At 42.0% G+C, this 72,089-nt stretch overlaps 1 protein-coding gene across 1 annotated transcript; it reads left to right on the top strand.

Moving 5' to 3' along the window:
* Positions 1-10,663: 10,663 nt before the first annotated feature.
* Positions 10,664-43,072, top strand: PNP (purine nucleoside phosphorylase). Its single transcript, XM_081933638.1, has 7 exons — positions 10,664-10,729; positions 11,018-11,141; positions 32,273-32,442; positions 32,598-32,701; positions 34,585-34,760; positions 36,521-36,711; positions 40,172-43,072. The coding sequence occupies exons 2-7, from the start codon at positions 11,119-11,121 to the stop codon at positions 40,387-40,389; spliced, it is 882 nt and encodes a 293-aa protein (XP_081789764.1). The 5' UTR covers positions 10,664-10,729; positions 11,018-11,118; the 3' UTR covers positions 40,390-43,072.
* Positions 43,073-72,089: the final 29,017 nt, after the last annotated feature.

Here is a 72,089-nt window from a genome sequence, read left to right on the forward strand (position 1 = left end):
TCATTACTGACCAAAGCTTATGCCTTTTAAGAAGATTTGGAGAAAATGATGTCAGACTCCTGATTTGGGATCCCTTCCTAGTTTTGTTAAAAAGAAGGAGGATGAACTCCATCACTCCTCTTACAGAGTAACAGAGTTGGAAGGGATCTTGTAGATCATCTAGTCCAACCCCTTGCCCAAGCAGGAGATCCTACACCATTTCTGTCAGATGGTAGTCCAATCTCTTCTTGAAAGCTTCCAGGGATGAAGCTCCCACAACTTTTGAAGATAAACTGTTCCATTGGTTTATTGTTCTCACTGCCAGAAAATGTCTCATTATTATTCATTATTATTTTCCTTATTTCGAGGTTGAATCTCTCCTGGGTCAATTTCATCCATTATTCCCTGTCTGGACTTCAGGTGCCTTGGAAAATAGCTTGACTCTCTCCTCTCTGGGGCAGCCCCTCAAATATTGGAAGACTGCTGTCATGTCTCCCCTGGTCCTTCTCTTCACTAGATTAGCCATGCCCAGTTCCTGTAACCATTGCCTATATGTTTTAGTCTCCAGTCCCCTAATCATCCTGGTTGCTCTCCTCTCCACTCTTAACATCTTTTTTAATAGTATGGTGACCAAAATTGGATGCAGTACTCTAGGTGTGGTCTTACTAAAGCTTTATGGAGTAGTATTAGTACCTCACTTGATCCCTGCGGAGTTGCATGATTAGAAATGTCAAGTCTTTTGCAAATGTACAAACGGAGTAAGATAAGAGGCTCAACCGGGCCGGTTCGTTGTAACATGTGTCTGCAACAACGCTTGTGTAAGCAGCCCAGAGTCAATTCAGGGAGTGATATTCCCTTTGACCCCAAAATGTCAGAGAGCTCTTGCTACCATGGCACATGGTTATTGGCTTGGCAGCCCAGTTAGCCCGAAACGCCCTCCGATTGCCTTTCCAGGGACACGTTGGACGTAATCAAGCAACGTGAGATTGTTTGCTCTTTGGAAAGGCAGATGTGCACGTGGGCCTCTTGTGTACAACCCAAACCGTTCTTTTCCTTCCCCGCCTCCAATCCCTGATCCCCTGTCTTTTATTGACTTAGGTTTCCTCATTGTAATAAAATAAATAAGATATCAAACTGAATAAAGCAGCCGAGGGTGCAATCTTGCTGACTGTGATCCGGCTGATAAGGGAGAGTCATGAAAATGTGATTGAACTGCAAACTTGTGGTCATTTTTTTCCTGCCCTGCCCCATCTTCTGACTAGCTCCATCCTTCCAGTCCTTGACTTAGGACAGTGTGTTTAGTGACCAATGTTACAAGAGGTCAGTGATGATGGCTAACCTTTTTGTTGTTGTGTGCTGAAAGCGCATGTGCGCATATGCCCATAGCAATAATGCAATGGACATGCAACAACCTCCCCCGTGCGCCCCAACCCCTCTGGATGCTCATGCGACACCCCCCACATGCGCACCCCCCCACGCATGTGTACACGACTGCCCGTGCCCCGTTTTGGATCTAGCAGTCCTTCCTGAAGCTGCCTGGGACCTGCACTGCACATCCCCACGCATGCATGTGTGACCCTCCCCCCTCGATTCCCCCGACCCCTCGTGCATGTGTGGTAGAGACCCGAAAATCAGTTGGCCAGCGGGAGGCACAGGCGCATGAGCGGTGCTGCTGGGCTGAGCAATGGCTTCATAGGTTCCATCATCACGGGACTACATTAAGAGGAAGTTTTTTAAAAAGATATATTAGAATGTTGTGATTTTAGAAATGTTTTTAAAGAAAAGATTGGTTTTTTAAAATGGATGTGGAAAAATAGTATTTTTCCCTTTAAAGAATCCAGTGGATTTTCTTAATACAAATGGCGAGTTTATAAATATTATTAATTGTGCATAGAAAAATTATTTCAACAGCAACGAAGGTGAAGCAGAAATTTTTAAATGGATTGTTCTACTCAAAGAATATATTTATGTTTTTTTTATTTGGATATCACTTCTATACCACTTCGTTGGTATAGAAATGGCTAGTTATTTACTAATGTGTAAAAGTAAAAAGTTGAGGTTGTAATGTTATAATATGCTAAAAAGAGTAGAAATCAACAAAAAAATTTCTTCCCTTATACCCCATATTTTCTTCTCCCCCCCTTTTTTTTTGCTTCCCTTAATTTTCTATCTTTCTTTTTCTTTGTATTTCATACGTTGATAAAACAATGAAAGTCATATTAGAAATAAGTGACTAATTACCATATTTGCCCAAGATGTGGGCATCAATGACATCCCAAGCCAAGCCCATTGAAAATTCAACGATAAAATTGCAAGTTGCAATCACATAATGTCTCACTTATTGACTGATTCACATAACAACCACAGTGAGAGTGAAGTTGTAAGTCCATTGTGGTCTTGCTTAACAACCACATCACTTAGTGCTGGCCCATGTCTCAAATAACTTGCAAGTCACCTTTGTTCCATTGTACATTCTTTTAATAACAATAATAATAAGGTAAAGGTTCCCCTTGCACATATGTGCTAGTTGTTCCTGACTCTAGGGGGCGCTGCTCTTCTCCATTTCTAAGCCAAAGAGCCAGTGCTGTCCAAAGACATGTGGCCGGCATGACTAAACGCCGAAGGCGCATAGATTACTGTTACCTTCCCACCAAAGATGGTTCCTATTCGTCTACTTGCATTTTTACATACTTTCGAACTGCTAAGTTGGCAGAAGCTGGGACAAGTAATGGGAGCTCACTCCGGTATGCGGCGCGCGGGATTCGAACCACAGAACCGCCAACCTTCTGATCGACAAGCTCAGCGTCTTAGCCATTGAGCCACCGCATTCCACTTGATGATAATAGCAACAAAAATGCCAAATCCAGTCTAAACATCTGGCTGATATACCTTACAATCACGACAATAAATGATAACAAGCCTGGAAAAAAAAACCTGCAGCCCAATTTTGCTCCATTATAATCTTACTATAGAAGTTTGTGAGTGCCCCAGCATACCATTTGGGGAATTCTGGGAGCTGAAACAGACCCAATCTAAAAACTGTTGAGGTTGAACACTGTCCTTAGAACCACAGAGTCCCAAGTAGCCCTTGCAGTGACTGTCTCCGAACCTGGGCTGCCTGGAATGACTGACATCACCCTTCCTTGAACTCTTACTACTCTGCCTCACCTACCATTTTCAAGAGGCGGTTCCTCCTCGACTTGTCCAGGCACATCAGTGAGTTCCAGGTGACTGACAGCTGGGTTGTCCTGGATTCTCCTTTCGTTGACCCATGTGAGAAGACTAGTCCTCCAGCTCACGATGTATCTTGAGATGTCATGCAGGATCATGGTGGGATCCTCAGGAGGCTGGAGTGAGTCAGTATCACGTATTATTCGTCAGGACATGCGTGAATTGTCAGGCGCACAGCCGATAGCCAAGTCTTTCTGAGCAGGAGATACCTACTGCTGGTTCCAGGGTGTGAAATCCATCACCCTCTCCCAATATCCTGCTAAGTCTGACAGCTAAGCAGCTGATAAAACCACACGCTCCCATTATCCACTGATTCAACTCTGATGTATCTGGTAGCCTTGGATCCTGTCCCGGATGTGTGTGATAGACACCAGTGATCCAACCAGCTAAAATGAAGCCCTGGGGTCATCTTTAATTGCAGGCAGGTAACTACATGGGATAAACAAAAACTTACAACATCTGCTACGTCTTACGTCTTTTTGACTTTTCCTTTGGTTGTTAAGCCAGGGTTGCAACTTATCCTTGCTTTGGGCAACTGCCAGCATGCTAGGATCTTAAGGATGGACTACACCTATCAGAAGTGCCTGGCCCAGTTGGTTTTTTTTTTTTTAAGTTTTTTATTTTATTTTTCGTACACGCATTCACAAATATACAATCTCATAACAATTATTAATAATACGTGCTATCGTTTGACATTTATAACAATTCATTCCTCCTCCTAAAATTAAAAATATAATAGAGATTGCTTTCTTGCCATCCCACATACTTGTTTTGCCACAACCCTACTTCTTCCCTCCCCTTTTCTCCTTCCCTCTCTTCTTCTCTCTTCTTTCGTCCTCTCCTTTCTCTTCTTCCCCTTCCTCTCCCCCACTCCTCCCCTCTTCTTCCCTTCCCTACCCTCTCTCCTACTCCTACTTCCCCTCCATTTCTCCCTCTCCTTTTCCCTTTCTTCTTTCCCTCTCCTTCCCTCTTTTCTCCTCTCCTCTTCCTACCTTTCCCTCTACTCCTCCCTCCGTTCCCTCTTTCCGTTGTTGTGTTTACATATTTCTTCTTCAATCTGGTGTATATTCGAGCAAACCCGGTTCTGTATTGACATAACAATCTTAAATTCCCTCTTCCTCAATTTATTTTCCATTTTGATAGTTACACATACACCATCCTTTAAATGTATATTTGTATACTAATACCTTTCTATTTTCTCCCTCCTTCCCCCTTCTTCATTTGATAGTGGGGTGTCTGGGTTTCTATTTTCTTCCTCTCCACCTTCCATTCCTCTCATTAACTCTTTGTCCTATCCAGTTATTTGATCTATGTTCTCTTATTTATTATAGCCTGGTTGGTTTTAATGGCCCATTCTTCCAAATTGTGTTCAATTTGGCATCTAGTCAACTTTAGCTGGCCAAGCAAAGCTAAACAGGGTTGGACCAGGTTAGAAATTATCAAGGAGATAACTGGTGTTAGGAGAAATGTCCTTCTGGGTTGAGTTTGAAGTGGGAAGAAAGACACTGGAAACATGGAGACTGCTTGGAAAGATGGTTTAATGGTGGACAAGATCACATGGCTTGAGGTCCTGGGCAAAAAGGGGAATTTGAGTTTGTGTTCTCATTGGCTCAGACTCCCATGGGGCCATGCAGGGGTAACTTTGTGTCCCAGGCTTGGTTGAGCCTTGCTGGGTGATAATGGAATGAAAAGGCTTTGGGCAAATCCTATTATGGCTCTTTCTGAAGGAGGTAGCTCTTCCTTATATAGAATAGACTGGCTCAGGCCTTAATGGCCCATTGACAAAGGTAGGGTGGGGGGGGGGTGAGTTTCTATCTGCCTTTTAGGGAAAATATTCTGCCCTTTTAATATTTCCTAAAATATCTCAGTTTCCTAGGAGAGGCATGGGTGCTGACTTCCTACATCAGGAAATCCCACTTCTGTATTTTTGGGAAACAAACAAACAAAAAAATCCTGGAAGAAAATACAGGTAGTTCTCGACTTACAACAGTTCCTTTAGGGACTGTTCAAAGTCACAATGGCACTGAAAAAAGTGATATACCTGTTTCCACAGGACCATTGCAGCATCCCCGTAGTCATGAGTTCAAAATTTGAATGCTTGGCAACTGTCATATATTTATGACGGTTGCAGTGTACTGAGGTCATGCGATCACCTTTTGCAACCTTCTGACAAGGAAGATTTCGGTTGCTAAGGGAGACAGTTATTAAGTGAGCCCTGTCCCATTTTACGAGCTTAGTTGCTGTTGGAAGAAATGTCCTTCTGAGTTCAGTTCCAAGTGGGGAAAAAGACACTGGAAACATGGAGGCTGCTTGGAAAGGTGGTTTTAATGGTGGACAGGATCACATGGCTTGAGGTCCTGAACAGAAAAGGGGTGTGTGTGACAGATGTTGCTCCCAGATGTTGGGTGAAGAAGAAAGGAGAGAGAGAGATGCTGAAAGTCCCTGGTTTTATGCCCTCTCTGGCCTTTGATCAGGTGTTTGCCACAGGTGTTAGGTGATCTTGATCTTGTATTCTGATTGGTTGTCAGACTCCCATGGGGCCATGCAGGGGCAACTCTGTAGGCTGTGAATCCATGTTTGGTTGAGCGTTGCTTCTTCCCAGGTGCCCTGTGGTGACATAGCTAAAGGGCTAATACAATCATGCCTTAATCCCATCACCCTGGAGCTGAAGGGGGGGAGATCTTCGTTATGTGGAATAGACAGACCCAGGCTTTTTCAATGGCCCATTGACAAAGATGGGGGCTATTAAGAGTGAATTTGCTTCCTGCCTAAAAACATGCTTCTCCATTTCTGATCCATAGAAATATAATATTCTGCCTTTTTCAATATTTCCCAGGATGTTTCATTTTTCTAGGACTGGTGGGGGGGGGGTTAACTTCCTACATTGCCACAGGTGTTAGGTGAATCAGTACAGATGTTAAGTTAATAACAGGATTGTTAAGGGGATCTGGCTTCCCCGCTGAAGGTAGCAAAAAGTGATCAGATGAACCCGGGACGCTGCAACCGTCATAAATATGAGTCAGTTGCCAAGCATCTGAATTTTGATCAGGTGACCACGGGGAGATTGTGTCAAATTTTTCAACTTTCAAATTCCGAATATTAGGGGTGCTCAAAAGGTGTGACACGCCTTGGAGATTGTAAACAATTTTTTTTGTTACTTTAATACAATTTAGATGTGCTTGGTAAGTACCTACATAAAGATCACAACTTTTTAACATTTTGTTCGTAAGTGCCACAAAGGGTCATAGGTCACTTTTTTTTCAGTGCCATCGTAACTTCCAATGGTCACTAAATGAATAGTTGTAAGTCGAGGACTACCTGTATTTTTTTTAAGGGCTTCATGGAGGCTTATACCAAGTATAAGTCTGCAGTGGACTAGTTTCTTGACTGCTTTGTTCCTTTTACAGTTGATGGTTGATCCTAAAAGGCAGTTGCTCTTTACCATTTGCCCATCTTCACTATCAGCTCCAAAACTGATCATTCTACCTGTTGCAATTTGGTAAATAAACAGTGTTTAAACAAAGCAGGGCTTAATGAATGAATGAATGAACGAACGAACTGGAAGGGACCTTGGAGGTCTTCTAGTCCAGCCCTGTGCTCAAGCAGGAGAACCCATACTATTTCAGATAAGTGGCAGTGTAGTCTCTTCTTAAAAACTTTCAGTGATGGAGCACCCATGATTTCTGAAGGAAAGCTGTCCCACTGGCTATTTGTCCTCATTGTGAGGAAGTTTCTCCTTAATTCCAGGTTTCTTCTCTCCTTGATTAGTTTCCATCCATCGTTTCTTCCCCTGCCCTCTGGTGCTTTGGAGAATAATTTGACCTCCTTTTCTTTGTGGCAGCCCCTCAATTACTGGAACACTTCTCTCAAGTCACTCCCCAATTCTTCTTTACTTTAGGCTAGCCAAACCCAAATCCCTCAGCGATTCTTCTTATCTTCTAATGTGATGTGACCCCTCGTAACTTTATATAATTTCAATTATAATTTAAGATGATTCAACTCACCCTGTCCTCCAAGGAGGATGGGTTGGCTCAAACACAATGTGGGAAAGGTCAGGCTCAGAATTGCTTGCATATGGCCAGTGCGAATCAGCTCTGATAATTGAGGTGGATTCTTAACATTTTGTCTTTTTTAAGTCACCGTGTCTTCGAGAGAGTGGGCCATAAACTCTGGAAAAATCTCTTTGCAAAGCAGCACGTATAACTGTGCTTTAAAAAAAGAAAAAGAACTATTGGACGAAGAGAGCAAATGTAATAAAATCAAATCAACATACAGGTGGTCTTCACCTTCAAATGTGGTGGGTTTTTCTGCTGGCGTTAACGGCCGGTTTGGGGCGTGTGCGATGTGATCTGCGTGCGTATGCAGTTGCCTATAAATTGGTCTGTGCTTGCGCAGAACATTAAAAATGTCAAAAAAACAAAACAAAACATGCTACGGCAACCGGGGAACTGGTTCGAGGGTGTGGCGAGCTTGCTGTCCCTACCGGTTCAACCTACCTCTGCTAACCTTACAATCACAAATGGGAGTTCCATTCACTAAGTGGTTGCTAAGTGAGTCATCCTGTCACCACCTCTGATTTTACAATCTTTTTTGTCCTAAGCAATTAAGCGACCTGTTAGATACTCATACTAATTACAGTGGTTTCCACCAAGGTCCTCTGTTCCGGCGGGAACGGGGGTTTAATCCTATTGATCGAAGGGTCTGACAGCTCCCTATAAAAGGGCTGCTGTCAGACTCAACCTTCGCTGGATTGTTCTCACTTGTTGTGTTATAATAAAGAGCTGTTGTTACCGTTAAGCCTGTGTGTGCCTATCCATCACCCAATCTAACACAATAATTGTGGCTGTTGAGCAAATTTGACCTTCCCCGTTGACTTTGCTCAACAAGAGTTAGCTTGGAAGGTTGCCGGTGGAGATCATGTGGCCTTGGGATGCTTAAATCATTGCAGGGGGGAGGGGTTCCTACTGATTCGGACCGGTTCGGTCAAACCAGTAGTAGCTTGGCGGCCTGGGTCGCTGGAACCGGCAGCGACCCAGGCCTGCCATACCCCTGAACTGGTTCTCGCTGTAGGTGCTGCCATCTTGTTTCTTTGCTTTGGCGCATGTGCAGAGCAATTTTAGTTGTACTGCATATGAGCGTCCAGCATGCATCAAGCATGCATCAACCTCTGAGTGAACCGGAAGTAGTCTCTGCCGGAACTCACCCATGAAACATTGCACAATGCAGGCTGGTTACCTTATGCTCAAAACATGATACAAGGGTGGTGGTGAGGACAAGAACCGTTCCTAAGCCACTTTTTTCAGCTCTGTTACAACTTTGAACGGTTACCAAGTGAGGATTAAACTGGGGATTTATAAAGGTTCTCCAGGCATTTGTAGAGCACCGGGGTGACCCTATAAAAAGTTGGTTTTGCAGAACAACTTGGTTCATTTAAGGAAATATTATCTGCCCCGCTCCCCTCCAAATCAGAATCTGGGGCAAAAAAATCTCCAGATACAGGAATGTGTCTTAAGGAACTGAGAGAGTGAAAGGAAGAAGGTTGAAGTCGGTTCCTAAGTCTGCTAGAAGGATCAAGAGATCAGGCTGGGATAAAATGTAAGATGAAGATCAAAAAGGAGAATCAATCGGAACAGAGCTGGAAGGAACCTTGGAGGTCTTCTAGTCCAGCCCTGTGCTCAAGCAGGAGATCCTATGCAATTTCAACCATGATCTGGATGACTGAGAATCTTCATAGACATTAGGGATGTATGTATTTATGACAACTGTAGTGTCCCAGGGGTCATGTGGTCACAATTTGTAACTTCCTAGCTGGTTTCCAACAAAGTCAATGGGGGAAGTCAGATAGAATCTCATTTTTAGTATGTATGTATGTATGTATGTATGTATGTATGTATGTATGTATGTATGTATATGTCTACTGTTTTCCTGAAACACCCATATTTTGATCCCCAAAATATGGCCTTGGCCTTATTATTGGGGGGGGGCTTATTGTTTTGGGGGTGCAGGAAGCAGTGAGCGTGGTCACCTCATGGCTGCTGTGATGTGCTGCTGCGAAAGTGCAAAGCAGCCATTCGCCCCTGAGGCTGTGCCCGTGTCCTCCCATCTCCATGCCAGGCTCTTCGGGAGCCCGCTCGCAAGAGATATGCCGCCCCTCAATCCCTCTCTCCAGCCGGACAGAGTGCCATTCACTGACCTAACGGTATCCCCAAGACGTCAAGACGTGGGACCCAGGGGGGGGGGAATAGGTGCAACAGCAGCACAACACGGCAGCCATGAGGTGACCACACTCACTGCTTCCTGCACCCTCAAAACAATACTTGCATTTTTATAAGCTTTCGAAGGTAGCATGGTAAGTTGGCAGAAGCTGGGACAAGTTGTAGTAAGGTAATGAAAATAACCCAGAGAGCATGAACAGGAACGAATTAATGAATACATAATCAGGGACCAATGCTAGAGAAAAACACGCACACGTAAACAGGAAGAGGTTACACTTGGTCACAAAGGAGATAAGATAATAAGATTAGGAAAAGGATAATGGAGTTGGGAAAAACCCCGAATCTAGCAAAGATTACAAGATAACACGAACACCATGACCATCTGCATAAAACAGACCTCTTTGTATAAGCACCCCGAATAACAGGAAAACATCTTCCCCAGGTTTTATGATAAGATTAACACAAGGGCAAGATACCAGACAAACGAAACCCAAAGACAAGAGAATCAATATCAGAACGATCATCCAGAATAAAGGAACTTTTATTCTCATTGATTCTCACTATAGCCAGGGGCAAGAAAAACTGTATATAGGGAAAGACCAAACTGTATATGGTGCTGCAAACCCGGGAACGACAGAGCTGCGTCTCATCCTTCCCGTTCCTTTTTTCTTCCTTCAATAAAGCTCATAACTTCCAGGTGGCTGTCTTCACGAAACTTTCTTCTAAGCGTAAGCGGTGACTCCCGGCTGGGATCGAACCAGGAAACCTTTGATCTTCCAACAATGTAACGGGAGCTCAGAACTGCTAGGGATTTGAACTTCCAACCTTTCTGATCCACAAGCTCAGCGTCTTAGCCACTGTGTCCCTGTTTGTGTGTCCCTTTGTGTGTGTATGTGTACGTGAGTCTGTCTGTCTATCTATCTTCCCTTGAGAGCGGGCATCAGAATTTTATTTTTTAATGTTGTGCCAGTGTGTTCACAGAAAAAAAGCGACAATAAAAGTTGTCTTCTCTTTTCTTGTTTTATTTCATCTTATTCTCCTAGTATTAGAATCAATGGGGAAATAAGGAAGCATAGAAAAAGAACCTCGGCTTTCCCCAGAAAGCATGCAAAACTTTCACGATTCCTCCCCCCCCCCAAACACACATAAGCAGAGCCAGACACTGTAAAAATAAAATCGAGTTTAAAAATAAAATAAAAAAAGTTAGACGAGGGGGAAGCGGTGAGCCAAGTGGGGAATTCCCTTACTCTTGACAAATGTTTCGCGGAATTATTATGGCGTGCCTGTTATTCGGGTATCCCGGCGTAGGTTTCTGCAAGCGGCCGAGGGTTTGGGAGGAAGCAGCTCCGCCGGCCACGTGCGCTAGCAACCTTGCCGGCCGCGCGTGGGAATCTTAGCTTCACGCCTCCTTCCGCGAACCTCCAGCCTGGGGGCGGTGCAGAAAGCGCCTCCGGAGGAGTATGAATGAAGTGGGCGGAGCGTTCCCTTTGGTGTCACAAGAACGCCGGGTCGCCCGGGGCAACCTTTGTTGCCGGCACAGGGAACCCCCCGATTGGCCGGCGTGATTGTGACGACACGTTCTTTCTGTTTAGAAGGCCGGCCGAGCCTCCTCTCTCCCGCAGAGCGACACGATTCCCTGGAGGAACCTTCGGAAGCCGCGGGGGAAAAAAAGAAAAGTCACCGACTCGCATCAATGGCCAACCAGCGGGAAGAAAGGTCAGCGTGGGAAACGGTTGCTCCGGGGAGGTGGATTGCGGGAGCCGGGTGGAACAATTAGGGTCTATCTGCATCGATGATGCAGCTTCTGGTTTGAGTGTGTGTGTGTGTTTGGGTGTGTGTCTGGATTACAACTCCCATTATCCCCGGCCGCAGATCGGAGTAGTCACCCGACACATCTGGATGGCCTTGGGGTGTTGAAAGCGGTTTTTTTTAGGAGTCCCGGTTTTTGGGGTGGGTGGAAACATCATCGGTACGTTTTTCAGCATCTTTTTTTTTTTTAAAGGAAGCAATTCGATTAGGGAACCCTAAATTTTTATCTCGTGCTTTTGATGTTGTAAGATTTACAAATGTGCAATGTGAATAATCGGGGGATAATCTTTCGGAAGAGTCCGAGCAGTTGGGTAGATTGTAACTGTTATTATATTTACCCTTGCGGTGGCTGCTGTATGGAATCTCGCCCTTTAGCTGACCTCAAGTCTCTATAAGGACAGATTTGTGTTAATCTTTTTGGTTCCCCGTTCCTCTTTTTTGAATTCAGTCTCGGCCACGTTTCTCATACCTGGGCAACTTTAAGACTTGTGGACTTCAACTCCCAGAATTCCCCAGCCAGCATGGCTGGCTGGGGAATTCTGGGAGTTGAAGTCCACAAGTCTTAAAGTTCCCAAGTTTGGACACCCCTGGTGTAAGACTACAACTGTGATCTTTCCTGGTGGTCTCCTATCCCTCCCCCAATTAGCTGTGGTCTGCTATCCTCTGTGACATTTTCATCATCACCACCATCATCTTAGTAGTTAGTAGTAGTAGTAGCAGCAGTAGCAGCTGCTTTTCTATCCAAGCAGTGCATGAACCATGAGCTCCATAATTGAAACGGAGGTCCCAATTTTAATAGTGGATTATTTTAACCTGCCTACCTTTGGGAGTGGCGTTCACCAGCTCCTCTTTTCAGGCACCCCCCCTTGTGGTTGTTGTTGTGGTTCCTTACTTCTTTGCTGCTGAGCCCCAGCCTCAGCTGTGGGAAAAGAGGTCTCAAGTGGGAATTTGGGGGTTTGAGTAGGGAGAAAAAATTGAGAAAGGGTCCAGTTTAGAGGTTTAAGAACTGGGCACATAGCAGGGAAACAGCTTGGTAGCTTCTTTTAAATGAAAGATCCCACCCTTCATGTACCAAATTTAATTTGAATATTTTTATCCCACCTGCTTCTTTATTCATAACAGCCCTCCAAGGTAAGCTGAGGTTGCACATACCTTAAGTTTCCCATATATGAAAGACAGAATTGGTTTTCCCTCACCTATGACTTTCCCCATTGTATGCCAGGACTAGCCAGGAGTTGAACTCTTAAAAGTATTTCAAAGGAGCCCACTGGATTGCAAAGATTTTTCTGGTTCAATCTGTTCTTTGCAACCTGCGAAGTAAATTAGTGCGGTTGTCAATCTGCTTCAGGGTGTGCATGTACATTTCCATCCATTAGGCTTTCAGGAAGGCATTTGCGTTCATATCTGAAATGACTTTTTTTGCCTTTGCTGCTAGTACGTGCAAAGAAAGAGGCAAAGGATGAGTGAAAAAGTGAGCAACCGTTTGAAGTGTGTGCAGATGCATCATATTGAAAACTGAAATTTTTCTCTGAACTAATTTGAGGCAAAAGAAAAGTTGAGTCATTTTTAATACAGAAGGAGACCGAGGATGTCTTTTTATGACTTCCAGTTCTCAGATTGCTCATCAGACCTGTTTTGATGTGGTTTCCATATCCTTCTGCCTGTAAAGACTGAAATTATTATTTTCCCCCTCACTGTTTGAGAATGGAAAACCTGAGAATATATCCAGAGTTTGCTTATGTGGCTTGGACATAAAGTACTCTCTGAAGTTAAATTTCCCTCAAAATTGGACAGGTCCTTGTCACCAGTGGTTTTCTCAGACCACTTTTTAAAATTTGGTTTAATTTGATTTCAATTAAGATGCCAATTGTTCCAAACTCTAGAAAGCAAATATAGTAAGGTTCTCGTGAAAGAGAATTAAGAGAAAGATATGTGGAGGCAAAAGTGAGAAACCCAAATTGTTACATCCCAATTAGATCCTAAGGCACATTTAATATGTTTTCCTTTAAAAAAAAAGTTATTTAGAAGTAGTACTTGACTTGCAACCGTATTTAGTGACCTTTCCAAGTTACAGTGCTACTGAAAATAAGTGAATTCTGACTTTATTCACACAACTGCTGCAGTAGCCCCGTGGTCATGTGATCAAAAATTTGGATGATTGGCAAATGGCATGAATTTATGGCAGTTGTATTGTCCTGGGGTCATGTGAAACGCAGAGTAAATAAAAACTGTGATCACCATTTGTAACCCTCACTGCCAGCCTCTGAACCAGCAAAGTCAATGGGGGAATCCATTTAATGACTGCATGTTTCGCTTAATAACTGCAGTGGTTTGCTTAACAATTGTGGCAAGAAAGTTAGTAATAAGGGGGCAAAATTTAACAACTGCCTTGCCTTGCAATGGTAATTTGGGGCTCAACTGTGGTCGTAAGTCGAGGACAACCTGTGCTTTATGCTTGCACAATTAACCAGGCAATCTTCAACCTTTAAGAAAATACAACCTGAAAGCGCCAATTGAGAAAAGGAAACCAAATCTAGTTTATAATTTATTATCAATAATCACTGATTATTTTATCAGGATCTTGAACATGGATTCTGATACTGCTTCAAAGATTCATCATTGTCCTTAGGGGATCTATAAACAAGGGAGAAAATCCAATAGGTCAAAAGAGCGAGACATTAAAATGTTGGCAAGGAACTAGATAAAGTTCAAGGTTTGGCATTCTGGATTCTTGTTCCTCTTGTGCCTAGCTGTGTCTCTCTTTTTTAAATTTTCAAACATACAAATACAAAAAACTTAGACATAAATTACATCTCCACACAACACATTGGAATTTCGTGTTCCTACTTAGGGCAGTTTCAAATCCTCTTTATGATGTTTCCCCTCCTAATATGTTTCATTTAAACTTCACAGTTTTTAACTCTCTTATTTTGTTATCTTTTGCTTATCTATCTGATATATTGGCTGTTTACCTCTAATAAATTTTATTCCTCTTGAGTACGTATATATATGACAATCATCCTTAACTTACAGTTTTTATCTTTGTTAAATTTTTCATTAATCTTTGTTTCTTTCTTCCAACCACCTATACCATTTTTCCCATGTCGAATAATATTCTGTCTCTTCCTTTCCCTGAATTTCTTTTGTTAACTTTTCTATCTTGGCACCTTTCTTATTATTTCATCTTTGTTTGGTGTCAATTTATTTTTCCATTCTTGAGCAAAAGCCATCCTTGCAGCTGTGCCTAGCTGTCTCTTGTTTAGCCTGGCTTGATATTAGATTTATGCTTACTCCATGTCGGTGGCGAAGAACATCCCGAATGGGTAATATTTCAACAGAAGAGAAGCAAAGGCTGTGGCTGTGATGACGAGTTATAAGGAATTATATAAGCAACTTTGTCCTTTGTTAATATATTTTTTTGGATTATTTATTTTGGCTGCAACCGATCTGATGATGCAATAGTTTTCTTAAAAGCAAAACTAGAAAACGGACTCTTTTATAATAGACCTGTTGAAACTCAGGGGTTGGGTTTTACTGACCAAACAGATGTGTTTGGGTTGGTTTTGTTTGTTTTTTAAAATAATCTTTAGGAAGAGATTCTATGTAATGGTAAAAACAAAGTTACAATATGAATAGAGGGGAGGGAGGGGGAGGAAGGAAAAATAAGTATCTAAGTGAGAAAAAAGTAGAGGAAAGAAGAAGAAAAAAAGAAATATATAAAGGGTTTGCTTCCAACTTTTTATATGCCTGTTACAGATACATTTATTGTCTGTTTACCCTTTTAAAGATTATATCATCATTCCCTTCTTCCATTTTTCTCTTTCTAGTCATAAAACCCAAAGATCACAAGTTCATTTTCCCCCATTTTCAGCAAAATGACTACGAAGGGTTTCCAGCCATGAATAAATACAATTGTGAGTCCAGATATGTTTGTAAAATTTTGTGATTTAAGAACAGGCTATGTGCTGAGGTTCATGGTTTATGAGATCTTTTTGGCTTATCTCATTGGTGAAAGTAGCTGTTAAAAAAAATTAGGTGATATATGTGGTTCCAACTCAATTGTTGCCCTATAATAGGCCAGAATCCTTAATCTAGAAAATAACCTGATATATGTGTGTGTGTGTGTGTGTGTGTGTGTTGTATTTGTGCTGATAAATAAATAAAGGGCATACCAGGGGTTGTAACACAAATACATACATACATACATACATACATATATATACATACATCATACATACATACATACATACATACATACATACATACATACATACATACGTTTTATTTGTGCTGATAAAGAAATAAAGGGAGACTAGTATAGATCTATTTCAAGCTATTTAGCTCTCATCAGCTAGCCATACCCTTACTGGGATTCGAACCAGGGCCAAACCCTTACTGGGATTCGAACCAAAACATACATACATACATACATACATACGTACGTACGTACGTACGTACGTACGTACGTACGTATGTATGTATGTATGTATATATATGTTTTTAAAGGAGCAATGAAACACATAACGTACTAAATAAATTATTTCTAATTTGTTAAAACAACTCAAGGTAGCAGAAGGAATCAAGCAAAACAGATTATGCCGCCATCCAAATCTTTTGTGTGTGTGTGTGTGTATAACAATAGCTAGTGCTTCAAAGAAATACACAGCTTTGTCAGCAAAATTATATCTTTGCTTGTCCTTTTATCTTGGAACACAGTTCTTTATCAGTAAATCAGAATTATGGCTTTGCCTTTCATGGAACCACTGCCAACGTCTATTCTGATAACGTATTTTTTTTGCAATCTGGAAGATTGCAATTCTTTTTAAAAATGCAATAGTAAAATAGGCAAGAAATGTGACAACCTAAGACTTCCTTTTGGGGGAAACTTCTGAAAATTTTCCCGTTGCGAGAAACTTCTCAAAATGCTAACAGTGAAGGACAGAAGCTTATCCACCAGTTTTACCTAAGGTACAGCTTTCTTGAAACTGGTCCCTGTTAATAGGTAAATGAAGCTGAATAATATTTTGTAAAACATTGGCCTTCTTCCCATTAAAAATGCTTGGGTAAGAAGTTCTCAGGCAAAATCAGTCTGTTGCTTAATATCCAGCTCTCTAGGCATTGTACTATTCCGTGCAATCTTTGACTCTCTTCAGAATGATCACATGGAAAAAAAAATGCTAATTTGAAGATCAGGAGATGGACATGGAACTTAGGTCTATAATTTGGGCTGGCATGGATCCAATTGGTTAGGAATGCTTTTGACTCCAGTAGACTGGCATGACCCAGTGACTGATTGATGGGTCATAGCTGATAGATCCCAAATCTTTGTTGACTCATGATATCCACTGGGAATGTCTTGAGCAATTCACTGGCTTCCCAATAGTGGCCACATTGGGCCATAGAGGGGGAGAGCACTTTGCATACTGACTTAATCATAGCAATAAAAGATAATATTGGTTGACAGGAATGGTCCTTGGTGTTGTCTCAGCTTGGTTGTTTTCTTATAGACATTTCATTATCCAACCTAGGTAACACTGATGCTGTTACCTAGTTTGGGTAATGAAACGTCTGCAAGAAAACAACCAGGCTCAGACAGCACCAAGGAGTCCTCCTAATTTAACTCTTACGAGGATGAGGAAGTGGTTGAAGGATCCAATCTGAGTTGGTCCCTGGTTTATAGTCTTCCGATCTTTTGAAGTTGGGCTGGAGCCCATCTTCAGAGAACTTCTATTTACTAGAATATATAGAGCAGTGATGGCGAACGTTTTGGGCACCGAGTGGCCGGGGCCATATGCCTGTTTTAGGGGCATTTTTCGGGCTGTTTTCAGGCCATATTTCAGGTTATTTTCCGATGCCCGCGAAGACCTTGTGCACAAGAAAGCAGAAGAGCAGCTGGTAATGGCATGCATGCCCACAGAGAGGGCTCTGCGTGCCACCTCTGGCACATGTGCCTTAAGTTCGCCATCATGGATGTTGAGAAAAGTTCCCTGAGGATGGGCTTAAGTGTGAGTCCAAAAGTTCAGAAGAGAAGACTTCTTGTCCCGGTGACTGACATGGATTGGATCCTGCATCATTATCCTGAGACATATATATACTACAATAGAAGGCCCAATGTGGAATTGTCCATATTGAGTAAACATGGTGTGGTCTATGCTGTGTATGATTTGATAGCTACCAATTTTAAGGTGTTTTTTTTATTTTTAACAAGCTGGGTTCATAACAGCAGTCTTTCCCACCTTAATTTGGAACAAACCTTCAAACACCCAGGCTCCATCTGTTGATTTACTCTGAAGAAGGAAGCCTAAATTGATCCATGCTGTTTAAATCTTATGGCCAGCTCCAGTTCATATCCTTGCATTGACCCAATCCCTGGATTGGAAGTTCTCAACAAAAGTCATCTTTCTATTCTTAAATCTATCTTCGTTGTTGACTTTTGGGATCAGAAGAGAGTGGTTATTGAGTTCCACATTTCAAACATTTCCCTGCATTTGGGAGTTGCAATCACAAAACCTCTGGGGATATTCTGGTATTTTATTTGTTTTTACAGCCTCTGGAACAGAGGTGGTATTCAGCAGGTTCTGACCAGTTCTGGAGAACCGGTAGCGGAAATTTTGAGTAGTTCGGAGAACCGGCAAATGCCACCTCTGGCTGGCCCCGCCCCCATCTATTCTCTGCCTTCCGAGTCCCAGCTGATCGGGAGGGAATGGGGATTTTACAGTATCCTTCCCCTGCCACGGCCACAGGCCATGCCCACCAAGCCACGCCCACAGAACCAGTAGTAAAAAAATTTTGAATCCCGCCTCTGCTCTGGAACCCATTGAAAACTTAAAGACCCATAGAACTGGCTGTCCAGAAAAAGAGCCTTGTTCATGATTCATCACTTCCCCGTTGATTTACAGTACCCAGTTTGCGTAATCCAGAATGTAGGACTGGGAAATTATGGGTTAGAGTCATTGTTTCTGGTCACAGAAGGAACAACATCGTCTCATGTCCTCTACAAGGAGATTGCATCAACTCTCAGGATCTGACCTCTTGACTTGTGTCATTGCTAAGAAGGTAACACATTTCTGGTTAAGGATGGCAACATAGTGCTGCTGAGCATGATTACCCAAGAAGATAACATAAGAACACAAGTAGTGTTATGTTGGAGTGGACCTCTGGCTCGTCTACAGGCACTCTTTAACTTATAACCATCTGTTTAGCAACTGTTGGAATTACACCCGCATTGAAAAAGTGACTTATGACTGCTTTCACACTTTTACAACCATTGCAGCATCTCCACAGTCGCGTGATCAAAATTTGAAGGCTTGGCAACTGGCATGTACTTATGACAGCTAGTGTCCCTGGGTTATGGGATCACTTTTTGTGACAAGCAGAGTCAATGGGAAAGTGAGGTTCACTTTAAACCTGTGGCCAGAGAGATCATAAAACTCACTTAACAACTGTCTTGCTTAGCAAGGGAAATTTGGGGGTAATCCTTGACTTACAAGCATTGTGGTTGTAAATCAAGGATTACTTTTAACCAGAGGTGGTATTCAGCAAGATCTGACCGGTTCTGACGAACAGGTTGCGGAAATTTTGAGTAGTTTGTAGAACCGGAAAATTCCACCTCTGCCTGGCCGTGCCCCCATCTATTCGCTGCCTCTCGAGTCCCAGCTGATTGGGTGGGTCTTCTTTTGTTGCCCTGCACAGGAGAACGGAGCTGGAAAGCAGGTTAGTGGGGTGGAGAGGGAATGGAGATTTTGCAGGATCCTTGCCCTGGAGTTGGGGTGGAAATGGAGATTTTGCAGTATCCTTCCACCAGGAGTGGGGAGGGAATGAGGATTTTGCAGTATCCTTCTGCTGCCACGCCCACCAAGCCAAGCCACACCCACCAAGCCAAGCCCACAGAACCGGTGGTAAAAATATTTTAAATCCCACCACTGCTTTTAACTCATTCTCCACCAACTGCCCAAGGAAGCCTTCCAGCCTTTCAGTAGATGGCCTTCAGAGGGCATCCTGCTCAGGGGTGAAATCCAGCAGGTTCTGGAGAACCGGTAGCGGGAATTTTGAGTAGTTCAGAGAACTGCCAAAGGCCACCTCTGGCTGGCCCCAGAATGGGGTGGGAATGGAGATTTTGAAGTATCCTTCCCCTGCCAGGCCCGCCAAGCCACATCACGTTCACCTCGCCACACTCACAGAACCGGTAGTAAAAAAAATTAATTTCACCACTGATCCTGCTGTTGTTGTGGCTGATAGCAAAGGATTCCCATCCTCATAGTGGTGTGGTTGACCTCAGCAGCTTGGGTGATGCCATACTTAGATGCAGTGGTGGGTTGCAAATCCCATTCCAACTGGTACGGTTGGAACGGGGCCAGCAGCGTCCTCATGGATGCGTGCAAAGTGCGTGCATGCGTTCAAGCGCCTCCGCAACGCTCCACGATGTTCTAGCTGCCCCACGGAGCGTCGCTCAGGCACTATACGCGCCATACACCTATGTGGAAGTGCAAAAGCCTTTAAACTCCGGTAAGGAGTTCGGGCGGGCAGGCGGTCCTTCCGGAGCATTGTACTGGAACTGTATCCGGTGCTCCGGGATGGCTCCGGTACGCGCGTACCAGGGCGTACCCGCTGCAACCCATCACTGCTTAGATGTCTACTTAGCATAGAGTTTTCCCTAAACATTTGGCATTCATATGTTCCAGGAAGAAATATCCCACCATATTTAGCCAGGGCGACCTCCACAAAATTTTGCAGCATAGATTCTGCCCATAATGGAAGGGCTTTTTATTGAGATTCTAGCCATCTTGACGTATCTTCCTTAGCGATACCATAAGGCGTGAATGGCTCAGGTAAGCTGCAGGTTTATATAAACCACTTAATTGTATCTTCCAGTTCATTCTTGGGTTGTTTAGGCGGGCAGTGCCATCAGCGGCTGATTTTGCTATTTGAGAGGATACTATCACCGATGGTCCTTATGTGCAAGAGTCCTCTACGAATACCCACAGTTGAAACCAGAATTTCTGTTGCTAAGGAAGATGTTTGTTCAGTGAGCCAAGCCCGATTTTACATTTACATTTATTTTTGTTATGATTGTTAAGTGAGTCACTGCAGTTAAATGAATTAAATGCCTGTGGGGATTCTCAGTCATCCAGGTCATGGTTGTCCCAAAGGTGCTTTTTCAAAAGGCAACTGGACTTCCTTGTTGTAACCTTGGTGGGGTTCTTCAGACATATTAAAGCAAGGGTGTCCAAACTTGGCAACTTTAAGACTTGTGGACTTCAACTCCCAGAATTCCCCAGCCAGCAGAGCTGGCTGGGGAATTCTGGGAGTTGGAGTCCACAAGTCTTAAAGTTGCCAAGTTTGGACACCCCTGCATTAAAGGTTCAAACCCCAAACCCAATTTGAACCTTGTTTAGGGCAAGTTAATGGCTTTTTAGCCTTCCTCTGCCTGAGTAGAGTTCACTTTTTGAGTAAAGTAAAAATAATATGTTACGGGAGATGGGGGGAGCATCAGGATTTTAGAGATGCTTAGGTGGGGCATGTCCAAAAACCTAAGCTCTATACCCAGGCATGGCTCTCCCTTGGAGATCTACTGAGCGTTGGCCCATCCCTGTTGATACCAAGACATTTTTCACGTCGCCTGTTTCACAAGAAGGGTATGACGAACGCTTTGAGCCACGATCAAAGCCAGCAAACAGTCTCAAAAACATTAAAATGCTTGACCCCGTGAACAAGCAGGACTTCTTGTTCCTGTTCAGGTTTTTTAAAACAAAACGTTACATTTTTTGGGTGCGTGCACAAGCACACACAGACATACACACATACACCCACAAAAGGCTGTGCTGCAACATGAGTTCCTTTTTTTTTGCAAGCTGGGAACCAATGAGGCATCTCCCTGGCTCACACACCCTCCAGGAGATCAGCCAATCAAGAGCTAGAGATGCCTCAGCATTTTCTATTTTTTTCTTCTCCTCTTCTGCCAAGTGTGGAAGGAGATTTTATGATGCAAAATCAGGCGCTCTGCCTTCATTGGTGGTGGTTTATTGGTTTCTTACGTCCTCATAATTCCCCCTCCCCCTTATTATAATGTATAATTATCTGTTTTATGGTGCCCTAAAGACACTTCACATCATCAGCCTCGGCACATAATCCTCTCCCAAATTCCAGAAATACAGATTCTTATAGCATTTGGAGGTCATAAAATGGGGCAAAACTCACTAACAACTGTCTTTCTTAACAATTGGTCGTAAGTCCAGGACTATCTGACGCTCGTGCCTCTTTAATTCCTGATGGATCTCAGTCCTCTGGCTGCTTTCTTTACCTTCTCCATCCTTGCTCCTCCATAACTCAGTGACAATCTGGATTGTCACTTGAACCAGTTACGATCTGGATTTTCCTGTCTTGAATAATCTCTGCTGCTGACGGACACAGATGCCGCTGCACACGGAAAGAGGAAGAAAAGATTTGCATAATACGTATACTGTACTTTGTGAACCAATGTAACATACTTTCTGGATTTGCATTTCCAATAACTGAACCGGATGGGCTCTCTCCAAGTAGAGAAAAGACTTGAGTTCGAAACAAGTCCATTTTTCATCTTATGTAAATACAGGTAGTCCTCGACTTAATGACCACAGTTGAAGCCAAAGTTTATGTTGATAAGGGAGATATTTGCTAAATGAGCTTTGCTTCATCTTATGACTTTTCTTGCCATAGTTATTAAGTGACTCATTTGTACTTGTTAAATTAGTAACATAGTTGTTCAGTGAATATGACTTCCCCACTGATTTTCCTTGTCAAAAGGACACAAAAACGGATTACAGCTACTATCACGAATATGAACCAGTTGCCAGGCATCCGAATTTTGACCATGGGAACGCTGCAATGATCATTAAAGTGTGAAATTGTAACTTTGAACAGTCAGTAGGTGAACTTTTCTAAGTTGAGGAGTCCCTGTATAGAACTATTTTTATCATTTTTAACTGATTTCAGTAGACCTGTCATTTAGCTATGAGGTAGGTTGGGCTGGAACAATGTAGGTTTTTGTTGTTGTTTGCAAGAATTGGTGGTTAGTGGGCAAACTGTGAGCAAAGACAACATAATGTCTGCATCTGCGTGGGAGAGAAAGAAACAGTGAGCATCAAGGGAGATGGATTGATAGGTTCGTTCTTGTCATCTGCCCTCTCTCTCTCTCCCTCTCTCTCTCCCTCCCTCCCTCCCTCCCTCTCTCTCTCTCTCTCTCTCTCTCTCTCACGCACACACACGGATTTTCCCAGCACCTTAGTGTGCTTGTGCTGATAATAATCTTGAAAGTGGCAAAGGTTTGTGGTAAGACATATGACTCAGCTTGGGGACGTGACTTTGAGCTGGATATGCATCCACCCTGATCTGGCTTCTGCTCTGTCTCTTAAAAGAGTTTTCCAACCCCACCCACTTGAAAATGTCCGGAGTTCAACTTCCAGAACTTCTAGAACTTCAACCCCCCCCTCCCCCCAAGACTCCTATCCTATCATCTCTCCCTGGTATTCTGCCAGGGAATTGTGCAGCGGGTGTATTCAAATGAAGTCAGAAAACCTGACACGAATTTGTAGTTTAACATAAATAAATATATTTTGCACACACACATTTTACACAAATTTGTGTGTAAAATTTACATATATACATATACACAGGTGCATACATATATGCGCACGCACGGACACACACATCACAGTATAGCATAGAGAGCATGCAGAAGAAAAAGGTGGGGGAAAAGGGAAACGCCCCTTCCACACCCACCGCAGCCAACCACAGCACGGATTGCCTCACGCAGGAGCCATCACTCTTCAACCAATCAGCTGCCTTGTTTCCCTGAAAATAAGACCTCCCCAGATAATATCCAATCAGGTTTTTGAGTGCATGTGCTAAAATAAGTCCTCCGCTGAAAATATTGTAACAGCAGCAGCCATGAGGTTATCATGCTTACCTCAAAAGTAATAACCCAAAAATTAGGCCAAGTGCTTATTTCGGAGGGGGGGGGGTATCAAAAGACCCTGTCTTATTTTCGGTATGACTGTGTGTTCTGACTCACTTCACAACCCCACTGCTCCAGCTACTAAGTTTACATATTGCAACGTATTCTCCAGGGGATTGGGACTGCAATTCCCAGAATTCCCCAGTCAACGGTGCATTGCAGGGCCAACTGCTGTGGAAAGCACCAGTTTGGAAAAGGCAGTTTTAATCAAACATGTCCTGGGCCAAAAAAGGCAGCAGGTGCAAGATAACAACCTACGGAGCGATGCCACCTGCAACCACAAGCCCTTGGGTAGTCCTCAATTTACAACCACAATTAAGGTCAAAAAATTCTGTGACAATTGTTCAGTGAGTTTTGCCTCATTTTATGACCACAGTTTTTAAGTGATTTGTTTCCATTGTTAAAAATTAGCAGCAGGATGGTTATGTGAATCCCCCTTCCCCACTGATTTTCCTTGTTAAAAGGTCCCCAAAAAGCAATCCCATGAGCCTGGGACACTGCAACCATCGTAAATAAAAGCCAGTGGCCAAACATTCGAATTCTGATCGTGTGGCCATGGAGGTATTGCAGAGGTCGTAAGGGTGAGAAATGGTCATCAGTTACTTTTTTCCAGTGCTGTTATAGCTTCGAATGACCTCTGAACAAATGGTTGTAAGTTGAAGACTGCCTGTATCTACCTGCCAGTCTTGTGAGGTAGTACAGACAAGGACACCCAGAAGTATGAACTCTAACTTTACTCTAAGGTTACATTAATAGGATTTTGTAACTTTGCTCCCTCCACCTACACGTTGCAAGAAACTAGGGAGAGTCACTTCTGGATATTTGCCATCTCCTTCCCTGGGCCCAGTTTATCTTATCTGCCGCTTTTTCTCTGACTACTGTCAACTCTGCAGATCTTCTGTCTCCAAGGTCATTCCCAAGTAACGTTACATCACCTACTCAGTGTCTCCCCATATTCTACAATAGGTACCCACCCACTTACACAAAACTTCCAGGGAAGTGATCTAGTTTTATTATGTGTCAATGAGCTGGGGAAACTACCTCTCCAATTCATGTAACAGTTCCTTTACCCTAATTCTCACTTAAAAGTGTGAGTGACACAAAAGTTGCATTTAGTAAGGTGTCATATTTTTCAGAGTATAAGATGCACCAAGATTTTGAAGAGACAAATCTTTTAAAAAGGTTTTTGCACTCTGCAGACCTCCCAAAAATGGCCCATTTTTTCATGAAAAGTGGCCCATTTTTTGCCAACAAAATGGCATGCATAGCCTTTAGGAGGCTTATAGAGTGCTCCTGGGGGCTGGGAGGGGCAAAAACGAGCAAAGAATGCATTGTTTTTTGCTCATTTTGCCCCCCCCCGCCCCTAGGAGCACTCTAGAAGCCTCCTAAAGGCTCTGCACGACCATTTTTGCAAATGGGGCGGGGTTTTGGGAGGCAAAAAAATGGCTGTATTCAGTGTATAAGACACATCCAGATTTTCAGCCTCTTTTTTGAGGGAAAAAGGTGCGTCTTATACTCCCAAAAACATGGTAAGTGTTGCAGGGAGTGAGTACAGACAGTCCGCAGCTTACTACCACAATTGTGCCCCAAATTTTTGTTGCTGAGACAAGTGAGTTTTGCCCCATTTTACGACTTTTCTTGCCACAATTGTTAAGTGAATCACTGCAGTTATTAATTTAGTATTTGTAAAGTGAATCCGGCTTTCCCATCTGCTTGTCAGAAGGTCGCAAAAGATGAACCCGGGATCTTGCAATTGTGATAAATATGAGCCAGTTGCCAAGTGTCTAAGTTTTCTTGTCCATAGTGAGGGGAGGCGTATCCAGGAGGTTGACCTTGTCCTCTCTTGATTGGACTGAGTCAGATAAGCTCTTTTAGCCATGCCTTGGTCATCAGGCTCTACCCAGTTATCGACTCAGTCCATCTACGGATGGCTGTGTTCATCCTGAGATCCTGAAGAAACTTAAAGGAAAATTTTTTAATTGCTGCAAAAGCAATCGAAATTGCCTCCACGCTGCCTGATCAATCACTAGAGGCTAAGGAAACCCCCAGCGGGGGTAGTAAGCAACCGCTAAGGCGGCACGCAGCCCAGGTCACAGAGCAAGACCCAGGACTCTAAATGAGGACTCTCACCAAAGCAGGCAAGAGAGCTCTGCAGAGGCCCCTGCAGCAAGGGTAACATCCAAGGAGGCTCTGATTTCATGACCAAGGGGATGCTGCAATGGTAATAAGAGTGAAAAAAAAGTTACTTTTCTCAGTGCCATTGTAATTTCAAATGGTCACCAAATGAAAAGGTTATAAGTCGAGGTCTGTTGGTATTTATGGGATCTTTCTGGTGGCTGGGAATTCTTACAAAGTAAGCTATTTCTCCTGGTCAGTTGGCAATCCTCATAGTTTTACAGGAATAAAACTTCCTGTAAAAATAACGCAGGAAGCCAATTGCTTCTGGAGCCAAGCAATAGCATTGGATATGGTATTATCTGGGTAGATAAGCTACCTTGGAGTGCTTTATGATACGAGATAATTTTGCTGGATAGAACCATGACTCAAGAAAGCAGGGAGATAATAATAAATAAATCCCACTCGTTGGAGTACGTGGAGTACTTTATTTTATGAGATAACACTGCTGGATAAGAACGATAGATGGTGCTTAGACACCTTCAATAAAAACCTCCAAAGGAGGGAAAAAAACCAGTGCAGAATATTTAGAAAAAGGGAGTTGGCTTGAAAATATCAAGGAATATTGCTTTGAACTGCCTCTTTAAAAGTTTTTCCATCGTCTGTCCCCGCCTGCATCTCACCCTTTACTTGACCTCCGGTGAAAAATTGTCCCAGATTGTTATGGGTTAGATGAAAAAGTGCCTGGTGAAGTTGGGGATTATTTGCTATCTGCTTCTGCTTTGTGATTGAATCCTGGAAGTGGGGAGTGTTGGGTGTTAAGGAAGAACTGCAAACCTCAATGGGAAAAATTCCTGTGCCATTACTTTTGAATGACCTTCAATCGAATTAACATTCTCGTGATAGGCAAATGAAAGAGCCTCATGATACTCACAAGGAAGTGTGCTCCCAAAGTGTGCATGAGCAAAAAGCATAATATAACTGTGCAGCCTTGATCGTTCAGAGTCCAAGGTGCAATATAAATATTGTTTTTAATTGCTTTTGTGCCAGGTCTTTATAACAGATTTTATTATATGCTGCCCGTAATCATATGTCAGGATACACACCTAGTCCTCAATTTTACAACCACAACTGAGTCCCAAGATTTCTGTTGCTAAATGAGACGTTTGTTAAGTAAACTTTGCCCTATTTTATGACCTTTCTTGCCACAGTTGTTAAGTGAATCACGACAGTTGATAAGTTAGTAACCGGGTTGTTCAGTGAATCTGACTTCCCCCTTGACTTTGCTGGTCGGAAGGTCGCAAAAGGGGAAATCACGAGACCTTGGGATTCAGCAACGGTGATAAGTATGAATCCAAGCATCCAAATGGTGATTATATGATAATGGGGAATGCAAAGGAGTTGTAATTCCCCTTCCCTCTTCTCCCCACCCCCCTACTTGCTGTATCAAACTCAGCCAGCTGGGAGAAAAGGGCAACTGCATACCAACCTAGACCATTCTCAAAGCATCTTGCATGAATTTGATTGGTTGGAGTTGGGCAGTGATGGGAGGGAAAAATTAAACTCGGGGATTTGGGCGTGCGATTCTCAAGTTTTGCTGCAAGGCACATGACTTCTAATAAAACTATACTTTCCTCAACAAATGGAGCCAAGGGTTGTTTCTATTTAGACTAGTTGCAGCAAGTCTGTCTGAGTCCTCGACTTATGGCCATTTGTTCAGAGACCATTTGAAGTTACAAGGACACTAAGAAAAGTGATTTACAACCAGTCCTTGCACTTATAACTGTCACAGCAACTGGTCACCTGTCCTCACACTTCTGACTGTTGCGTGGTAAAAAAACGGAGGTGTATGGCAAGCGGCATGTATTTATGACGGTTTCAGGATCTTTTGTGACCTTTCTGGATGACCTCGGACAAGTAAAGTTAATGTGGGGAAGCTGGATTCCCTTAACAGCTGCAAGAGTCACTTACCAAACACGGCAAAAAGGTCATAAAATTGGTCGTGATTCACTTAACATCTACCTTGCTTAGGTCCCAGAATGTGGTTGTAAGTCGAGGACTACCTGTACGCCCTTCTCTGACCCCGCATCCTCTTTTGGGAATAATATTCCCCCAGATAACAATGTTGCTCCCCCCCGATAATGTTCTAGGAATCTTAAAATGTATTCCCCAGGCGAGGGGTGGAGTGCTTGTTAAAGTTTGATCATTGTGGTTTTATTTATTTTTTAATATATGAGGTGTGGTTGTCCAGTTGCATAACGTTTCCTATTAACTATTTCTTAGCTGTAGGGTCTCGCGGAAGCATTTTGCAATCAGCCAGTTTCTAAATATAATAAACAATAATAGTGATAACAACAACAACCATAGCTGTTTCCCCTTTTTGATGTTTAGTTTAAGGTTTCTAAGAAAGGCAATTTTGGATTTAAGAGTTCAGATGAATCCGGGGAGACTGGGCTGCATTTCCCTCTACAAGTCCTACTATATGTGTGTGTCAATGGAGGGATTCAAATTTTTTTACTACCGATTCTGTGGGCGTGCCTTGGTGGGCGTAGCAGGGGAAGGTTACTGCAAAAAAACCATTTCCTCCTGATCAGCTGGGACTCAGGAGGCAGAGAATAAATGGGGGCCAGTCAGGTGGTATTTATCGGTTCTTCGAATTACCTCAAGATTTCTGCTACCGGTTCTCCAAAACTGGTTAGAACAGTGGTTCTCAACCTGTGGGTTGGGACCCCTTTGGGGGTCGAACGACCCATTCACAGGGGTCGCCTAAGACCATCGGAAAACTCATATTTTCGAAAAAAATACTGAAAACATAAAATAATTTTATGGTTGGGGGTCACCACAACATGAGGAACTATATTAAAGGGTCGCGACATTAGGAAGGTTGAGACCCACTGGGTTAGAACCTGCTGAATACCACCTATGGTGTGTGTGTTTGATCCTAGGGATGTTGCAGCATCGCTAGGATCATAAGATCAATATTTGGACCTTTGGCAGCTGACATATATTTGTGACGCTTGCTGTGTGTCCCAAGGTTGTCAGTGGGGAAGCCGGGTTCACTTAACAACAGTGTTGCTAACTGAACAACTGCAGGGATTCGCTTAACAACTGTGGCAAAAAAGATTGCAAAAGGGGGGAACAGTCACTTAACAACTGTCTCGCTTATCAACGGAAGTTTGGGCTCAGTTGTGGCCGTAAATAGAGGACTACTTGTATTGCTTGCATGGATTCTAAGGGAGAAATGAAATTGCACCTGTGACTTCCATCCCCAGAAATACAGGATGCAACCGCTAAGCCAATGCAGACCTAAAACTCTCAAAAATTCAGTTCAGAAACTTATTTGCTCAGTACTGGAATGAAATAAATAAAACTGTTCTGCCCTCCTTACGCTTCTTTTGGAGTAGCCAAGTTCTTATTTCTAGGATGATGAAAAGGCGATAAAATTTAAATGCCTGATTTATGCATCACATTTCCTTTTGATTCATGTATTTCCAGGTGCCTAACTGACGGGCACATGTTCTCTTCCCCTTGGCGAAGCCAATTTTCTTTTGATTCATTACTTTGGCATGCTGCACATGGCACAGGGCAATTGTGGGGTGTGTATAATAGATTTGGACAAAGCCTAATTTGAATTTCTTCCTGCTTGGATATGCCCATCACATGAGGTGCTTCCAAAAGGCGTTGGCCACCAATTGTCCCCCAGTGTATTACTCTGCGGGTAGATGTGGGCAGGCTTAATGTGTTGGTGTGGCTCTTTCTGCCAGCGAAAAGGATGTTTCTCTTCAGGCCACAGGCTCAATCTACATCCTTCGGTGGCATGCCATGCTGTCAGCTGTGTTCCATTTCTGAATTCCCAGAAACGTGACACAATTGGACCAGCTGGAATTTGGACTTAGCAAAATGTGATGGTGACAAAGTTAGCTTTGAGCATTCATTCACTGGAAAGTGTGTTTGTGTGTGTGTCTGTTTGTCCGATGGAAAAGTACACGAGCTTTGGTTATCAAGCCAGTTTCCCCTCCGAGGAAATTTTTTAACACATGAATACTGTGTGTTTCTGCGCATATGTTGTGTGTGTGTGTGTGTGTGTGTTTGTGAATACACCGGTAGATATATTAAATACAACAAAAGGATTTTTCACAGAATTAAAAGACTACAAAAACATAAAAAGAAAAGTCGGAAAAAAAGAAAGATATGAAAAAGTGACATAAAAAAAGAAAGACAAGAAAAGGCTAAGAAAAAATATATCTAAAAGATAAAAATAAAGAAGCGATTTCCAATCTTCTTTACAGCAGGAAGAAGCATAATGATTGTCATTTTCCTAAATTACATATTAAGGTTCTCTTCTTCTCATAAACAACCCTTTTTAATCTCCAAATTGTTCTTCATTTCTACCATCTTCAGTATATATGTATATATATATCTCCATAAAGGTTTTTCCAGTCTTTTATAAAAGTACAATTGATGTTCCCTCCTTAATCAAACTGGTCACCTCTCCCATTTCTGCAAACTCAGCCACCTTCACCATCTAATCTTCCATTGTGGTTATTTCTATATTCTTCCATCTTTGTGCATACAATAAACACATTGCAGTTAGTATATAAAACCAATTGTGCACGAACCTTTTCTAGAACTTTTCTGTAGTTTCATGGATTGAAACGGCCTAGGAAGAAATGCAAAGGGTTGCAGAAAAAGAAGAGAGAGGGAGGGAGGGAGAGAGATGGAGACAGACACAGAGAGAGAGAGTCACAGAGAGAGACAGAGAGACAGAGAGACCGACAGTGAGAGAGACAGAGCGAGGGAGAAAGGGACATAAGGGAGAGAGAAGGATGATCCATGTTAAAAGGAATTTCTCGAGTTGTGAAAAAAATTGCTATTTGGATGGTATATTTGGAGGGAGGAGACATTTTTATTTAAAATTTAAAAAGTACTAAAGATGAGCAAATGCAAAGTCTCCTTTCTTTGAAGTCTGGATCAACTAAGTATTTCTAGCTTGTTACACGATAGGAAAGATTTGCTTCAGATCTGTCCCCTTCTATTACTTTTCTGTGAAGTTCATCTGTCCGTTTGGAACTTTCTCCTTTTCTCTGCATAGTCTACCTTACCAAGAGGTTGGGAGAGTTCAAATGTTGACAAGTGTAGATCTTGACTTATGACCACCATGGGGATCGTAACATTCATCATTAAGGGATACAGTTGTTAAATGAAGCATCAGGGGACCGCACCCAATTTTACTACAAATTTTTTTTTTTGCTGCAGTCGTTAAGTGAGACATCGTGTGACCCTAAATTGCAACTTTCTGTGCTGGCTTACACGTGGTTGCAAGCCGGGTGGGAAGGTCACAAGTGACGATCTTGTGATTGCGATGTGCCAGGGACATTGCAACAGTGAAAGCATGAAAATTGGCCTTAAGTCACATTTCACAGGGCTGTTGTAACTGAACACTTGCTAAAATAAATGTTTGTAGGCTGAGGACTATTTGTATTTTGAATGCGGATAGTGCTCGACTTATAACCATTTGTTTAGTGACCATTTGAAATTACGATGGCACTGAAAAAAATGATTTGACCATGTTCCACACATTTATGACCATATTTCACACCATCCCCATGGTTATGGGATCAAAATTTGGACGCTTGGCAATTGGCTCATATTTATGATGGTAGCAGTGCTCCAAGGACATCTAAAAAGCTTTTGTGACCTTCTGGTTAAGCAAAATAAGTGGGGAAGCCATATTCACTTAACAGCCATACTACTAACTTGACATCTGTAGTATCGCTTAACAACGATGGCACAATATGTCGCAAAGTGGTGTAGAAAGCATCTGCCCTGAGAATGAAATATTTTGGGGGATATTAAAAGAGGCAGAATATTATATTTCCCCAAAGGAGAAATGGAGAAACATGTTCTTAAAGGCAGAAAGCAAGCAGCCCCAGTCTTCCTGCCATAGGAAAATCAAGCGTTAGAGACTGATCTTTTGGAATGGAGATTTTTGTGTCCATTCATAAAGAATGTGCCAATCTATTCATAAATAAAACACCTTCAGCCACAGCTCCCATGGAAGGCTGGGCTGATGGGATTAAGAATTTACATCACCCCCCATCCAAATCCTAAAGACAGGACATGACCTTTAAGACATAATAGGATTAACCCACCACCATTGAAATAGTAAAAGACACAAGGCTCGCTATATTGCACAACCCGCCTGGAGTATCACCAAACCCCAGAGCCCTATAAAAACCCATCCACTCACTCAGCGATTTTGTCAGCCGCCCCAGAAAGAAGCTGCTGTCACTGAAGTTTCTGGAACTCTAATAAACAGAGGCTTTCTTTCCTTGTAGCCAGCCTCCATTTTATTTTCAGCATCTTTCTCCTGGCTTGGAACCGGACTGGGTTTTTCTTCCTACAATGGGGTGGAACTCACTTAACAACTGTCTCGCTTAGCAGCAGGAATTTTGGGCTCAGTGGTGGTTGAGGGTTATCTCTAGTTACCGAGGTCTCTGTGAAGTCTGGTACGAACAAGTGGAATATGAGCATAATGAAAATATTTGAAATAAATCCTTACCGGGAGTGGGTGGGTGTTGATTACTAATGCAATGTGTATGAATTGAGTTACCCTAATGCGTCACTGTTGGAGAAACCACTGAACGACTAATGTGGCTTTTTCCTCCTCATCTCACGTATTGTTTTGACAGCTGAGTCATTCCTTTCCTTCCTTTCCCGACTATGGTTGATGCGATTGCCTCCCACCTCCTGTCCTGCCTGTTTCAAAAACACAGTTTGTTTTAATGTGGTTTCCTTGAAATTCAAATTAAACACCCTTCATTGGAGTTCCGTGTGCATATTTGCTGCCATCTACTGGTGAATCCTCAGTCCTGCAGGCGAAACAATTAACCTCTACTCCCTGTCTCATCTCAATCTTTTCTTGTTTCAGATACACCTATGAGGATTGTAAGCGGACGGCAGATTGGCTCCTGAGTAAAACCAAGCATCGGCCCCGAGTGGCTATCATTTGTGGTTCAGGGCTTGGGGGGCTGGCTGACCTCCTGAAGGACCAAGTGGTGTTTGATTATGCCAAGATACCCAACTTTCCCCAAAGCACAGGTAATGGGGGAATGGCCAGGGAATGCAATTTTCATGCAGACCGGGGGGGCACCGTAAAGCAACAGGATACTGTACAGATAAAGTGCAGTGCAATAAATTGGCCACCCGGGGGCATCAGCAAAGTGTTTAACTTTCCTTTCTTTGTCTTATTAAAGTCGTAGGCCATGCTGGTAAGCTGGTTTTTGGAAATTTGAGCGGGACGCCAACTGTGGTGATGCAAGGCCGCTTCCATATGTATGAAGGCTACCCACTGTGGAAGGTGAGTCGCTCCACTACATTTCAAAACTTAAGATGTTGATCCAGTCGTAATTTGAGAAACTGGAAAACCAATGAATTATAATAAAAGGAGCAAGTGTCTTTGAGCGCATTTCAGCACTATTAGTCCCAAAAAAAATTTAAATGCAAAAGGAAGTCTCTAGGATGAACTTAGACCAGGGCTGTTCTCTCAACTAATCTCCTTCAAAGGGATGTTGCATTTACCATATTTTTTGGGAGTATAAGACGCTCCGAGGTATAAGACGCACCTAGCTTTTGGGGAGGAAAACAGTGGAAAAATATCTGCCTCTGCCTCCCAGCAGTTTGCCTCCTTGCAACAAACAGCAATAGTACAGACAATATACACTGTTTGTGGTGTTACACTTCAAACTATACTTATACAGATGCTGTTAAAATTGATGTGGCTTTCTGGAAGTATAGTTATTTTCTGCTATTTAAAAGAAGATACAATAGTACTGGGCCTCTTCAGATCAAGCATTTATTTTAAAAAGCTTCTTCATTTTGTTAAGCTGTCTAGAACAATAATAAAGCAGTCTTTAAAAAAATAAGTCTAATAATTTGAACATTCTATAGGCGTTTATAGTTATTGACTTACCTCCTTGCAGCAAATAGCAAACAGCCTGATTAGCATACACCAAAAAAATCTGCCTCTGCCTCCCAGCAATTTGCCTCCTGGAGCAAACAGCAAGTTTCACTTTTCAATTTTAGCATGGGCTTCCCGATCATCAGCTGTTTCAGGTTGCAGGTTTGGCTATAACCTATTGCAGCCTCCGCAAGCCCCATTTTCCCCGTTTGCTCCAAGGAAGTAAATTGCTGGGAGGCAGAGGCCAAAGGGTGGGGGCTGGTGGGTAGGTGGGGCTACATTCGGTGTATAAGACGCACCCAAATTTTCACCCCCTTTTAGGGGGGAAAGGTGCATCTTATACTCCGAAAAATATGGTATTTATTATGAAATTTATTTACTGCCCTTCTCATGTCAAACAACATCTAAACATGGTAAATAAGCCATTTTTTGCTCGATTGTCAGCACACATATAGTTGTTAGTACCTTTGGAGAGTGGCTGATCATTGATGTAAATATTAAGAAGAGTTGGAGCAGTACACTACCTTGTGGCAAGCCGTTCCTTTGGTTCCTCCAGCTACTTCGCTTTCCTTGGAACTCTACCAAAAACATACAGTTATGAAGCCGATTCCTGATGATATTTGTAAATTTAAAACCTTTAGTCATATTATTAACATCCTGCTTCTGTCTTCTAAGATGCTGAGAGATCTATGAATATTCTTCTTGTTACATTGCCCTGGAGAGCTGACATTGTTATCTCAGCGGTCAGGAAAGAACAGAGAGAGATTCCTGAATTTTTGAAAGCAGAAAGTTTAGGTCATGAAGAAACTGGATTTCTTCAAGGGCCGTTTTCAGCCTAGATCACCTCCTGCAGCACCCTGCTGGCAAAAACAGGGTGTGGGCCCCTGCACATGCCCCCCCTGCTCTCTGTTTTCAGTCTTGACAGCTTCCTGCAGCATCCTGCCAGGCAAAATGAGATGTGGAGACCCCTGCATGCATCCCCTGCATCCCATTTTGGCTGGGAGAATGCTGCAGGAGGCCATCCAGGCTGAAAACGGGGCATGGGAAAACTGCATTTTTGGTAGCAAAAGCACCGCTGGCTGGTCCATTGCTATTTCCAGGCTGGCCCCATGGGCCACATCTGAGCAAGAAAGAGGCTATGGACAACCACAGGCAAATTTGAACAGATGGGTCCCTTGCTCTGCTTAGAACACGTCAGAAAACGGACTAACTTCTGGTAATCTGGCCCTCCTTCCATGCCATGATGCCCTTGTAGAATGTTTCCTTGGTTTTCTCTTTCCCAGGTGACCTTCCCAGTTCGGATCTTCCATCTGCTTGGCGTTGAAACCCTGATTGTCACCAATGCGGCTGGAGGGCTCAATCCTGCCTTCAAAGTGGGGGACATCATGGTGATCCAGGACCACATCAATTTGCCTGGGTTTTCTGGGCAGAACCCTTTGATGGGACCAAACGATGATAGGTAGCGTGGCCTTCTCACCTCTCTTGCATTCTCTTTCTTGCCTGCTCACTGGACCTCCATGAGAGAGAAAACAGTTTCCTTAGGGCTCTTAAGAGACGGCTTCCACAGCCACAGTTTTGAAATTGGACTATAGATAGTCCTTGACATCCACAGTTGGGACCAGAGCTTCTGTCGCTGTAGAGGAATGTAGCCTGGAATCCCAGGAGAGGAGGGGTGGCTTCCAAGCAGGCAATGAGACAGTAGAGGTTGAAATGTCTAATAGGCAGGAAGAGGACTAAGAGGGCTCCCTACCAGTTCACAGAATAATATTCTTCCTCCTCCTCCTCCTCCTCCTCCTCCTCCTCCTCCTCCTCCTCCTCCTCCTCCTCCTCTTCCCCTTTTTCTTCTTCTTCTTCCTCTTCCTCTTCTTCCTCCTCCTCCCCTTCCCTTTCCTCTTCTTCCTCCTCCTCCTCCTCCTCCTCCTCCTCCTCCTCCTCCTCCTCCTCCTCCTCCTCCTCTTCTTCTTCCCCTTTTTCTTCTTCTTCTTCCTCTTCCTCTTCTTCCTCCTCCTCCCCTTCCCTTTCCTCTTCTTCCTCCTCCTCCTCCTCCTCCTCCTCCTCCTCCTCCTCCCCTTCTTCTTCTTCTTCTTCTTCTTCTTCTTCTTCTTCTTCTTCTTCTTCTTCTTCTTCTTCCTCTTCCTCTTCCTCTTCCTCTTCCTCTTCCTCTTCCTCTTCCTCTTCCTCTTCCTCTTCTTCTTCTTCTTCTTCTTCTTCTTCTTCTTCTTCTTCTTCTTCTATGCTTTATATAAAAATGGCTCTGTGTGTGTGTATGTTCCAGCTAACTCTGGAACATCTCAACCAATTTGAACTAAACCTGGTACACAGATGACTTACTCTCTGGAGACAAATAATGTGGGGATAAGACACTCCTAACACCTCTCGGGGTGCGTGTTCTGTTAAGATAAAGCCTGTTGTGCCTTACTGCTGTTAAATGGCTTCTAGTTCTACAGAGTTATTTCAGAGCCACCAGTTCCTCACCCCGGCTTACTGTTCTGACCGAGGCTTCCCAAGAACATGAAGCAAACTCCTGATCCTGACAAAAAACCCTTTTATTAATTTACTGTGAATTCTGCTCATTCACATCCAACGAAATCTTTCAAGGGAGGATTTATAGTCACAGACCTTATCTGGCTTGGAGAGCTGCCAGGCTCTGCAAAACTTGGCAAGGAATCTCGGAGAGTCACAAACCACTTAAGCGAACTAATGGTCTCCTGCAAACTCCACTCCCTTTCGTTCCTCTTTTATTCCTTCTGGGAGGGGCCATTCATCATCCACCTGTGGCCTTACTTGCAAGTCGATCCCTGTTCTTTAGCTGTTCCCTTCATCTGGCAACTCTGTGCATGCGCACACTGGGAATAGGCTCCAGCTGTTCCTCTGCCTCATTGATGTCTGACTCTGAAGGCAGCTGATAACTGGCATACGGCTCTGGCCCCCTCTCTGCCTCAGACACAGAACCCTCATCAGAGCCTTCCCCAGACTCCAGGACTGGCCCATGTCCCTCCCCAACCTCCTCACTGTCCTAATCTGCTGCCAACTCCCCTGGCCGCTGGCGGGCCACAACACTTACAGCATTAGGGCCGTATATTCAGTTTCAGTGTCCATGACTGTCGTCCCAGTCTTTATGAACATTTCTGATTTAAACAGAACGACGGGCTATTTTTCAGATGCAAAGAAAGGAACACAATCCCATCGACTCCTTTTTGTGTGTGTTAATTTCCGCAGGTTCGGCGTTCGCTTTCCAGCCATGTCAGATGCCTACAACGAAGACTTGAGAAAACTGGCCGTCACGGTGGCCTCTGAAATTGGCTGTTCTGGCTGCATGAGAGAGGGGGTATACTGTGCCCTGGGAGGCCCCAACTATGAGACCATTGCCGAATGCCGCTTCCTGCAGAGACTGGGTGCTGATGCTGTTGGTCAGTCAAAGACAGAGATCAGGGGGAAATGTTCCTCCTGGGGCATAAATAAAACCAAGTCATTACCTGATTATTTTTTAGGCAAAACTACATGTACTGTATTTTTCAGAGTATAAGATGCACCTTTTTCCCTAAAAAAAAAGAGGCTGAAAATCTGGGTGCGTCTTATACATTGAATACATCATTTTTTTTGTCTCCTGAAACCCCGCCTCCTTCACCAAAACGGCCGTGCATAGCTTATAGGAGGCTTTTAGAGAGCTCCTGGGGGCTGGGGAAGGCAGAAATGAGCAAAAAATGGGCCGTTTTTTGCTCAATTTTGTCCCCCCCCCCAGTCCCCAGGAGCACTGTCTAAGCTTCCTAATGCCCCCCCCCCTTTTTTTTTTGAAAAAAATGGGCCTGTTTTTGTGAAAAATGGGCTGTTTTGGAGAGGTCTGCAGAATGCAAAAACCTTTTTTTTATTGGCTTCTTCAAAACCTTGGTGCATCTTAGACTCCGAAAAATACGGTAGTCCTTGCCTTATGACCACAATTAACCCGAAGCTTTATCTTACTAAATGAAACAGATTTTAAGTGAGTTTTGCCCCATTTTACAACTTTCCTATTACTGTTAAGTAAATCATTGCAATTGTTAAGTTGGTCGTTCAGCAAATATGGCTTCCCCATTGACTTTGCTTGTCAGAAGGTTATAAAAGCTGATCGCAACACACACACACACACACACACACACCCTGGGGCACTGCAACCGTCATAAATATTTAGTTGCCAAGCATCAGAATTTTAATCATGTGACTGTGGAGATGCTACAATGGTGGCAAATGTGAAAAACGATCATGTTACACTTTTTTCAGTGTAACTTCGAACGGTTACTAAATGAATGGTTGTAAATTGAGGACTATCTGTGAGAAAATAATAAAGGTAGGATCTAAAAAATAAAGTAGAACGGAATGGAATGGAATAGAACAGAATAGAATAAAATAGAATAGAATAAGAGTTGGAAGGACCTTGGAGGTCTTCTAGACCAACCCACTGCTGAAGCAGGAAAACCTATACCAGTTACTGCTAACTTTTTAGGCACTATGTGCCTAAAGCACCAGAGCACCGGAACCCGGAGCAGAGCAGCTGGCCAGTGCACATGCGCGCGGTGGCCAGCTGCTGTTCCGGGTTCCATCACGTGGGCAGCTAGTGGCGTGCAGAGCAGCTGGTGATGGTGTGTATGCCCACAGAGAGGGCTCTCCATGCCACCTGTGGCACACATGCCATAGGTTCACCATCACGGTCCTATACCACTTCAGACAAATGGTTATCCAATTTCTTCTTTAAAAACTACCAGTGTTGGAGCATTCACAACTTCTGGGGGCAAGTTGTTCCACCGATTACCGTATTTTTCAGAGTATAAGACGCATCGGAGCATAAGACGCACCAAGGTTTTGAAGGGACAAATGTTTTTTTTAAAACGTTTTTGCACTCTGCAAATCTCTCAAAAAATGGCCCATTTCCCCCACCCCATAAAAGGCATGAATAGACTTTAGGGGGCTTGCAGAGTGCTCCTAGGGGGTGGGCCGCCTCCAAAAACGAGCAAAAAATAGCTCGTTTTTTTTGTTTAAAAAAATTGCCTGCATAGCCTTTACGAGGCTTATAGAGTACTTCTGGGGGCGGGGGGCGGGCAAAATTGAGCAAAAGATGGCCCCTTTTTCACTCATTTCTGCCCTCTCCAGCCCCCAGGAGCTCTCTGAAAGCCTCCTATTTATTTATTTATTTATTTATTTATTTATTTATTTACTGAGCGCTTATAGACCGCCCCCTCTCCCGAAAGGGACTCGGGGCGGTGTACAGTCCATATCGGAAATACATCATATAAATAACTATAAAATTAAGCAATTAAAATTATTAAATAGATAAATAGATACGAAGGAGGATAAAAAGGTTTAACAGAACTGTACAGCTGAGTAAATAGTTTAACACCCCTACAAATATCCCATAAAATCAAATTTAAAAAACAATTCCCTTAAAATACCAGTTAATATGTTTGCCAGGAGGTAGCAGTTATGATTATGCCAGGCCAGCCAATCGGAACAGGTGTGTCTTCAATTTTTGCCGGAAGGAGCAGAAGTCGGTGGTGGTTCTAATGTCGGGGGGGAGGTCATTCCAGAGGGTTGGGCCCATCACAGAGAAGGCCCTACTCCTTGGCGCCGCCCGTTGGCATTGCCTAGTGGACGGCACTAGGAGAAGTCCCTCCCTGTGAGAGCGAATTGGCCGCAGGGATGTGTGTGGAGAGATGCGATCCCGCAGGTAGCTAGGTCCCGTGCCATGGAGCGCTTTAAAGATGGTAATCAAAACCTTGAAACGCACCCGAAAAACCGCAGGCAGCCAGTGCAGCTCGCGCAGGAGAGGTGTTATGTGGGAGTACCTAGTACTCCCCATGACAGCCCGCGCAGCTGCGTTCTGGACTAGCTGCAGTCTTCGGGCGCGTCCCAAGGGAAGCCCCATGTAGAGAGCATTGCAGTAGTCCAGGCGAAACATCACCAGTGCATGAGTGACCGTGTGTAGGGCATCCCGGTCCAGAAGGGGGCGCAATTGGCGCACCAGGTGAACCTGGTGGAACGCCCCCCTTGCCACGGCTGCCACATGGTCGTCCATTGACAGCCGGGCATCTAGGAGGACGCCCAAATTGCGCGCCCGTTCCACAGGGGGCAATTGTTCGCCCCCTATGACCAGCGATGGAGTCAGCTGGCTGAACCGAGGTGCCGGTAGCCACAGCCACTCAGTCTTGGAGGGGATGAGTTTGAGTCTGTTGTCCCCCATCCAGACCCCGACGGCTTCCAAACATCGGGACATCACTTCGACAGCCTCGTTGGGGTGGTTTGGGGTTGAGATGTACAGCTGAGTATCATCAGTGTACAGATGATATTCAACCCCAAAACCACGGATGATCTCGCCCAGTGGCTTCACATATGCGTTGAACAGGAGGGGCGAGAGGACCGACCCCTGCGGCACCCCACAAGTGAGTGGCCTCAGGGTCGACCTCTGCCCCCCTGTCAACACACATTGCGTCCGGTCGGAGAGGTAGGAGCCGAACCACCGCAAAACGGTGCGTCCGACTCCCATCCCCTCCAGCCGGCGCAAAAAGGCTATCCTAAAGGCTCTGCACGGCCATTTTGATGAAGGGGCGGGATTTCGGGAGGCCAAAAATGCTGTATTCAGTGTATAAGACGCACTCAGATTTTCACCCGCTTTTTTGAGGGAAAAAGGTGCGTCTTATACTCCCAAAAATACAATAATTGTCCTAACTGTCAGGAAATCTCTCCTTAGTTCTAAGTTGCTTCTCTCCTTGATTAATTTTTCCATGGAGAGAATTATCATCCTCCCGTTTTGTGGAGTGTTAAGAGAGCTGTGCCCCCACCCTTCCCGATCCTCCTGATCCCATTCATCTAATGCTTTTCCTCTTTCCTTCCCCCTTTCAGGCATGAGCACAGTCCCTGAGGTCATTGTGGCCCGTCACTGCGGCCTCCGGGTTTTTGGCTTCTCCCTCATCACCAACAAGGCCATTCTGGACTATGACACCAAAGAGAAGGCCAACCACGAGGAAGTCTTGGCAGCCAGCCGCCAAAGCGCCCGCACTCTTGAAAAGCTGGTCTCTATGATGGTGCAACGCATCGAACCAAACAACAACCTAGTTTAGGGGCCCATGCAGCTCACGATCGCCTGCGTGACTTTGGGCAAGGAGAGCATATGCTTCTTATTGAATCCTGCTGCTAAGATTCCTACTCTGGGATGGTGCGGACATTTTGGTCTGAGACGTTGCCGAGAGTGAAATTAGTATCCTCCTTATCTTGCCTGCTGTCCGCCTCTGGCCAAGAAGCCCATTTTTGTTCTGTTTTTGCCCTTCAGTGTGTTGCTTCTGCATGTGGGTAGATCATGTCCCTTCTGTCTCATCTGTTCTCTGTAAAACTCCTCCAGAAATTCCCGATGGAGCAGACCACGTACTCGCCTCACGTGGGCCTGTTTTACTTTTAAAATGGGGGATGTGTGAGGAATCTAGAAGTCCTTTTCTCATTTCAAAATGGCTGTTCTCTCCTCAGGAATCTAGCAAGAACTGGTTGCTTGTTTTTTTAAGGTTCCATTTTGTTGCTGGTTTGGGTTTAGTTTTCTGAATCCTACAATCGTTGTTGGAGAAGAGTTCAAAGACCACGAAATCCTATCTGTTAGATGTTTGGGTCTTCTCCTGTGCTTGGACATTTTGAACAGAAAGTCTTAATTGCTGTGCAATAACTTGTCTGGCCTGTCATGTTTCCAATACTTGAAAAGTTATCCGTGGCTTCTTGCAAGTTTCCTTTTGTCCTTGAGGTTATCTGTTGAAGCTGCATATTAATGTCTTGGATTAACATTTAACCGCACTTGTGCTCCAAAGAAGCTACTGAATTGCTCGGAATTTGAATCTATCATCTTCAGGCAATACGCCGGCGAGATCACATACTCACAAAATGTAGACGACGGTTAATAAGCGAATGTCAGGATCTATGTCAAATTTAACCCACTAAAATGCACGTCCATAGCAACTAGAATAAAAAACCCTCCTGCATATAAAAATTAAGAATATCCTGTGGGAGTTCAAACTCTGAGCTGCTAGCATCCTGTTTGGAGGGAACTGTTTATTTTTTCTGTGTGGAAGGGCCTTTAGAGATGTCTAACCCCCTACAACCCCCTTGTAAGGATCTGTGGAGATTCTCAATCACCCAGGCCATGGTTGTCCCAAAGGTGCTTTTTCAAGAGGCAACTGGACTTCCTTCTTCCTTGAAGGTGTTTCAGTTCAGAACTGAAGAAGCTTCTTGGATAAGAGGCGTGAAAACGTCTTCAAGGAAAATCAAAGTCCAGTTTCCTCTTGAAAAAGCATTTTTGGGGCTCTTGTAAGGCGAAATCAATAAGAAGTAGACGAAGGCCTACTCGGTTGTGTCTCATTGTCTTTTATTACCACAGTCACATGTTCTTGTTTAAGGGAAAGTAGGCATCCTTGTGCGTTCTTCTCTCACAGTTTCCCTTAGCTTCCAGATCTACCAGGTTCCCAGTGAGGCGATGGGTGGGAGATTAAGAATGGATTTCTAGTTCTCCTCTAACAAGCAATATGATTGGACTGTTGAACTTGCTGGTCCACAGGGAGCTGGTCAATGCACAGTTTTTGCAAGATGGTCTTGAGAATCCCAAATTCATTAAGCGACCCAGAACATCAGGAGGAAACTTCGTCCACAATCAGCTCTTATCTAGAGATTCATTTGCTCCTTGCTACTTTCAGGTGCAGGTAGGGGAGCCTATCTCCCCTCCTCCGTCATATCTGGGAACAGGGAATTCTCTAATTTGTTAATCACAACTTCTTAGCCAAATAATTCTGCCTGTCTTCAGGGGAAACAAGAGGCGGCAAATGATGGTGCATAGTGAGGATGCAGCCAGGTGTCATTTTAACATCATTGTGGCTTGTTTCAAGCGATGGTGTTGCTCAGGTTCTTGTTTGGAGCTCCCAGTGAATCACCTGATGCATCTTTGTGTGAAGGAGTATGTCTACAGGTGTGGTGGGAATGTCTTTCTTCTTCTAATGTGGTGCTAGGATTCAGCAGCTTTTTCTGATTTAAGAAGAATGTTGTTTCTGTTGCAGTGGCCGATTACTTTCCTAAATTTGTTACCTTCTGAGATGAATGCAACTCATTAGGGACAGAGAGGCTGGAGAGGAGATCCACTGATGTGAAAGTTTATGATTCAGATTTTTGCAAAGACAGATGTGAACATCGTTAGGGAACCAACCAATTGTGAAATCATTCTGGTGTGTTCTCACATTTTCCATAGTGCGCAAAACTTACCAGGTGGAATTTTTGCAAGAGAAGTCAATTGCAGCTTCCGCTCTGCAAATGCAATTTCCCTTTGAGACACAGTTGCAAAATCCAGCTGCAAAGCTTGGCTTAAAAGAGACCTTCCAGGCACCGAAATCCAGACACCGCCCCTGCAATAAAATCAGTCAGCCTTTTCTGTTGCGTAAAGCTACTATTTCAAAATGCAGTTTTGATTTCTGCTAGTAAATTTTCTTTTCTCCCCGTTTACTTTTCTGAATTCCTCTTTCCCTTTTCTTTCCATTCGGCCTGGATTCAAAAACAGGCTTTTGCCATCTTTCAAATCACGCTGAGAAGTCAAAGCAGAGGAAGTTGATGACGAACGGGGGCTCAATAAGCCTGAATGTTTCCAAAGTAGACATAATGAATATATTTTTTTAGCGCGTCCACAATCTGCACTTTTTATTTTATTTAAACTACTGCAATGGAGCCCCCCCCCTTTTATTAATTATAATGTAACTAAATAATAAAGTTAAATTGCAATGAAAAGATGCTTGTGGTTTATTCCAAACCTTTATGGTAAGATGGTGAAGAAAGCCAGCAGTGTGCAGCAGCTGCCAAAAAAGCCAACACAGTCCTGGGCTGCATAAACAGAGGGATAGAATCAAGATCACGTGAAGTGTTAATACCACTTTATAAGGCCTTGGTAAGGCCACACTTGGAATACTGCATTCAGTTCTGGTCGCCACGATGTAGAAAATATGTGGAGACTCTAGAAAGAGTGCAGAGAAGAGCAACAAAGATGATTAGGGGACGAGACTAAAACACATGAAGAATGGTTGCAGGAACTGGGTATGTTTAGCTTAAGAGAAAGAAGGACTAGGGGAGACATGATAGCAGTGTTCCAATATCTCAGGGGTCGCCACAAAGAAGAGGGAGTCAAACTATTCTCCAAGGCACCTGAGGGTAGAACAAGAAGCAATGGGTGGAAACTAATCAAGGAGAGAAGCAACTTAGAACTGAGGAGAAACTTCCTGACAGTTAGAACAATTAATCAGTGGAACATCTTGCCTTCAGAAGTTGTGAATGCCCCAACACTGGAAGTCTTTAAGAAGATGTTGGATAGCCATTTGTCTGAAACGGTATAGGGTTTTCTGCCTAAGAAGGGTTGGACTAGAAGACCTCCAAGGTCTGTTCTGACTCTGTTATTCTATTCTAAAGAGAGAAAACAGTTGTGAGATTTCCCGAGCAATTTCTCTCCAGGTTTCCAAACTTTCCAACACTTCAGTTCAAGAAAAAGGGGTTATGTTTGTGTTTATTTGCCAGATTCCATGCATACATAGTCCTCAACGTAGAACCATTTCAGCGGTGGGATCCTATTGGTTCGAACTGGCAGCGACCCAGACCTGCCACACCTCTGAACCGGCTCTCCCGTAGGCGCCGCCATCTTGTTTTTTGCTTCTGCACATGCACAGAGCAATTTTAGTTGTGCTGCACATGTGAGCACAGTGCGACTCAAGCACGCATGTGCAATGTCTCCCTGAGAGAAACACCAGTAGTCTGGTGGAACCCACCCCTGAATCATTTGTTTAATTACAATGGCATTGAAAGAAGTGACATGACCGTTTTTCACACTTACAACCATTGCAGAATTCCCACGGTCATGTGACCAAATTTCTTGGCAACTAGCTTATATTTAAGTATATGAGCCAGCAGTGTGCAGCAGCTGCCAAAAAAGCCAACACAGTTCTAGGCTGCATCAACAGAGGGATAGAATCAAGATCACGTGAAGTGTTAATACCACTTTATAATGCCTTGGTAAGGCCACACTTGGAATACTGCATTCAGTTCTGGTCGCCACGATGTTAAAAAGATGCGGAGATCCTAGAAAGAGTGCAGAGAAGAGCAACAAAGACGATTAGGGGACTGGAGACTAAAACATATGAAGAATGGTTGCAGGAACTGGGTATGTCTAGTTTAATAGAAAGAAGGACTAGGGGAGAGATGATAGCAGTCTTCCAATATCTCAGGGGTTGCCACAAAGAAGAGGGATTCAAACTATTGTCCAAGGCACCTGGGGGTAGAACAAGAAGCAATGGGTGGAAACTAATCAAGGAGAGAAGCAACTTAGAACTGAGGAGAAATTTCCTGATAGTTAGAACAATTAATCAGTGGAACAGCTTGCCTCCAGAAGTTGTGAATGCCCCAACACTGGAAGTCTTTAAGAAGATGTTGGATAGCCATTTGTCTGAAACGGTATAGGGTTTCCTGCCTAGGCAGGGGGTTGGACTAGAAGACCTCCAAGGTCCCTTCCAACTCTACTATTGTATTGTATTGTATTTATGATGGTTGCAGTGTCCCAGGGTCATGTGATCCTCCTTTTGTGGCCTTCTGACAAGCAAGGTCAATGCCAGATTCCCTTAACAACATTGTTATTAACAACTGCAGTGATTTACTTAACAGCTATGGTAGCAAAGGTTGTAAAATGGGGCTAAACCTACTTAACAACTGTCTAGCTGAGCAACATAAATTAGTTTACTTTATTGTCATTGCACCTTGTGCAACTAAATTAAATGCCATCTTCAGTTTACATTATAACTATAAAAATAAAACACAAATACACATCCTTCACATGCTATACAATTGAATTGAAAACCCGATATTGCATTAATATTGCACTATACCGTAGAATCCAATATGGTTACTGCCCTGGGATAGAAGCTGTTTTTCAGCCTATTTGTCCTTGTTTTTATTATCCTGCACCGTCGGCCAGATGGTAATAGTTCAAAAAAAAGGATGCCCAGGATGAGATGGATCTTTTAAGAACATTTTGAACTTTCTTAAGGCAGCGGGAGCTATAGAGCTCTTCCAAGGAGAGGAGAGGGCAACCCATGATCCTCTGGGCAATGACGTTGACCCTCTGGAGTGCTGTCCTATCTGCCACTGTGCAATTGGCAAACCACACACAGATACAGTAAGTTAAAATACTCTATGGTGCAGCGTTAGAAGGTCAGCAGCAGTTTTCCATTCAGTTGTTTCCTGAGAAGTCTCAGGTAGTATAATCTCTGCTGGGCCCTTTTGACTAGTGCTGCAATGTGAGAGCCCCAGGTTAGGTCCTCTTTTATGTTAATACCCAGAAACTTAAAACTGGCCACTTGCTCCACTCTGTCTCCATTGATTAGCAAGGCCTGGATCTGATCTGTAGTCCACTATAGGCTCCTTAGTCTTATTGGTGTTGAGGACCAAGTTATTGGGGTTTTTTTGCACTTAATTGTGGTCATATGTTGAGGACATCCTATATTTAAGAGCTTCAACCACTTTCTCCTCCTCCCCTTCTTCAAATAAGGAATTAGTTCTCTCTGCAGGCTCTTGCATGTTGGGCAATAATTCAAAAATTGCCCCTCACTTCCCTCAGGTTTTCCAATAAGACTTATTTATTTTTTAATCTTTTAACTTGAGAGGTACTAATCAGGAGCAGTGGCTCAGTGGCTAAAGTCGCTGAGCTTGTCGATCAGCAAGGTCAGCAGTTTGGCGGTTCGAATCCCTAGCGCTGCATAATGGAGTGAGCTCCTGTTACTTGTCCCAGCTTCTGCCAACCTAGAAGTTCGAAAGCATGTAAAAATGCAAGTAGAAAAATAGGGACCACTTTGGTGGGAAGATAACAGCGTTCTGTGCACCTTCGGCTTTTAGTCATGCTGGTCACATGACTACAGAGATGTCTTCGGACAGGGCTGGCTCTTCGGCTTTGAAATGGAGGTGTCTGGAACGACAAGCACATATGTGCGAGGGGAACCTTTATCTTTACATAATCAGAATAAAGGGATCCATAAGGAACCAGTCTAGAGGAAGTCACCCCATGTAGACTGACACACCTTTCCTTTCTTCAGATCCTGATTGATAGATGTTTTCCCCAACTGCTGACTTGTGAAGCAGGATGCTAAAGAATGAAACCTTGTTTAGAAGCCTACAACAGCTTATTCAATCAGAACCCACCTTTCAACTGAGACTTGGGGGAGACCTGTGGGTTGGCAAGGGGAATTAACATTTCATGCCATTTGACTTGGGCGGAAAGTAGAGTTTTCTGAGATGCATTCATAATGCAATCCTCTCATTTGTGGCTAATAATAGCTTGGTTTGTCCAACCTGTGAAATCAAACCCTGGTTTATTCTATGCTCTACTGGCTCCGTTGTTACTTCCTCTAACCCCCATAGCTTTAACCTTAAACTGTCTACCGTGGACCTCACACCATTCCCAAGAGATCCGTAAAGCGGGCGTGCATAAGCGCACCAGCATGCCTACCGTCCCTGTCCTATTGTCCCCATTTATTTGCACTCATTTCATGTGCTCATGTCCATGTTTATACTTATACCTTGTTATCTCATTCATGTTTGACAAAATAAATTAACTAACTAACTAACAAACAAACAATAGCAATAGCACTTAGATCTATACTGTATATGTAGTCCTTTACAGCTCCCACTAAGCGGTTTACAGAGTCAGCATCTTGCCCCCAACAATCTGGGTCCTCGTTTTACCCACCTCGGAAGGATGGAAAACTGAGTCAACCTTAGCCTGTCAGGATCGAACTGCTGGCAGAACAAGCCTGCAATACTGCATTCTAACCACTGCGCCACCATGGTTCTTACAAACCATAATGTTGCAGTTTCAAAGCTAAACAAGACCTACAACAGGTTAACAGGATCAGCTAAGCTCCAGAAAACCTCACCTGTCTGATTTGTCCCTATTCTTCCCCTTTCTGAGAGCATGAACCCCATTTAATTGTTCCCTAGAATGATGAGATTTGCAAACTGAGCTTGAAGAAACTTTCCTTGATGGAACGTTTGTTTATTAAATCAACAGACATGGCTGTTCACTGACACACTGCCTTTTCAAAATCTTGGTGCATTTTATAATCCGGTGCGTCTTATACTCTGAAATATATGGTATATATAAGTGTGTGTGTGTGTGTGTGTGTGTGTTTGTGTGTGTGTGTTCCCCGCATAACTCTAGAACACCTCAAGCAATTTGAACCAAAGTTACACAGATGATTTACTCTCTGGGGAAAAAAAATACTATGGGGATAAGACCCCCCTAACACCCCTCAGGGTGTGTGTTCTGTTAAGATACAGCCTGTTTTGCCTTAAAATGGCTTCTACTGTACTGCCATCAGATGGCTTCTACTATACAGCGCAGGGGAGTTGCCATGGAAATGGCTTCACAGTACTCCACAAGGGGGCTCCATCTGGTAAGGGGGAAAATCCAACGTTAGAATTTATGTTTCTGGGGACACAGAAGAGACACCTGAAGGAAGTTCTTGTAATAATGTTCAATTTTCTGAATAGTTGTCACTCAGAAAATGGAGTTGAATTTATTCTCTGCCCTAGAACCAATGAATCGTTAAGTCTGGTCAGATAATTAGAGAAAATTCCTGATTGTGTGAATTGAGGAACTCGAAGAGTTGATGAAATTGAAAACTTCAGGATCTAGCTCCAGGCTAAATTCATCACCGAGACTTCCTTGTGGGACACAGGACCATACAAACACCTGGAGGGATGTCGTCCAACTAGTAAAATCCAGTCTTTAAGAGAAGATCCCAAAGGTACTTTTTTCAGGAGACAACTGGACTTCCTTGTTTGTTTTTCTTTGAAGACATTTTACTTCTCATCCAAGAAGCTTCTTCAGCTCTGACAGAATGGTGGGGAATGGAAGGATTTATATTCCTTACAGACAGATGGTCATTTGCATTTCCCACAATCCTGTCAGAGCTGAAGAAGCTCCTTGGATGAGAAGTGAAACGTCTTCAAAAGAAAAACAAGAAAGTCCAGTTGCCTCCTGAAAAAGCATCTTTGGGACAACCATGACTTGGATGACTGAGAATCTCCCCAGGTAGCGGAGATCTATCAGTGTGATGACCCCAAGGTTTTTAAGAAGCAAGGATGGTTTGTCCAAGTAAGAGTTATTTTGGAAGCTGCACCACACCCAAACACCAAGTGCACTATATCAAACTTCATCCCACCCATCACTGCTTTCTGACAGACCAGTCTCTAAAGTGGAGATACCATCCCAAAATAAAGACCCATATAAACCAGCCTAAAGTCTAAAAACCTTGGGCCACAGAAATCCCCATAAAGACATTCCTGGGTAATGGTGTTGTCACTGGCAAATCCTTTCAACCCAGAAGCAACTTTTGGTTAACTTTGTTGGTGCTTCTGACACAAATGCAGACAATGTGGTTGCTATTCTAGTAACTGGGTGTGAGAGTGGATTAGACCTGTTTTAGGCCGGGAAGGATACCGAAGTCATGATTTTTATAGTACTCACTTGCTCCTCAATTCTCACAGCTGATCAAGACACAATGAGTACAAAATGCTGTTTACCACAGGCCCCAGAGACATTATTGAAGGGTTTTTTTTCCCCCCAGTGGAATTTTTTTTTTTACTGGGCAGGGTATGGTGGGATAGGATTGAAAATATAAGATCCTGTGACCTTTGCCAGAATATGGGAAATGGAAAGCAATCACAAACGTCTTGGGATCTACCCGTATTGGAGAAAGCAATACAGAATTGTGTGGAAAGATTGCTGGGAAAGCCTGCCTTAGCCCAGAAAATGAAATATTTTGGGGAATATTAAAAGAGGCAGAATATTATATTTCTCAAGCAGCCTCAAGTGAAGTCTTTAGAGAGGGACATTTGTGCCCATTAAGAAATCAGGGCCAGCCTATTCATAAACAAAAGCTCCCACAGAAGGTTGGAGTTGATGGGATTAGGAATTTACATCCCCCCATCCAAATCCTAAAGACAGGACATGACCTTTAGGACATAATAGAATTAACCCACCACCATTGAAATAGTAAAAGACACAAGGCTCACTTCATTGCACAACCCCCCTGGAGCATCTCAATCACCAAACCCCAGAACCATATAAAAACCCATCCACTTACTCAGCTTTTTTGTCAGCCACCCCAGAAACAAGCTGCTGTCACTGAAGATTCTGGAAACCAAATAAACAGAGACCTTCTTTCCTTGTAGCCAGCCTCCATTGATTTTTTTTTATTTCTCCCATTTTGGAACCAGACTGGATTTTTTTCCCCCACGGGATCATCTGGTCCAACTCTCAGCAATTTTCAGGAAAACCAATATCCTTTTGAGGTGGCTATCCAACCTCTCTTGAAACACCCCGGAGGTGGAAGTTTCCAGAACATCAGTAGACTGTTCCACTGCTTTATGAATCATATAATAAGAAAGTTTTTCCTTATATTTAAGTAAAATTAGGAAACAATTCAAATGAAAATAAGACCTCTCTGGATAATAAGCTTAATCGGGCTTTTGAGTGCATGCACTAAAATAAATCCTCCCCTGAAAATAAGCCCTCCCCAAAAATATTGCAACACAGCAGCAGCCATGAGGTGACCACGCTGACTTCCTCCTACACCTCAAAAATAATAAGACCTCCCCGAAAATAAGGCCAAGTGCTTATTTTGGATGTCAAAAGAAAATAAGATCCTGTCTTATTTTTGGGGAAGCAGGGGACTATAATTTTTGCCTTCATGGAAAATAGTTCCTGACCATCTTTGGTATGGCGCTGAAATCATGTCTTTGTTCTCTTTTTTCCCCTTCAGCATGAACATCCCCAGGTCCTTGAATTGGTCCTCATAGCTCATGTTTTCAAGTTTTTGTATCCTCTTTGTTGACATTCTCTACAGCTTTTCTAATCTTTCAAAGTTTTGCTGGGAATACAGTATTGCATGAAGCACATTGGCTAGAGAATTCTGGGAGTTGAAGTCCACATATCTTCAAGCTCCAGAGGCCAAAGAGCATTAAGCACTAAGATAGTGGTGTGGGTCACCCAAAGTGAATGACAAGCCTGAACATGGTTTGAGTCAGGAGATGACCCCCTTCGATCACCCATCAAATTCGATTTAGCCAAATATAATCAATAATAAGCAACAAAGACTGGCAACATTGTTGCTCTCCAATTGCAGAAGTACCCCATATATCTTTAATGTACTTTAATGAGTAGAGAAAGAAGGACATTTGGATTCATGGAATTTAGAAGTTGTAAGGAGTATGTCCCAAAAGTAAACAATTTAAACAAAATGACTCGAGGTACCATTAGATTGAATGGGAGAAAAAACAAATTCTATGCAATAATGCATTTGCACCACTAGGTGGTGTAACTATCTCCTACCTACAGAATGCTTGTTCTACATCCCAACGTGGCATATAGTGATTATTTAATGTACAGTAGAGAGTTGTATGAAAACTTTCTTTAACATCAGCTGGCTCGTTGGTCTAGGGGTATGATTCTCGCTTAGGGTGCGAGAGGTCCCGGGTTCAAATCCCGGACGAGCCCTTTTTGAAACGGCAATACAAATAAATAAATGAATAAAATACTGTAATCCCATTCAGATTTTGAAACAACCTTACATAAACACAGCTGTTTTTACATAAATGTTTTACAGAACTTTCCCTCCCCCCTGCCGCTTAAGGATCTACATTTTATATTTTGTATTATCATTTTCTCTTAAAATTTGCAAGTTGGGGGACAGCTTGACAGGAAGCCTATTCAGCATTCATCCCACTTACTTGGATAGATTCAAGAGTGGATTCAGCTGGTTCAGTTGGTTCGGTGAATCAGATGCTAATTTTACATCTGGTTCACCAAATCGGTAGTTGCAAGGACTGGCTGGCCCCACCTACCCCACCCAGCCCCTCTCAGGAGTCTCCATGTGGACCATTTTGTAAGCCAGGTAAGTGCAGGGCCCACGTGGAGGCTCTGGGAAGGCAAAAAATGGGCCTCCTGGAAACAGGCCCATTTCTGGCCTCCCAAGGGCCTCCGGAGACAGGAGAGCTGTTTTCACCACCCTGGAGCATCAAGGAAAGCTTCCGGAGCTTGGGGAGGGCCTCCCGGAAGTTCTGGAAGTCTGGAAATGGACCTGTTTCTGGCCTCCAGAGCCTGGGGGAGCCATTTTCTTGAGGAACGCCTCTGGAGCCTGGGGAGGGTGGAAACTCCCCCCCCCCCCATGGTGCAGGAGGCTGAGTAGGCCACGCACAACCAGCAACTGGGCAGAGAACCGGTTGCTGAAATTTTTGAATCCCACTGTTGAGTCCAGGCTCCGAAAACGTGACACGGCAAGCCGTAGTTTCAGCAGAAGCAGGAAAATAAAGAACTCCCATTGGCTGCCCAGTTGACAACTGGCATATAGAAGAGCTGTCAAATGGGCAGTGCGTTCGTTGGCGTTTCAGAGCTGCTGTTAGCTTGTTACTTATTGTATTAATAAACGAAGTTTCATTAGATCCATGTTGCCCCAGTCCTGTTCTCCAGTCACCCTTCAGAACGCCCATCCCTGGATTGATTCCAATCTATTGTACACTCTTCAAAGGCAAGCGTTTTAAAATGCTGTACATTCACCTCTTGTTATCGGAAAAGCATCAAAAAGCAAGCATGTTCCAGTTGTCACTTGTTCAACAAACCATTGAAGGGTGAACATATGCCGAGTGCTTTCCTACTGAACTCAACTCTAAAAAAAAACAACACCCCGAAACGAAGAATTTAAAGATTCTCTGTCAGTCATCTTTACAGGATTGGAAAAACTCTCGTTTAGCATAGGCCCTCCTCTGTTTAAATAAAAATATATCCTCAAAATTGATGGGTAGAAGTCATGGTTTAATTTAAAAGCTGTAATACAAAACACACACACACATACACACACACACTATGCACTTCGAATTGTTATTCTTAGACTTCCCACTAAATGCTAGTATTATTATTGGAAGAAATGTCAATCTGGGCTTACTTTCAAGTGGGGATAAAGACACTGGAAACATTGGAAGCTGTTTGGAAAGATGGTTTAATGATGGACAGGACCACATGGGCTTGAGGTCCTGGGCAATCGAGCACATGGGAGAGAGATCGGGCGATCTATACCCTCTCTTTGGCTTTGAACTTGCTTCCTGTTCCTGTGAAAGAAATGTATTCTGATTGGTTGTCAGACTCCCATGGGGCCATACTGGGATAACTTTGTAGGTTGTTTTAAATCCCAGGCTTGGTTGAATCTTGCTGGGTGATGATAATGAAGGGGCTTTGGGCAATTCCTACTATGGCTTAATGGCTTTGTCCTGGCTTGGATCTTGAGTGAGGGCTAATCCTATCATCTCCTGAGGGTTTGTTTTTGTTTTGTTTTGTTTTTTATTGGATTTATATGCCGCCCTTCTCCCAAAGGACTCAGGGCAGCGTACAACAGTAAAAAAGCACACATCCCGAAAAGTTAAAAAGAAATTAAATATATATCCCAAAAAACAAACCCAATTTATAGAACAATACATTTAAAAAATGAGTTAAAATTAACAGGCCAGGCCGGCTTGCTGGAAAAGCCAACTTTTTAAGGCGAGTCGGAAGGACCGGAGGTCAGGGATTATGCAAAGCTCCGGGGGCAGCTCATTCCAGAGGGAAGGCGCTCCCACAGAGAAGGCTCTCCCCCTGGGGGTCACCAGCTGACAATGTCTGGCCGACGGCACCCTGAGGACGCCAACTCTGTGGGATCGTACTGGACGGTGGGAGGCTACTGGTGGCAGAAGGTGGTCTCGCAGGTACCCTGGGCCTAAGCCATGGAGTGCTTTAAAGGTCATAATTAATACCTTGAATCGCACCCGGAAAACAACCGGCAACCAGTGCAGGCCGCCTAAAAGAGCACTAGGTACCTCCATGACAACCCGCGCGGCCGCATTCTGGACCAGCTGAAGCCTCCGGGTGCTCTTCAAGGGCAGCCCATGTAGAGAGCATTGCAGTAGTCCAGGCGAGAAAGGACAAGGGTATGAGTGACTGTGCACAGAGCATCCCGATCCAGGAAGGGACCCCCTTGGTCACCGCCGTCAGGTGTTCTTCTAAACTAAGCTGCTTATCCAGGAGGACTCCCAGATTGCGAGCCTTCTCTGAGGGGGCTAAAATTTCTCCCCCTATCACCAAAGATGGAACAAGGTGTACAAATCGGGATGACGGAAACCACAGCCACTCAGTCTTGGAGGGATTGAGCTTGAGCCTGTTCCTCCCCACCCAGAACCGCACAGCCTCCAGGCATCGGGACATCACGTCGAGGGCAGCGTTTGGGTGGTTTGGGGTAGAGATGAAAAGTTGGGTATCATTAGCATATTGATGATACCGTACCCCAAAACCATGGATGATCTCGCCCAGCGGTTTCATACATATGTTGAACAGGAGGGGTGAGAGAACTGACCCCTGGGGCACCCCACAAGTGGGGGGTCGATCTCTGCCCTCCAGTCAACACAAACTATGACCAATCCGACAGGTAGGAGGTCCTGGGCCCGCCAGAGATCATCGACCAACACGACCAATGCCGTCTCCGTGCTGTACCCGGGCCTGAAACCTGACTGAAACGGATCCAGGTAGACAGCTTCATCCAGGTAATGGAGAAGCTGATGTGCTACCACACTCTCGACAACCTTTGCTACAAAGCGAAGGTTGGAGACCGGAAGATAGTTGGCTAAAGAAGCTGGGTCCAGGGAAGGTTTCTTAAGGAGGGTCCTCACCTCCTTCAAGGTGGTGGGAACGAACCCCTCTCTTAATGAAGCATTTGTAATCACCTGGAGCCAGCCTCGTGTCACCTCCCGGGAAGCCGAAACTAACCAAGAGGGACATGGGTCCAGCACACAAGTGGCAGCACTGAGTCTCCCCATAATCCTGTCCATGCCTTTGGGGGTCACAGGGTCAAACTCATCCCAGATTGTCTCCTCAAGATTCATCCCTGTCGGCTCGCCCGAATCTACCCAGTCAGAGTCCAAGCCTGTCCGGATCTGAGCGATTTTATCCTGCAGATACTGAACAAATTCGTCAGCCCTACCCTGTAAGGGGCCTTCCCCAGTTCCTTGGTTAAGTAAGGAGCGGGTCACCCTAAACAGGGTGGCTGGGCTGTTATCTGCGGACACGATAAGAGCGGAAAATTGTTGCCGCTTTGCCACTTCTATCGCCACTAAGTAGGATTTAATATGAATTCTTACTAGTGTTCGACCAGATTCGGACCGGCTGGCCCTCCAGCCACTCTCTAGGCATCTTTTCTGGCGTTTCATCTCCCGGAGCTCGTTGGTAAACCAGGGAGCCACCCGGGATCAACACTGGGTCAGAGGCCGCAAAGGCACAAGACGATCCAAGGCCCCAGCGGTCGCTTTATCCCAGGCATCCACTAGGGCTTCGGTTGAGTTGTGAGCAAGGGATTCAGGAAAAGTCCCAAGCTCCATCAGGAACCTTTCGGGGTCCATCAGGTACCTGGGTGAAGTTCTTCTGTTTTGTAGATAAGTTGGCCCATCCCTTTGTATTGTAGATAGGTTGGAACCAGTCTTTCTGGGACTATTAAACAAAGATGAGGACTGATTTCTAAGAGCATGTTTCTCTTTTTCTCATTCATGGAGGTATAATATTCTGCCTTTTTAAAATTTCCTACAATATTTCATTCTTCTAGGAGAGGGGTGGGTGCTAACTTCCTACATTATTAAAGCAATTCAGAAGTAGAAATTTTAATAACTTTCTCTTCGGATGAATTAGCCTGAGGAAAAAAGGTTTTTTTCCTGTTTCCCCAAAAATAAGACCTCCCTGGATAATAAGCCCAATTGGGCTTTTGAGCGCATGTGCTAAAATAAGCCCTCCCCCCAAAATAAGCCCTCGCTAAAATATTGCCACACAGCAGCAGCCATGAGGTGACCACACTCACCGCCTCCTGCACCTCAAAAATAATAACACCTCCCTGAAAATAAGGCCAAGTGCTTATTTCGGGGGAGGGGAGGGTCAAAAGAATATGATCTTGTCTCATTTTCGAGGAAACACAGTTCTAACAGAAAGAAAAAAAGAGAGAAAAAAATGTTTCCTTTTCTTTGTTGTGTGGAAACACTTAGAAGAGAGTTCCAGTCACCATGTTAGTAGGAATGATTACATGATCATTTTTTCTAGTTCTCCCTGCCGACTTCCTATAAGTAAAGTCAATGGGGAAGCCAGCAGGAAATCGGAAGTGCTCATGCTTCTATTGCTCTTTTTCCTACCCGTAGTCATTTTGTTTCTATGTTTAGGTAAAGAAATATCTCTGAAACGATTTACCCTATGAATCATGGGCTAACTAGTTACAAATAAAAGCAAATACTTTTAAAAGTACTTTGGCTTAATAGATTAGGCTAGAGTTTCTCTATCTTGACAACTTCAACACAGGTTGTATTCTGCCGGTTCTGTCCGGTTTGCTCGAACCAGTAGCGGAAATCGCGGGTGGCCCTGCCCCATGGACCATGGCTCTAAGGCATCCCATTTTGGTCCTTTTTTTAGGCAAAGTGCATGCACAGAAGGTGGAGTGCATGCAAGGAGGTGGCTGTGTGAGCGATGTGAGGATGAGGACATGCTCACATTTGTGAATCGGTAGGGAAGGTGAGTCAATACCACTCCTGAATATGAATGGACTTCAACTTCCAGCATGCTGACTGGTGAATTCTGGGAGTTGAAGTCTAGACATCTTCAAGTTGCCACTGAAAGGCTGGTTCAGGAGAGTAAAGCCTCAGCTGTATAAACAAGCAACCATGTGTGTTTGAATCCCCCTGAGGGCTGATGCTGGTGCTTCGCTTTCGCACTTGGAAAGTTTCTCTCTCTCTCTTATCTCAAGAGAGGCTTCCCATGGGGCCTACTCCAACTTTCCCTTGACCAACAACTGAGCAATTCAATTGCAGCTCAGCTGTGCCATTAGTCCAATTGGAGATGTTTCAGGGTCGGCTGAGGAGGACGTAAGACTGCTGAGGGAGTTGATTTGGCACCAAGGCTGCAGCCCAGAAGGTGCACAATGCTTGAAACTTTTGCAGGACTTGTCTAGGCCTGCCTGCCTTCAGCCTCCAGAGTCCGTGAAACAAGTGAAGACACGCATACACACAAAACTGTCTTTCTGCTTGCATCCACATTAGGTCTGCTAAATGGCAGCTCCATGATTGAGTGGGAAAAGAATCAGAGCCCATTCTGCTGATCTTCTCCAGGACTATCTTCCTTTCTCTTGTTAAAGTCGTGGCTCGAATAAACCACAGTTGGGTGGGTTCACAAAGGTGATTGTGACAGCCTCGTGTTTTACAAATCACCGTGTCTTGGGGCAAATAACATCATCGCCCTCACCTCTATGACACATCTTAGGCCTCATTTCTCCTTGTTTATGTAAGGCATATTTACCATATTTAGTTACGGTTTAATGCGTTTGAGAGCTCATCCTTTCAGCACTGAAAGTGGAGCTTAAACACATATTTTACCTCTGTTAAATAAGAGGTGAATCTTTTCTCATTCATGCAATCTTCACATCCAGGACGCTGTACATTTTAATGCCCCCCAAATCATAACAATAGTCAAAGGGCCCCCTTCCAGTGGTAGAATTCAGCCAGTTCGCACCAGTTCGGGTGAACCAGTAGTTGTTAGGACCCACTGACCCCTCTTGCTCCTCCCGGGAGTCTCCAAGTGGCCCATTTCTGGCTTCCGGAGAGCCTCCAGAGCCCAGGGGAGGCCGTTCTCACCCTCCTGGAGGCTTGGGGAAGTCTCCAGAGCATCCAGAGGGTGAAATTCAGACCTACCGGAAGTCCAGAAATAGGCCATTTGCTGGCTTCGGAGCCCGGGAATGCCGTTTTCATCCTCCCAGAGGGAGGTAAAGCCTCCGGAGCCTCGGGAGGGTGAAACCTCCCTCCCGCCGTGGTGCAGGAGGCTGAGTACGCCATACCCACCCAGCAACCAGGCAGAGAACTGATTACTAACACTTTAGAATCCCACCACTGCCCCCTTCCCTAAATTGCAATAGCTGGCCACGCAGAGCTATAGCAATGAATACAAAAAAGATGTGATTAAACTGGACAGTTGTTGTTGTTAACAACAACAACAACAACAACAACAACAATAATAATCTACACGGCTATGGATGAAGCATGTAACAGTGATACCCATTGTCATCGGGGCACTTGGCACCATGTCCAAGAATTTTACAAGCTACATCAACAAATTGCAGCTGCCTGCAATAACACCAGGGGAAATGCAAAAAACTGTGCTACTCAGAACATCTTATATTTTAAGAAGGTACTTGGTTGATACCTAGGATGCTGGCAGCAAACCGTATCAACCATTAACACCAGTCACTGGTATTTATAATGCAGTTTTGAATATTCAGTTGGCTGAGTTTCATGTTTAATGAATAAAGTATACAACAACAACAACAACAACAACAACAACAACAATAATAATAATAATAATAATAATAATAATAATAATAATAATGCAAGTAAAGATTTCAAACTCCAGATGGCAGAATTAAGATAGGGCTGGCATTACAATGAGAACAAAACCACAAATTGATTTTATCCGGGCTCAGAATCTTGCTAGTTTGTATTCAGATCAGAAAAGCAGAGATGGTTATAATTACAAAGCAGCTATTACCCCATACTAATGAGTTCTCCAGGGATTCCTGGGAACTGAACTTCTTTGAAAAAGATTGGTCTCTACCAAGGTATTCTGAATGCCATTGCTAAGTTACCGAAAAATTCCCACGGTTCCTCTGGGAGAAAGGAACCATGGCAGCGGAGGGTTTTTTTTTTTGTAATGCTAGGTACACATAAACAACATTGTGTTAACAAACTATCTGATACACCCTGCATTGTTTAAATTACATGGTAACTAATAACACAAATATTTTATTCACAGTACATTCCACAAGCGGTATTTTATTCTTCCTCACAGATGCAAAAGGGACAGGAATATTTTCAACAAATAAACACATGACATTTTGAAGATGAATGTAGACAGATCCTGTCCTATTGCAGCCATCCTTTGCATCTGCATTAGAAATAAATCATAAGGGCTGCACTGAGTTTGCTCCGAAACTTGGTGCCCTAGTAATAGTGTGTGCAACAAATCCCATAATTCCTTGCCTAAAGCCATGATGGTTGCAAGAGATGTTTGCTTAAGTGTATTTCACTGCAAAAAACCTGTGCTGAATTCACGCTATGCATGATGTCTTGGGCATGTTAAATCATAAACTGCTGTCCCAGAATCAAGAAAATTATTAATCTAGTTCACATCAGGAATGCTAAATTGGTCAACAGTTTGAAATTAGGTAACATTTATGCCCAAAATATTTTCCTGAAGACCATTCTGTTCTACATTACCTCCCCACACCAATATGAATTTTCCTAAAGTCGTCTTAGGCAGCGACAGTCCTAGCTTGTGGCAGGAAGTTCCCCAAGCTAATAGTGGATTTCATAAATGATCAGTTTGTTTGCTTCTGATTTACTGGCGTGTTCTAGTGAATGTAACATCAGTGGGTCAGAGAAAATAATCCATTCCTTCTTTCTCTCTCCCCCCTGCCCCCCATATATAGTTGTATTTTAAAATTCTACGCCTGTTGGCTAATTTTTTTTCTTGCTTTTTATTGTCCGACACAAAGCTACATAACTGATTGAAAAGGAAACGGCCAGATGTGTGTATGCAGATGCACAGATGAACTCACTGGCGAAGTGATAATTTATTCTCTGTCTAAATCCTGACCCTGAAGGATTGAGCTACTAAAAGACTGCAGCCTGCCATGCGAACTCCAACAATTGTGATTTATAGCACAAAGCACCCTTAAACCAAATAAAATTTAGCATGATGCGCAATGCTATTTGTTCTGTGCCCAAAGACTTCTTAAAAAAAAATTCTATAGCTTGCACTGGTTTTATTTGACTATGTTTCCCTGTGTCCAAAATGTTTTTTTTTAAAAAATAGTTCTTTGGATCACTGCTTGAAGGCTGCTTGTGCCACCTTTTTATAATAAAGAAGTTTACTGTTCATATTTTAAATTAAAAAAAATAGCCAGGTTTATCACACTTTGTGATACAACCGGCAATCACTTGAAAAGTGTTAAGAGCTGCAGTTGTTGGCAAATAGTGAAAGTCCTTTCCGTGCTCTGAAAAGCTTGATCTGCTCTCTCTCTTTCTCTCTCTCTGTGTATATATGTGTGTGTTTAAAACAGAAAATGAGTTAGATTCAGGTTTAGTCCATTTACAGCCAGAGAAAATTGCAGATTGTTTTTGCTATTATTTTTCTTCATCTTCCTCTCCATCTATAATTAGTTTGTTCTGTTAATACTAGAATGTTCTTGCTGGGCTTGATTATTTAATCCAGCGGTCCCCAACCGGTGGTCCATGGTGGTGCATGAGAAAATTTGGGTGAGCTGCAGAACAATTATTTGCATGTTTTTATACTGCACTAAATACTATTTATCTTTTTTTTAAAAAAATCATATTAGTGGTCCGCAGGATTTAAAATTATGATTTTAGTGGTCCCTGAGGTCCAAAAGGTTGGTGACCCCTGATTTAATCTACAGGTAGTTCTCAATTTACAACAGTTTATTTAATGATATTCGAAGTTACAACGGCACTGAAAACAGTGACTTATGGCCAATTCTCACTCTTACAACCATTGCAGCATCCCCATGGTCACATGATCAAAATTAAAACCAGAGGTGGGTTCCTACTGGTTCGGATTGGTTCAGCCAAGTAGGCAGTCACTCGGCCTGCCACGCCCCTAAACTTGTTCTCTTGGTGGCGCCATAGGCGGCGCCATCTTGTTTTTTGCTTCTGTGCATAAGCATTTTTTTAGTACTGCGCATGCACACATAATGCACATTAAACGCGCATGCATGTGCAATACTTCCCTAAGCAAACCAGCAGTAGCAGCAGCCGGAAGGCACTCCTGATTCAAATGCTTGGCAACTGATTCATATTTATGACGGTTGCAGTGTTGTGGGGGTCACGTGTTCCCCTTTGGCGACCTTCTAACAAGCGAAGTCAATGGGAAAGCCAGATTCACTTAGCAACCTTGTTGCTAACCTAACAACTGCGGTGATTCACTTAGCGACTGTGGCAAGGAAGGTCGTAAAATGGGGCAAAATTAACTTAACAAATGTGTCACTTAGCAACATAAATGTTGGGCTCCATTGAGGTCGTAAGTCGAGTACTACCTATGCTCCTTCTCCATGCCTCAGATATATAAACTAGCAGAGAATGCAGGGAAAAAGAATAGTTAAAAATAAACAGGCATGTTTGTTTGAGAGTCAAACCCAAATTTTATGAAAGATGCAATTCTCAGCTGATTTTTTAAAAGTTCTGCGTAAAGCAAAGGGATATGACCAGATGTTGTCATTGTGTAAGTTTTAAATTATAATGCCAGCTAACTTGACACTGTGCTGTTCCAGTTTGCCATTAATGATTAATCAAAGCAGAGAATTATTCTATAATACTTTTTAAATTGGGTATATGTTTATATTTAATTGCAGCAGAAAACCTTTATCCCTCTCCACAACAGCCCTGAAAGGTAGGCTAGGCTGAAAGTGATTGGCTCAGCCTCCAGTGAGCTGCTGTTGTTAAAAGGGTCCAGAATTGGGTCTCCACACTAACACCCCATTGGTGCTCCTGAGGCACAGGAGCCAGGTAGAAAAATAGGCAACCTGTGCAAAATTCCATTAGAATTAGAAATCCATCTCTGTCTCTCTCTCTGCAGCATGATTAAAATTCTTGCTTGCTTTGTCAGTGAGTCATTAACATTTGCCTGGATGGGCTGTCCCTGGTGACCTACAACCTGTCATTGTGGTTCAGCAACAGAACTTTTGCACACACAACCCACACACCTCCTCGCTCCTCCTGAAAATATCCCCAGTGCGGCAAAGTTTCCTGCTAAACTTTGCAAGATTTAATGAGGTCTCCAGGTAGGCATCGAAGCGCCTGCTCAGAGGGAGGAGTAATGAGAGGGGAGCTGATATTCCCTTGGGAAGGTGGCCAAAGAGGATGTTCTTAATTGAAAGGCCAATTATCCTCCCTCAACTGCACTCCAGGGGTGTCATTAAAACAGCCCTGTCTCATCTTGTCTCCGTGAGGAATATGGCCAGTTGGCAAAGGAGCAGGTGCGATTATGAATTACATAGCTGAGTCCCCGCTGAGCGTACGGAAGTCCTCTGGGGTGGGCAAGAATCTCAGCAGCAGCAAACGAATTGCAATGCAGCTGATGCTTGATAACGAAAAGGGAATTTATCTAGAACCAGGGCCATAATCGGTGTGGTTCACTTGAATTTGGATCTAGGCCTAGTTTTACCACAGGGAGCACTGGGGGTTTGTTTGTTTGTTTGCATCAGAAGCATCACAATTAAAATAAGGCACACTATAGATATGCTGCATATGTATATAGAAAGAGACACCATATAATAATTATTATTATTCTGTTGTTTTGCATGTATACTGAGTGCTTATGCACTAGAGACAAATTCCTTGTGTGTCCAATAACACTTATAAAGGCCAATAAAGAATATTCTATTCTATTCTATTCTATTCTATTCTATTCTTATTCTATTCCTATTCCTATTTTTTCCAATCTCTGTTCTGTTCTGTTCTTATTCTTACTCCTATTCTTTCCAATCTCTATTCTGTTGTGTTCTGTTCCCTTTTGTTCTGTTCAGTTCCATTCCATTTAATTTCCATTCGCTATGCTATGCTATGTATTTGATTGTTGCACAATGCCCAGAGACCCTTCATGTGAGACGGGTGGCTATGTAAATTTGCTTATCATAAATACATAAATACACGAACACTGTCAACTGTCCGACTAATGAACCCAAAATAAGAAAACACTCTTGGAAGCTTTGTTTTCTCCAAAGTAAAACTTATAGTAAAACTTACAACACCAGGGGAGGAGGAGCTGACATCACGATGACACGACTTGCGATCTCAAAGTCCCGAGATCACAGTCGATACTTTTGCCGCTGGACGGTCCGTATGGACCTAAACCATCCCGCAGAGATGGTGATCAAGAAGAATAGAATAGAATAGAATACCTGCAAAGTCCCTGATTGAGCCAAGAGAAGTTCTTCTAGCCGGCGACAAAAGCGCAGCCACAAGCTGATGAAGTTGGGACATCTCCGGAATGGAACGAAATGGAAAGAGAAAGTGTGTACAGCTGGTGAGGAAACTGCCCAAAATAACCCCTTAAAGCTAAATTAAATTTGAGAACAGAAGAAATAAGTGGCGAAATTAAGCTACATTGGATTGCATTGGACAGTGTGTTATCTTTCTTTTTAAATGCTATTTTATGTATGGAATTTGCGCAAAGCTTTTTAAAGTGAACAGATTAGTTTTCTACTTTTTTATTTTTGTAACCTATGGATTGAAATTCTTTTTTTCATTTCTATATGAGTTTTTTTCCTTTTTTCTATTTTGCCTCATTTAAGAATTTTATTTCTTTTAAACCTGGAATACAAAAAAGATACAAAAGGAGCACAAAGAGGCTTGTAACATTAGAGGGAAAGAAAGCAACACTGCCACTTGGAGGCTGGAGGTTTGAGCCCTGGAAACATTGTACTTTCACTTCTCTCTTTGATCATTTCGATTTTGCGCTTTAAGACCTTGCAGCTTGTTTACAGAGAGTGATAAGAAGAGCAAGTGTTTATGCAGGTGTTCCTTTGAACCTTATTGCCAGCTGGAGAAAAATGAAAACAAGGTCTTATTGTGAGAGATTATGATAGTAATATCTATAAATATATTTGATTTAAAATATATGATTTGATATGAATTATAGGTGATGACTGTGGAGGAGATGCACAAAAGCTTTTTGTAATCATTTGACACACTTTTTATAGTATGTAAAGAAAGAGGATTCTTTGTATTTATTTGTTTGTGTTTATGCAAAAAAAAACTTACAACACTTATAGCTTTTATGGACAATGAGAGTTTTGCTCCGAACATAAATTTATTGTGTGTCCAATCACACTTGGCCCATAAAGAATTATGTTCTGTTCTGTTCCTATTACTATCCATTCCAATCTCTGTTTTGTTCTGTTCTGTTCTGTTCTATTCTATTCTATTCTATTCTATTCTATTCTATTCTATTCTATTCTATTCTACTCTATTCCCTTTCATTCCATTCCATATTTTCTGTTCTGTTCTATTCTATTCTATTCTATTCTATTCCCTTTTATTCCATTCCATATTTTCTATTCTATTCTGTTCTGCTCTATTCTATTCCATTCCATTCCATTCCATTCCATTCCATTCCATATATTCTATTCTATTCAGTTCTGTTCTGTTCTGTTCTATTCTATTCTATTCTATTCTATTCTATTCCCTTTCATTCCATTCCATATTTTCTTTTCTTTTCTTTTCCTTTCCTTTCTATTCTATTCGGTATCATTCCATTCCATATTTTCTATTTTTTTATTCTATTCTATTTATTCTATTCTATTCCTCCTATTCTATTCCATATTTTCTATTCTATTCTATATTTCCTTTCCTTTCCTCTATTCGCTATCATTCCATTCCATATTTTCTATTCCATTCTGTTCTGTTCTATTCTATTCTATTCCATTTCATCTATTCTATTCTATTCTATTCTATTCTATTCTATTCTATTCTATTCTATTCTATTCTATTCTATTCTATTCTACTCCCTTTCATTTCATATTTTCTTTTCTTTTCTTTTCCTTTCCTTTCCTTTCTATTCTATTCTATTCGCTATCATTCCATTCCATATTTTCTATTTTTTCTATTCTATTCTATTTATTCTATTCTATTCCTTCTATTCTATTCCATATATTCTATTCTATTCTATTATATTCCCTTTTATTCCATTCCATATTTTCTATTCTATTCTGTTCTGTTCTATTCTATTCCATTCCATTCCATATATTCTATTCTATTCTATTCTATTCTATTCTATTCTATTCTATTCTATTCTATTCTATTCCCTTTCATTCCATTCCATATTTTCTTTTCCTTTCCTTTCTATTCTATTCCCTTTCATTCCATTCCATATTTTCTATTTTATTCTATTCTATTCTATTCTATTCTATTCTATTCTATTCTATTTCCTTTCCTTTCCTTTTCTTCTCTATTCTATTCTATTTCCTTTCCTTCTCCATTCTATTCTATTCTATTCTATTCTATTCTATTCTATTCTATTCTATTCCCTTTTATTCCATTCCATGTTTTCTATTCTATTCTGTTCTGTTCTATTCTATTCCATATATTCTATTCTATTCTATTCTATTCTATTCTATTCCCTTTCATTCCATTCCATATTTTCTTTACCTTTCCTTTCCTTTCTATTCTATTCCCTTTCATTCCATTCCATATTTTCTGTTCTGTTCTGTTCTGTTCTATTCTATTCCATTTCATTTCATATATTCTATTCTATTCTATTCTATTCTATTCCATATTTTCTTTTCTTTTCCTTTCCTTTCTATTCTATTCACTATCATTCAATTCCATATTTTCTATTCCAATCTGTTCTGTTCCATTCCCTTTTATTCCATTCCATATTTTCTATTCTATTCTATTCTATTCTATTCTATTCTATTCTATTCTATTTATTCTATTCTATTTATTCTATTCTATTCCATTCCATTCCATATTTTCTTTTCTTTTCCTTTCCTTTCTATTCTATTCACTATCATTCAATTCCATATTTTCTATTCCAATCTGTTCTGTTCCATTCCCTTTTATTCCATTCCATATTTTCTATTCTATTTTGTTCTGTTCTATTCTATTCCATTCCATTTCATATATTCTATTCTATTCTATTCTATTCTATTCTATTCTATTCTATTCTATTCTATTCTATTCCATTCTATATTTTCTTTTCTTTTCCTTTCCTTTCTATTCTATTCGCTATCATTCCATTCCATATTTTCTATTTTTTCTATTCTATTCTATTTATTCTATTCTATTCCTTCTATTCTATTCCATATTTTCTATTCTATTCTATTCTATATTTCTTTTCCTTTCTTCTCTATTCTATTCTATTCATTTTTATTCCATTCCACCTTTTCTATTCTTCTCTATTCTATTCTGTTCTGTTCTATTCTATTCTATTCTATTCCATTCCATTCCATCTATTCTATTCTATTCTATTCTATTCTATTCCCTTTCATTCCATATTTTCTTTTCTTTTCCTTTCCTTTCTATTCTATTCTACGCTATCATTCCATTCCATATTTTCTATTTTTTCTATTCTATTCTATTTATTCTATTCTATTCTATTCTATTCTATTCTATTCTATTCTATTCTATTCTATTCTATTCTATATTTCTTCCTTTCCTTTCCTTTCCTTTCCTTTCCTTTCCTTTCCTTTCCTTTCCTTTCCTTTCCTTTCCTTTCCTTTCCTTTCCTTTCCTTTCCTTTTCTTCTCTATTCTATTCTATTCTATTTCCTTTCCTTTCCTTCTCCATTCTATTCTATTCTATTCTATTCTATTCTATTCTATTCTATTCCCTTTTATTCCATTCCATATTTTCTATTCTATTCTATTCTATTCTATTCTGTTCTGTTCTATTCTATTCTATTCCATTCCATTCCATTTCACATATTCTATTCTATTCTATTCTATTCTATTCTATTCTATTCTATTCTATTCTATTCCCTTTTATTCCATTCCATATTTTCTATTCTATTCTATTCTATTCTGTTCTGTTTTGTTCTGTTCTGTTCTATTCTATTCCATTCCATTTCATATATTCTATTCTATTCTATTCTATTCTATTCTATTTATTCTATTCTATTCCGTTCCATTCCATATTTTCTTTTCTTTTCCTTTCCTTTCTATTCTATTCACTATCATTCAATTCCATATTTTCTATTCCAATCTGTTCTGTTCCATTCCCTTTTATTCCATTCCATATTTTCTATTCTATTTTGTTCTGTTCTATTCTATTCCATTCCATTTCATATATTCTATTCTATTCTATTCTATTCTATTCTATTCTATTCTATTCTATTCTATTCTATTCCATTCTATATTTTCTTTTCTTTTCCTTTCCTTTCTATTCTATTCGCTATCATTCCATTCCATATTTTCTATTTTTTCTATTCTATTCTATTTATTCTATTCTATTCCTTCTATTCTATTCCATATTTTCTATTCTATTCTATTCTATATTTCCTTTCCTTTCTTCTCTATTTTATTCTATTCATTTTTATTCCATTCCACCTTTTCTATTCTTCTCTACCCATTCCACCTTTTCTATTCTGTTCTGTTCTATTCTATTCTATTCTATTCTATTCCATTCCATTCCATTCCATCTATTCTATTCTATTCTATTCTATTCTATTCTATTCCCTTTCATTCCATATTTTCTTTTCTTTTCCTTTCCTTTCTATTCTATTCTATTTATTCTATTCTATTCCTTCTATTCTATTCCATATATTCTATTCTATTCTATTCTATTCTATTCTATTCTATTCTATATTTCTTCCTTTCCTTTCCTTTCCTTTCCTTTCCTTTCCTTTCCTTTCCTTTCCTTTCCTTTCCTTTCCTTTCCTTTCCTTTTCTTCTCTATTCTATTCTATTCTATTTCCTTTCCTTTCCTTCTCCATTCTATTCTATTCTATTCTATTCTATTCTATTCCCTTTTATTCCATTCCATATTTTCTATTCTATTCTATTCTATTCTGTTCTGTTCTATTCTATTCTATTCCATTCCATTCCATTTCACATATTCTATTCTATTCTATTCTATTCTATTCTATTCTATTCTATTCCATTCTATATTTTCTTTTCTTTTCCTTTCCTTTCTATTCTATTCGCTATCATTCCATTCCATATTTTCTATTTTTTCTATTCTATTCTATTTATTCTATTCTATTCCTTCTATTCTATTCCATATTTTCTATTCTATTCTATTCTATATTTCCTTTCCTTTCTTCTCTATTTTATTCTATTCATTTTTATTCCATTCCACCTTTTCTATTCTTCTCTACCCATTCCACCTTTTCTATTCTGTTCTGTTCTATTCTATTCTATTCTATTCTATTCCATTCCATTCCATTCCATCTATTCTATTCTATTCTATTCTATTCTATTCTATTCCCTTTCATTCCATATTTTCTTTTCTTTTCCTTTCCTTTCTATTCTATTCTATTTATTCTATTCTATTCCTTCTATTCTATTCCATATATTCTATTCTATTCTATTCTATTCTATTCTATTCTATTCTATTCTATATTTCTTCCTTTCCTTTCCTTTCCTTTCCTTTCCTTTCCTTTCCTTTCCTTTCCTTTCCTTTCCTTTCCTTTCCTTTCCTTTTCTTCTCTATTCTATTCTATTCTATTTCCTTTCCTTTCCTTCTCCATTCTATTCTATTCTATTCTATTCTATTCTATTCCCTTTTATTCCATTCCATATTTTCTATTCTATTCTATTCTATTCTGTTCTGTTCTATTCTATTCTATTCCATTCCATTCCATTTCACATATTCTATTCTATTCTATTCTATTCTATTCTATTCTATTCTATTCTATTCTATTCTATTCTATTCTATTCCCTTTTATTCCATTCCATATTTTCTATTCTATTCTATTCTATTCTGTTCTGTTTTGTTCTGTTCTGTTCTGTTCTGTTCTATTCTATTCCATTTCATATATTCTATTCTATTCTATTCTATTCTATTCTATTCTATTCTATTCTATTCTATTCTATTCCCTTTCATTCCATTCCATATTTTCTGTTCTGTTCTGTTCTATTCTATTCTATTCTATTCTATTCTATTCTATTCTATTCTATTCCCTTTTATTCCGTTCCATATTTTCTATTCTATTCTGTTCTGTTCTATTCTGTTCTTTTCCATTCCATTCCATTTCATATATTCTATTCTATTCTATTCTATTCTATTCTATTCTATTCTATTCTATATTTCCTTTCCTTTCCTTTCCTTCTCCATTCCATTCCATTCTATTCTATTCCCTTTTATTCCATTCCATATTTTCTATTCTATTCTATTCTGTTCTGTTCTGTTCTATTCTATTCCATTTCATATATTCTATTCTATTCTTTTCTTTTCTATTCTATTCTATTCCCTTTCATTCCATTCCATATTTTCTTTTCTTTTCATTTCCTTTCTATTCTATTCCCTTTCATTCCATTCCATATTTTCTGTTCTGTTCTGTTCTATTCTATTCTATTCCATATTTTCTTTTCTTCTCCTTTCCTTTCTATTCTATTCGCTATCATTCCATTCCATATTTTCTATTTTTTCTATTCTATTCTATTTATTCTATTCTATTCCTTCTATTCTATTCCATATTTTCTATTCTATTCTATTCTATTCTATTCTATTCTATTCTATTCTATTCTATTCTATTCTACTCTATTCTATATTTCCTTTCCTTTCCTTTCTTCTCTATTCTATTCTATTCCATTCTATTCCCTTTTATTCCATTCCATATTTTCTATTCTTCTCTATTCTGTTCTGTTCTGTTCTGTTCTGTTCTATTCTATTCTATTCTATTCTATTCTATTCTATTCTATTCTATTCTATTCCATTCCATTCCATCTATTCTATTCTATATTCTATTCTATTCTATTCTATTCTATTCTATTCTATTCTCTTTCCTTTCCTTTCCTTTCCTATTCTATTCTATTCTATTCTATTCTATTCCATTCCATTCCATTCCATTCTATTGTATTATGGCTGGGGAATTCTGGGATTTGAAGTTCACAGTTCTTAAATTTGCCAAGGTTGGACACCCTTGATTTGAATCTTCGCTTAATGTGCCCGAAATATTATTCTCCCATCCTCCAGCACTAGTCTTTCCTGCCTAAGCAGCGGGTTGGACTAGAAGACCTCCAAGGTCCCTTCCAACTCTTGTTATTCTGTCTCTTGCTCCAAAGGGCGGGATTTCCATCCGATCCAGCCCCTCTCCTCCCCGATTCCTGGCGCAGACGGAGCACAGCTCTTCTTATCGGCATCCTTGCACGGGCGGCAATAGGGAACTGGATTACTGGAAGCGTCCCGGGACCATCCTCAGCCTGCACGCCTCTCTGCCAGCGCTCAGGTCGGGAAAACAGCTTTTGATGCTGCGGAGAATGAAGCAATTGCCCACCTGCCTTTTCCAGATGTTTGGATCTGCGCTTCTTCCTTCTCTTTTGCAAGGGATCCCGGAGTGTTCCATTATTTCCTCGGATCACGTTTCTTTGCCTAAGAATGCGATTTCTGCCTGCTTTCCTCATGTGTTTCTGGGGAACTGGAGGCCATCTGCTAGTTTTCTCTCGCTCTCTTTTTTGTAAAAATAGGCTCTTGTTCGTTCGTGGAGTAAATATATAGAGCGTGGAGTTTGCACGCTCTTAGTTTGGAATGGCACGTTCAGACAACTCGATCCGGCTTTTCATTTTCCCAGTTTCTCAGCTGCAGCCAAGAACAGCATTTCAAATGTTATTACCGAGAGGGACAAAATTAAATGCAGTTTTTTTCCTCCTCTAAAAATAAAACAAAACCCGAAGCAGCTCATGCTCTCAAATTTGGATAAAGTTACCATCTTTTTTCCGCATTCAAAGAAGTTTTGGGAAAAACTTTGCACAGCTGGCTCGTTGGTCTAGGGGTATGATTCTCGCTTTGGGTGCGAGAGGTCCCGGGTTCAAATCCCGGACGAGCCCTTCTTTTTAATACTTAAAATATGTATTAAATGTGAAAAGAACATTAAAGGTCTTGTTTTTTTGCTTGCTTATAAGATTATGGCTGCAACCATATAGAACGGTAAGATATTTTGAATGAAAAGCACTTGACTAAATTTGGGGATTTAAAAAATATTTCCCTGCAAAGAAAGGAGCACTAAAACATGTCAGAAGTGTAATTTGCTTGATTTTCTTTATTTTAGCTTGGTTTGCTATTTCATTTTCAGCCTTTCTTTTCTTTTTATTTTTTCTTTGTGAAAAGAGTACCTGGAAATATATTTAAGTGAAAACACCTAACTTTCCCCAATACATTGATATTAGGTAATAATTAATACATTTTGATTAGGCATGTTGCCTACCTTGAGTTAGATATTTAAAAAGTCAGGATGATGATGATGATGATGATGATGAATGAATGAATAAATGTCAGGAGCATCACCATTAAAATAAGGCACATGACATGACATATAAAATTTAAAATCCAAAGCGTAGTAAGATGAAGAGAGCAATAAGTACTGTAAGGCAGTACTGAAAAGGTGTGATTTGCCTAGGTGTTTTCTAGGCCATTGACTGTAACTCTAATCCTAAACAAGGCTCCATAGCTCAGAGGGCAGAGCACTGGTCTTGTAAACCAGGGGTCGCGAGTTCAAATCTCGCTGGGGCCTTTGTTATATTGCGGCCAGCAATAACCTTAGCTTACTGAAATCTTGTTGGATTTAATAAAGGGGTATTTTGCAATTCTCCCAAACGGTTGGGAACCTTTCCAAGCGCTTCAATTGGAACCGGTTACACAAATGCATCCAAAACCGGAGGGGCCTGGGGAAAAAACAATTTGCCTTTTTCCTTTTCTTTTCCTTTCCTTTACTTCTTTTCTTTTCTTTTCTTTTTCCCTTTCCTTCTTTCCTTTATTTCTTTTCTTTCCTTTACTTCTTTTCTTTTTTCTTCTTTTCCTTTCTTTCCTCTCCACTCCTTTCCTTCCCTTCCCTTTCCTTCCCTTTCCATTCCTTAAGAAAAGCTGGTGCCAAAAGAACTGAGAATCCGAAAGGAAGAATGAATTTTTGTATCCAGATCCCCAGACACTTGCGCGATGCCAGCAGACTCTTCCTGATAGTATCGGAACTATCCCTGCCGGGACCGGCTGGAGATGCTAGCCTGACAGTGCCAGGGACCGGAGTCTCTGCACTGACATCCCTCCTAAAACTCTCGCTTTGAGGAACCCCCAAACCCCCAGTTATTTTATTTCACCAATGGGGTGGGGGTCATCTGATTTTTTTAATATACAGTATATAGGAGCAAGGGGGAAAAATCGAGAATCAAGTAGGAGATTATCCGTCACAAGAGAAAAGTCTTTTTTTTCTTTTGCTAGATTCCAGGAAATGAGGCTTGGGAAGTCTTTCTTTCTTTCTTTCTTTCTTTCTTTCTTTCTTTCTTTCTTTCTTTCTTTCTTTCTTTTTCTTTCTCTCCTTCTTCCTTCCTTTTTTCCATCCATCCATCCTTCCTTCGTTCCTCCCTCCTTCTTTCCTTCGTTCCTCCCTCCTCCTTTTTGTCTTGTCTTCCTTCCTTTTTCTCTCCCTTCTTTTTATCTTTCCTTCCTTCCTCTCTCCCTCCTTCCCTCTCTTTCCTTCCTTCGTTCCACCCTCTTTCCTTCGTTCCTCCCTCCTTCCCTCCCTCCCTCCCTTTGTCCTGTCTTTCTTCCTTCCTTTCCCCCTCCCTCCTTTTTCCCCTCCCTTCCCCCCACCCTCCCTCTTTCTTTCCTTCGTTCCTTCGTTCCTCCCTCCCTCCCTCCTCCTAGTCCTCTTTCCCACTCGTTGCAATATGTCAAGATTCCCCCCCCCCTTTTCCCTTTCTTACGAGATTATGAAGAAGGCAAGGAAAAAGCTTTCGATAAATGCCCAGAAATACTTTCTACTGGAAAGAGATGAATTCAAACTAGAAGGCAGAGATAGTTAAACCAAAAAAACACCTTTTTACTTTGGAAGATGTGAGATTGGTTTTTATGCCCACTCCCCTTCTTCTTTCTTTGAGGACGGACAAATAATAAAGTTTTAATCCCCACTTTTAAATCATGGTAGACGCATTTACCACTAGGTGGC

This window comes from Natrix helvetica, assembly GCF_964273705.1.
Source record: "Natrix helvetica genome assembly, chromosome: Z".
NCBI lineage: Eukaryota > Metazoa > Chordata > Lepidosauria > Squamata > Natricidae > Natrix > Natrix helvetica.

Bases quoted from the DNA above. Each gene is read 5' to 3' on its own strand.
- PNP (XM_081933638.1), top strand. From the start codon at position 11,119: ATGGCCAACCAGCGGGAAGAAAG. The intron at 32,443-32,597 runs GTAATGGGGGAA...GTCTTATTAAAG, and splicing joins CAACTTTCCCCAAAGCACAG to TCGTAGGCCATGCTGGTAAG. The intron at 34,761-36,520 runs GTAGCGTGGCCT...TAATTTCCGCAG, and splicing joins ATGGGACCAAACGATGATAG to GTTCGGCGTTCGCTTTCCAG.